General features: G+C 37.1%; 1 protein-coding gene across 3 annotated transcripts; it reads right to left on the bottom strand.

Moving 5' to 3' along the window:
• Positions 1-43,123: 43,123 nt before the first annotated feature.
• Positions 43,124-67,840, bottom strand: LOC106064083 (uncharacterized). Of its 3 annotated transcripts, none has more exons than XM_056014504.1 (12): positions 67,734-67,840; positions 57,051-57,149; positions 55,921-56,038; positions 54,275-54,373; positions 53,074-53,318; positions 51,573-51,627; positions 49,407-49,466; positions 46,830-46,886; positions 46,007-46,042; positions 44,759-44,788; positions 44,619-44,648; positions 43,124-43,261 (listed from the first exon to the last, which is right to left on the bottom strand). In XM_056014504.1, the coding sequence occupies exons 2-12, from the start codon at positions 57,147-57,149 to the stop codon at positions 43,218-43,220; spliced, it is 873 nt and encodes a 290-aa protein (XP_055870479.1). In that variant the 5' UTR covers positions 67,734-67,840; the 3' UTR covers positions 43,124-43,217. The 3 variants fall into 3 exon arrangements, with proteins under 3 accessions (XP_055870479.1, XP_055870480.1, XP_055870481.1); XM_056014505.1 differs by lacking the exon at positions 67,734-67,840 and adding an exon at positions 62,851-62,924; XM_056014506.1 differs by lacking the exon at positions 67,734-67,840 and adding an exon at positions 57,633-57,718.
• Positions 67,841-72,089: the final 4,249 nt, after the last annotated feature.

Below are 72,089 nucleotides of genomic sequence, written 5' to 3'. Positions count from 1 at the left end.
TGTTAGTAAGAAAGTTACAGTCAATCTCCTTCAAGGAAATAAAAAATTTCACCCTTAAGATTTTATATTCTTCTCATTACCTTGCCCATGCTAAGCCAGCGGATACATCGGAATATCTTGTTTCTGAATCTTCAAGTACGTTTCGGAACTTCCTGTGGTTACTACACTTATCGCTGATTAGTATTCCGTGCAGTATCGAATTATTATGACATTTTATGCACCTTTGTGCAAACTTTCCTGTTTAGAGTTTATAGTTGCTATATTCTTTTCAGTCAAAGATCGAGCTCCATCTGTAGTTACACTTGCCATCTTGTTCCAAGCATACCCAACACTAAACACAGTTCTTCATAGAATTGAATAACTACTGGCCATAGACTGTTTCTTAGACTGAGTGTATTGAATTAGAGCCAATAAGAATAATCTTCATTTACTTGAAACTTTTTATAATGAGAATGTCAATAATTTATATAGATATTCATAATTATTTTAAATTTTATATGTACATACTGCGGGCACACCTGATTTCTGTTGGTGTCCGCGGGCCGCAGAAAACATTCCGGCGGACAGCATGTGGCCCCCATGTCCTAATTTACCTACCACTGATGTAACATCTCTAGTCCATTTCGGTCACATTTACGTTATTCAAGTGTGTGCATATCCAGCGGTAAATTGTGTTAGTGCAGAGGTTCTCAAACTGTGGTAAGCGGACCCCCCCACCCAGTTTGGAGTACGAAGAAGGATACAAATTAATTTAATTTAAAACACATTTCTTCGCTAAGATAATTTGAATAATAATGAACTCGCCCCTCACTATTGTTTAAAGTCTATCTTATGAACTGTTCTCTGATGGTCTAGTGCCGTACGGTACTTCATCGCAAATGAAAGAAACGGACTAGAAACTTGTTCTCGATTAGATTTGCGGTTGCTATTTACAAGCCTTCAGCTGGACATAATCGAAATACACTCATCAAATCTCATCACTTCTATCCAAGTCCTTTCTTGTCTATATTTATTTGAAACAAAAATCTCAATAAACATTTCTTCCACAAAATCTATTTTTTTTTTTACATTTGTAATTTATATACTATGCATTTATTTAGCTTTTTAACATAGCAATCCGTGAGTAAGTTTTGACTATAGAAAAGGATCCAGGGGTCCCAAAACATCTGTGTTATTTTGATATGTAGTGGTGGTGCAAAGAGAATAAGTAGAGTGAAGAAACAGGTCATTTTATTGGAAAAAAATGGGTGGAATTATTTTTTTTTATGAGTTGTAAAATTGTTTTTATTTTGTGGTGTGTACCTTTAAAACCGATCACAACTAATACAATAAAGATTTCCCAAAGCATGTAACTCATTCGATACGTATAGCCGCTCAGTGCACCAAGGCGATTTCGCTAGACTACGTATTGGCACAGGCTGCGCCCAGCGTATATTGTTTTTTTAATGAGCATTTCAACTTTTTAAAGTACTTTTATTTTTAAATACTTTTCATTACTTATCTTATCTTATCTTATATAATACAGACGTTACTTCAAAAAAGAAGATGATTACGTCCTACGCGTCATGCATTTAGTCATGCATATTAACCAATGACTTAAATTCAGCCAGGTCACTGGTTTTCCTGGCTAGCTCAGGCAACCCATTCCATGCTCTAATAGCACTAGGGAAGAAGGAGTATTTGTACAAATTTGTCCTAGCATATGGGACGAGGAATGTGCCTTCTATTCAGAAGAGGTTCAACTTCCTTTATGTTGTTTTGGTTTATTTATAGCACAATTTTGGATTTTGTTATAGACACCATACCAAACTATGTTACAGTTTTTGACACAAAAATTTGTAACAACAAAAAATCAGCTGATTCAATGGCTTCTTTCAGTGATAGCTCTAGATGTAAGGATATTATATACAGATTTATAACGGCTGAAGAAGCCAGTCAGATGATTCTATTTATTCTGAATCGGATGATGATAAATCTAGTGATAGTAAAATAGTGATATTTTAGATCTAGAACTAGGTCTAGAACTTGACAGTTTTCGAGACTGTCTCTCAGTCTAAGTCTAGCAAAAAAAGGAAGGAACCTGCTTTAGATTTAGATCAGAATCCAGGTAAAAGCATGAAACAGAAGTAGTTCTATTAGACTTCTTAAAGGATGCTTCAAATCCTCTTATGAAGTGCAATAACTTAGTTGGTTGTTAGACGTTTTTTCTTTTATGTGGTATACTACTATAGTGTAAAAAAGTTCAGTTGTCCTTAGAAAATGTGTAAAAAAAATTCAGGTGTTTGGACAAAAAAATTCATAACTTTTTTATTTCTCGTTCTATTTCAATGAAACTTTCATATTGTCTTACAAACATATTTTGGTAAAAATCAGCTTCTTGGGATTAATATTTATGGATTTCCATAACCGTAAGTTGAGCTTAAATTATTTTTTTCCCACAGTGTTGTACTTAGAGTTTAATAATTTTTTTTTAAATTTTTGTAATTATCTAATTAATGTTTACAGTATAACATTCCTCCTTCAATGACAAAAACATTGATATGCTACTTGCCATAGAAACATAAAAAAATGATGGTATATAAGAACATACAATACTATCACTAGAAAATTTTTCAGCCAATTTTTTTAGCTCTGTTGCATTATCACGTGATATCCGATATATTATATGCATGTACATAAAAGTATGTATGCATATAGATTATCAAACCTGTGTCTAGAGAGTTCAGTGAATATGCATAGAAACATGTGCCACATACTTCTGTCTTGACAAAGCAACCCAATATCTTTGAACTTTGAACTGTTAACGCGGACTACGTTGACAACAACAAAATAAATAAAATCTAACTACCAAGTCCTGAGAAGAGCTGGAGGCCAGGACTGCCCAGTCCCAAGCCGGACACTGTCCGATAGGAGCGTACTTTGGACGGTTTAGGGAGAATTACGACACACGGTGCCGCCACTGCATAGAGGACGTAGAAACAGTAAACCACATTCTTGACGAATGTCGCGTTCTGCATGAAGGACGATTGGTACAAGGATATGAGAGCGAGAACTGGTTCGTGTGCGGCATTAGGGCTGTCCTTGTATGGGGGCAAGGCGACCTTAAAATTCACTGCCCGCTTCCTTTCACGTGCCCAAAGGAAGTAATTCTCAGCCTGGTTCGTTACCAACGGGGTTTCTGATTCGGAGGTTAGGACATCTGCCCTGTAACCATCCTTCGACGCCTTATCTTAGCCTGGACACGTACATCGAATGCCACGGGGTCAAATTCCTATATTGAATATTGATCTAATAGAGGGCTGGAGAACTTCAAGCGGTACACTCTTTAATTACACCAATATATGTAAGCACGACCTAAAGCTCTTTCAGATCAACATTTGTGAGCACAGAACAGTTGTCAGGTCCAAAAGAACGGCAAACAATGTGTGGGAAGGGGAGGATGAGTTTCGGACGGTGAGCACACAGGAAGTATCCCTAGTTTGTTACCGTCCAAATCGTTTACGATTGATCTCTTTAATCATATGTATAAAAATAGCAGCTATGTTTGTATTTTCGCTCTTTTTTTTTTTCAAAGGCATCTATCTTGTTTTAATAATTCATAACAACATCTATAAAATAATTGCAAATCGAATCAAAGCCTAATCATGTATTATGTTTGTTGTGTATTTAGATTAATTAGTGGATCTTCGTGTAGATAAGCTAGATTAGGCAATTTAGATGTAATATATATACAGAAAGAGAGAGAGAGAGAGAGAGTGAGAGAGAGAGAGAGAGAGAGAGAGGGCTTTAACAATAATCATTCCTTTGTTTTTACAATCAAAGTTAAAGAAAATGTGGGCTAGGTGGAAAGTTTGCCTATTTTTATTTTATATATAGATTCAGGCCTAGTTATAGAGTTAAGCTCTTTTTACTTGAAATGTTAAACAAAATCATTGTTTTAAAGACACAATTTTAGTTTAGTTGAGTGCGAAGAAGTGGATCCCAAATTATGAGCTATACGTCTGATTTAAAAAATATTGAACATTCACGTCCATAGTTGTGAAACTATCTTTTAGAAATTAAGACGGCAAAGTCTTGGGGGAAAAAAAGATGTTATTTAGATCTAGATGTACCCAAAACAAACAAATGTATGGTATATTTACAGTTGATACTGTTTAAAGTGGGCTATACGCTTTACAAGAAATGATGTGGGTGGGAAATTTGTTGTATTGCTTAATTGTTTAACGACTTTATGTAGTCTATAGTTAATTATAACGAATAGTCAAGATCAAAATCTCCAGATCTATCATGTGTATTGGAAAATAGTCTTTTCCATATTTTGTCGAGATCTATAACGTCCAATCTCCGATGCTTTAAAAAATTTTGAAACCCATTTGGATAATAATTGTATATAAAATCTAGATCTAGATCTTATATACATAGATTAATTTTTGTTCAGAATATACTATCTAGTTTAGATGACTAGATCTAGCTTATGCAATAGGCCGTACCAGCAGCAGTAAACATAGTAGATCTAGATCTAAATGAGAGACTAATTTAATCATTCCAATCATAAAATTAACATTTATACCTTTTGCAATGATTTATTAGAAGACATTTTTTTTTTAATTTATTCTAGATGTAGGTTACGAAATGTCTCAAATCTCTCTTCAAATCGGTTAATGGATTTTACGACTCAAAACATTTTTCTTAAAATCTCCCAGCATCTTTATAGTCACATCCCTGTACTTCCGGCTCATCTTGTAGTAAATAATACAACTTACACTACAATTGATAGTCTCCAGGAGAAACGTGAATGAGTAGGTCAGCGGCATCAAATAAAAGTAATTGTCAAGCACGGTGAAAATTGTTAACACAATGCAATGAGGCAACAAGCAGACGATAAACACTACAGACAAGGTCACCAGCATGACAATGACCCGTTTTTCTTTTCTTGCAGAATGTTCTTTCGAATTCTTTTTAAAAGATAGGGTCACAGTTTTTCTCCATTGTGCTTTGGTCTTAAGGTGCCTAACAATAAGTGATGTACATATTATGTTAATAAGAAAAATCAGGTAAGGAGTAGCCATGTCTGTGATGACAAATAACACGTTAGTCATTAGCACGAGGTCTTCAGTGTTGCTTCTTAGATAGGCAGTGAAAATAGATTTGTTAAATTTCGGTATGAAATCATATTCGAATTGAACCAAATAGAAATATGGCAATAGATAAATTAAAAGCACAAAATAAATGATGGAGTTAACAATCACTGCCATTTCTCTTGTCAAAATAAGTTTCGCTTTGAATGGCCAAAAGACTGACACGCAACGCTCAAACGTGGCATAAGCTGTTATAAATCCACTCACTCGAATAAAGTAGCCGTTGAGATAGAAGAAAATAAATCCTAGAGCCCAAGGGTCTATATCTCCACTACCAACAGACATCCATGGCGTGGAGACTATATTGTAGCCCTGTTTGGCCACCAGCGCCCCAATCTCGCTGACTGCAAGTGCAAGCAAGGTCACAGTGACACTGTCGTCTATTCCCTGCTTAGAGAAGTTCCAGATGTTGAATATGTTTCCAATGATACCAAATAAACCAACAGTCTCAGCACAGACTAATAAATTAAACACCAAGAAAATTTTTGTTACAAGTGGGTCTAGCGCTAATGTTTCATTGGAGGACATTCTTTAGGTTTCGACAAACTACTGACAAGTTTTAACTGTTTCAATTATAATAAAAAAAAATCTGTTTTAAATATACAAAGTTTGACACTGAAACCTTAATTATTATGATTAATTATTCAATATATGTCAACAGCCTTTTCTCCGATTTCATTATCCATTTTATTATTTATAGATATTTATTTTATTGTATTTCATTGAACTCTTTAAAGAACTATAAGTCAATGTATTTTAACTGTCTTCTTTTGTAGAAAAATAGTTGAAGTCTATTATTCAAACTGAACTGAATACTTATGGCTAATACAGATTATAAATACCATGGTTACATTTTAATGTGCACAGGCATGACACCAAGCTGGTACGCTTCATAAGCTAGTTTTTTGAGTTTATACGAATGATATCATATTTATTTATTTAAAACAATGCACGAACAGGAAATGTCAACACCATGAAACTTGGGATAAAGATTTTTTGAAGGCGATGCCATAAACCTCAACGACTCTTGAAACGTGTAGTACATTTTAATAGTATCCAGAGCTATTGACTTATCAGTCTAATTTAGGAGCTGTGATCACATGGCAAATATTACATAGGCAATAGAAAGAGAGCAGCCAATGAATCTCATTACGAACTGCGAACTCATTTCACAAGGTATGTTGAAAGAATGACACATCTTAAATTGTACTTTGAATTATTTGTTAAATTTGATAAAAGGCTTCGTGGCTTCTTTTGTCATCTATTCCCTCAACGACCAAAATATATACTGAAATGTGATTACTTTCTAGAATCCAAATATGTACAAACCAATTGTGACTTTCCTGTCTATATATTAATTTGTAATGTGTATTTGATTAGAGGGTCCAATGCAAACAGACTCACGTGATATCTAAAATCAAAGGCTACATTAATTTGTCTTAAAATATAAACTAGACCAGTTGGGATGGGGGAGAAAGAAGGGGGCTATCTGGGTGATCGTTTTTTGCGATAAATAATTTTAAAAAAAGTGTGAACGAGCTGAATTTGAACTCGTGTGCTAAAGCCTCCTCGAGTACAACAACCACTGTGCCATGGAAGTTGTTAAGAAAATACAAGGTTTATAGTTAGCTGTTGTTAGTTTCAAGTTTTTCTCTTTACAAAGTACAATATCTTTCCCTTGTTCGAGACACGAAACAAAACAATTAATTACCGATCCTAAATTAGCTGAAGCGCGATGGCTGAACGGTAAAGCGCTTGGCTTCCGAACCGGGGTTCACGGGTTCGAATCCGGATGAAGACTGAGATTTTTTTATTTCGGAATCTTTAGGCGCTTCTTTACTAGTGAGAGTCCACTCAGCTCTAATGAACACCTGACATTAGTTGGGGAAAAGTAAAGGCGGTCGGTCGTTGTGCTAGCCACATGACACCCTCGTTAACCGTAGCCCACAAAAACAGATGAACATTACATCATCTAAGGTCTGAAAGGGGAACTTTACTTTTACTTTCACTTAATTAACTAAGTGGTGAATTTTTTTTATTCTTGTGTTATTGATTCTTCTTATTGATAATTGTGCAAAATTTCAGCGTGATCCGTTAGATCGTCCCAAGAGCTGAGCCAAAGGCTCTTCGAGCTCTAAGTTTGAAAAAAAAACCTGTTTGAGCGTCAAACAGTAAAAAAAAATAACAAACCTGCGTGAACAGCAGTTCTGTCTGGAAGAGATCCAAGTCAATGCCTATGTAAAGTATTGCTATTTACGATAAAACTGGCTTCCGGACGCATGGGCTGGACATGGCCAAAGGACCGAGTTTACCGGGAGCCTCCGCCATCTTCCTATGTTATACCAAGCTAACCGTGGGGAACTCGCCTTTAATGTAACGGTCCCTTGAGGAACGGCGCATGGATTATCGATAGGGTCGTGAGAGCCCTCTTTTAACTTCGTCCGTGCAATGGGTCCACTCTCGCGTACCCTTGGACACCCCACGGGAGTTTTGTTTTGCCATTCGTTTAGCTTAGTTACCCCTTCAAGTAACCGTTTCCACACGGGCGCCACTTTGAGGCAGAATAGCGTGCCCGTGTCAGCGTGATCCAAGATTGGGCGTGGCAGAAATAAAGGGAAAAACATTTTTACCAGACAGACAGATAGACGGACGGATAGACAGACAGAGTGAGTTGATATAGGCATTGTTAAACGGGATGTTAGTGAAACTTACATAAGCCTGTAAATGTTTCTTGAATATTTATTGACAACGTAACTTTATTCATAAATGTTTACCCCGAAAGTGACCAAGAAGAAGGTGTTCTGTTTCTGGGTGTGAGGAAAGATGTATCCAAAAAAATGATTTTGTAAATAACTTTAGATTATGCGTTTCTACTTGGAGCAGGCAGTGCCCACCGACCTCCTCGTGGTGTCCTCTGGTAACTCTTTGCTCTCGGGGTGTTCCGAAAAGGGCTTACGTTGCCGGAGCTCCAACTTTCCCAGCAGGCTCTCACGCTCTCCTGGTGCAGAGTTCTGCTGGTGAGGCTAGGGAAAAATGCTAAGCTCTGATTGACATAACCCATGCACGCTCGTCTGGTGTAGGGACTGTGTATGTCGAGGTCTATAGCTTATGCTGAACTGATCAGCTGCCGCCATGGAGACTAGTGAAGGTTCAAGCTTTTAAAATTTGCGGGCTCTAAACTGGTGGTTAAAAAAAAAATAGGTCTCCTGCCTCACTCCACTTTCGTGGATTAAACTTTGCCCCCATACGAGTGCTGTGTAGTGACCCGGATGTTGTTAAAATTACTGAATTCGATTGGTAAAAAGTCTAGTTATGATTGTTGGTTGTTTTGGAATTGATATGGAAACTTTATCTTAATCATATTTTAGCCTTATAACATGGGACACTGTTTGGATGGTCAAATTAATTTTGTACATGGGACTGTTGATAGAGCGGACTTGTGTTTTAATGTCAATTCAATTTCCGTTTACATACTGTTTCCAATGGGGCTATGACAAGAAGGGGAATAACAGTGATTAATTTTAGTGTTAAAAAGAGTTAGTCCCCTTTAGTACATTATTTGCGCCTTTGTTGACTGTGTTCAATAGCTTCTTATTTATTGTGCAATTTTGTTTACTTTATTTAATGAACTGTGTTGACATTCTTTGTGCCTTGTTGCTGTGGACGGTCATTGACCCGCTTTAGGCGTATTATATTGTTACGTTCTTCTCTATCAGGCCTTCTGCAAACACTACTTAACAACACAACAGCACATCTATAACATCAACTTGACAACAAGAGCTTCTTCAAGTAACAAAGTGGCGTTTTAATGACAATTACTTCGACAGTCAATTCAACACAATTGGCTACATCAAATTCAAATGCTTTAACACAATAGACAGCACTACCATCAGCACATTTCTATACAACAGAACTGCCTAACTAACACTACAAGTCTCTCTAGCTCGTACAGCTACATTCTCGAAGACTCAAAGGTACCACGACAAAGTCCTTACGCCTTGCTGTCCTGGACTCAACTGTCTATCGTTACACACTGTCGCTAGTCCGTGCAGGCTCTCGATCCCATGACCACAACATGGGTCATATTTGCGTGAACTAGCAGTACTGTTCCTTGTCTATCGACAGCCGTTGACCCGTTGACCTGTGTGATTGGCCTAAGTCGTGTGTATCAGTAGGCCGCACACACATTAACCCTTTCAGTCCGATACTGGAGTTACAACAATATACAACTAGTCGACCCACGTCGTAGCATACGCCGCTATTTGTAGGGCCGGCCTTAAGCCATTGCAACCTATGCGACTGCAGTGGGCCCCGCACTTTCATAGGCGTAATTCTAGGTGTAAATTATTAAATTAAACCATTTTATAACTTATGACAGATTTCCTGCTGCCTCCTGATTTACCAGGATTTCCTGGAAATCTGAAATTTCAAAATATGCGAAAAAGTCCTGGAAATATCAGGAAATTATCAAAATCTTTTAAATACAAAAATCATAAAAATCTCCTGAAGTAATTAGACAAAAATTTGTCATTTTCGGGTGTCATTCAATATGAAAAACACCAATCCTACGCGCAATAAAAAATGGCATTTTGCAATACCCGTAATTATCGAATCTAGTAAAAGAAGCTTCTCGTGTCTCAAACTAATGAAGAATTACATGAGGTCAACAATTCTCGTAGTTTGAAACATTTGGTAATTCTTGCTATTGAGCGTCATCTATGTAGGAAACAGAATTCTTATGATATACTGTATGACTTCGCTACACGCAAGGCTCGTGTAGTGATTCTGTGCGTAGTAAAGAATAAATAAAATGCAAAGACGAATATATTTTCTAATACAAACTCTTAATTTTTACTTATTATCTGTATCCCTACCCAAACTGGGCCCCGCAAAATCCATTTGGCATTGGGCCCCACAATGGTTAAGTCCGGCCCTGCTATTTAGTGACGGGTGAATACTACTTGTTCTCCCCCCCCCCCCCCCCAGCCTTTTTATTTTGTTTCGCCTCTTAAAATTACGTCGGGTAACTCTTGTCCGTCCGACTTGCAGAAATAATAAAAGAGTGATCTTTCCTTTACTTGTAGTCCAAACTCTTGAGCCATGAAGAGAATTATACATAGAGATGTTTAATGTGTAATTGATGGCTGCATTGCCATGCGTTTTGCGAGCTGGAGTGTCGTTAGGTCGTTTCGATGGTTGCGGGTTCATACCTTGCCCGCTGCCATCCCCCATCGTCCTGCGGGAGGTTTGGACTAGGAAGTAGATTATCTTCAACTCTGAAGGAACATCCGAAACATATAAAATATTTTACACATTTATTCTCTGGAAGTTCTATCAGTATCTTTGATCATACCTTTAATAATCAACACTTAAACACCATTTAAGTCTCACAAGAACACATAGAAACGAAATCCTTGACCTTGGGATCACCTTTAGTAGGTTTCCAGAATTCCGAGTCATATAAAAAAAAAATGTGTGTTTATGTTTGTGTATATTCTATACAGGAAACGGTTCTACGTAAACTTAATGGATCGGGAATTTCATTATACATCATTAAAGCAGGTGCCTTCATAAGTTGACTAAACAGCCTCAGTTTAAGAATTCTGCATTTGCGATTGTTAAGAAAAATATATCTCAGTCACTGTTTACCTATGTCATATGACAAATTGTATCCCTGGCAAAAAAATAAAAGAAGAAAATCAGTTGAAAACTCTATAATATTGTCGAATATTATAAAATTAAAACTAAAGGTCATCACAGAAAACATTCCAGTCAGTCGCGAACGTCAAGCATTGAAAATGTTAATTGATTATCAAAGACTGACGAAGCATCTTGTCGATGTACTACCGATCTAACTTTACAAATAGAAAACAACTTTAAATACTAGGAATTTACTTATTGAATTGTGTAAGGATCAATAAAACATTTTATGTTTTTTTGTGTAAGAATACTATGGATGTTGACGGAAAGTGTTTGATGATATATATAAATATATATATTGTATTATTACATCTTTGAGGTATTCAAATTTAGAGGTTTATACATTTAAGTTTATTTATTTAGTGTATATTTTTTTTTTTAAATTTATTTAGTGTTTATTTTTTTTTTTTAAAGGAAACCTCAGAATTTGCGCTATTCAGTTTTAGCTTTATCATCATAGGAATCCTTGGGCTTTATGCCTCTTTTCTTTGCCTATAGTGTTTATTTGATTAATATTTACAAAACTAGACCAAAATCAAATAAATAATGTTGTCATTTAGATTATTTATTTCAATATTTAAAATTTTAAAATGGGTATTTAAAATAAATTATAAAAAAGTATTTCAGTTGAGGATATAAATAATAAATAACAATGCAACCAAAGTGTTATTATACATTTAGTTAAATTACATTATGTTCCTCATATAAAAAATATTATTAAAATACCAAAGCTTGCCAAGGCTATGAACACAAATGTATAAATTACAGATTATCTTTCTTGGTAATACATATACACATATATATAAATTGACGTAGTTAACTTGGTTGAATGTTAAAACAAACATGCACGAGACTCAGTGTTTCCCAAACTTTTAACCGAACACTTCGCACATTCTGAGTATTTAGCGCAGCGGTTCTCAACCGTTTTAGCTCGGCGACCCCTTTTTACTATTCTCCAACAAGCGACGACCCCCAACCGTAAAACAATATTCTAAAGTAACTGCGCTTTGGATAATGTTATGAAAATCGTAATCATAATATTATATTTGACAAGCGTTGCACAAGCTTTATGTTTAATTACGAACTAATCTGAAATTATATTTTGACTAAAATATATTTCTTCTTATAATTAAATTAAAAAAAAAAAAGAAATGTCTTTTAACGTTCTTTGTTTGAGATTCCTTTTGATGAGTTGTTCTAGAATAAAATTATTACCTTCAATAATATGGATTTTAAAACAACGGCGAAACAATTCAATATAAACGAACAATCTTTTCAAATATCTCACGATATGCGCGAATTTTACCACAGAAATAATATCTATGATGTAAACTGTAAAAATATGTATTCTATGACAATAAAAAATGTTATGAATAATTCAGATTCATTTCTCTAAAACAGCTATCGGTAATCGGGGGCTATCCTTGAACAACAACAAAAGGTGAAAATTTCAAGTTTTACACTTTTTAAAATATCCTTATTTCTTTTGGTCTTAGGCGACCCCTGCTGGGTGGACCCGGAGGCGACCTAAAATCACAAAATTGAAAACCCCAGTCTTTACCGAGATTCGAATCCAGGATCGCCAGTTCGGAAACCAAAAACTTGACCACCCAGCCACCGCGATTACTAAATGGTAAAATACAAATAGTAGATCTACAATGATTTTTTTTCTTTCCTTCAACTTATAGTCCAAATCCTTCCCAGGCTAAAAGCAGCATTTTTTTTTACTCCCTTCAAAACCGCGCCACACTCGACCTGTTATCCGCTTTCTCGCTTGTATGGAAAAAAAAAAAGTTGCCTTCACTTTATGGTCGAATCGTCTGCTAAGACGAGCCCCCGTGTTAGTTTGTGTGCAAGACCCGTATTCATAACTAGCGTCAGGGTTATCTAATTACCAATAATTTGGTTCGAGTAATGTCCCTTTGGCAAATGACCATAGACATAAATAAATATAGACTGGCCGATAAAAGAGTTTTATGAAACGAAAATTTGTGACTTGCAATTTTGTGTACTTTATCATACAGCAGTGTAGTTTTGTTTAATCTCTAAGACAGAAGAGCATGCAACTTTTCAGAATTCGGAAATCCGACAACAATAGATATACATGTTTTCAAGTTACATGAAGTTACTTCCTTTTTCCAGTCTATATATTTATTTATGTCTATGCAAATGACACAGGATACTTTATATACTCAAATATTATCGTATATTTTCTTTCTAACGATTATGTTTTAATATACAGTTATCGATAAATCAATAGGTAAGAAGGTCTATAAATCGAGAACTATCGATTCTGTCTCTGTCTGTTCTAACCTCTAGTAGCTTACCTTCATCTATTGATTATAGACACGCATGGCTTTAATGTGGGCGTAGACTGATCAGTACACAAGATGCCTCCTTCGATGTCCATAATTAGTGATTGAAAAGTATTTTTTATGATGATACCGTGACATATGTCACATATCGGTGTCCAGAGATCAGAATGAGGAGACGGGGTGTTAATGACGCTTTTACCTGCAGATGCTAGACATTTCTAGTCTCCACTTCAGAGTCAGCGTAGTTTACAATTTATAGGAAAAAAATAATTTTGTGGTGAGTGGTAAAGCGAGGTCCCGGGTTCTTGTGAATCTTTGTGAATACTGGGATTTTTACTTTTAGGATATTTAGGGCGCCTCTGAGTCCACTCAGCTCTAATTGGTACCTGGCTTTAGTTGGGAAGAAGAAATGGCAGTTGCTCGTTGTGCTGGCTACATGACACCCTTGTTAATCGTGGGCCACAGAAGCAGATGACCTTTACATCATTTTCCCCATAGATCGCAAGGTCTGAAAGGGGAGCATTACTTTACTATTTGATTTTTCAAAAGAGAGAGACATGTATGTGTGGCACCTGGCAGGGAGAATGCCAGTGCCAAGAAACTTAACAATAGGGCCTGGCTAACCACTAGTTGGTACTTCTGCCTTCTCCATTGACAGAGGCATGTACGAAATACAATCATTCCAAGAGGAATCTTACCTGACAAGAGGAGGAAATGTGCGACTCGAGCTTATAGGAGGTGAGTATGTTAACTGAGAAGGATTGCGTCGTGTGGTGATTGTGTTTGTATGTAATATTGTGAATGGCACTTGATAGAATCTTGAGTGGAAGAGTTATCGATTTCTAGTGGGCTTTTTTTGTTTGATTTTGTTGTTATTTCTTTGATCCTTTGTTTGGGGTAGAGTGACGTCCCTTGAGAGACTGTTATTGTTGTCAAAGGTCTGAGTTTTGAGACTAATAGTAGAAGTACAGTATAAGTCAGTTTCCTAGTTTGTTGTATATTTCATAGTTCAACATTTGATGGCGTTATTTACAGTTATAAGTTCATTCTGATTACTTTTATTAAATATATATTCTGTTCTTAATACATTCTTGGTGCTTCTTGGAATTGTTGAAATAGATCCTTTTATGTGTCCATGCCAAAGCCAGGCCAGGAGTTTACAACATAGTGCATCAGACTTCAAGTGGACCTACAGCTTCGTTCCTAGGCGACTGTCGAAAGACTGGCCAGCACTACCTCTGTATGTGTCGAGTGGCCAGCACTACCTCTGTATGTGTCGAGTGGCCAGTGCTACTTTTTTATAGCATGGTCTATATAGGGGAGTAACATAGATTTTTGAATAGGTTGGTGTAGATTCATCATTAAGTCGTTGTGAATATATCTGAATAATTTATCGATAAGAAATGTTTCCAATCTCTCTTCAATTTGGACTATGAGATGCTCGTCTCGAAAAATAATTATTTAAAGCTGCCAGCATTTTCTTAGCCACATCCCTGTACTTGCTACTCATCTTGTAGTAAATATTACAACTCACACTACAATTAATGGTCTCCAGGAGTAACGTGAAAGAAAAAGTCACGGGAGATAGTTCACCTTTACTGTTCAAGACGCTAAATGTTGTCAGTACAACGCAACGAGGCAGCAAGCAGACCACAAACACAGCTGACAAAGTTACCAGCATAGCAATAACCCGTTTCTCTTTAAAGTCCTTGTTAACTCCACTAGTCACTGATTTCCTCCACCTTGTTTGGCTTTTAAGGTGCCGCATGATAAGTGTTGTACATATTATGTTGATAATAAAATTAGAATACGAAATGACCATATTTATGCTTACGAATAAGGTGTCAATCATTGGCCTGAGGACTTCTGCGTTGTTTCTAAGAGATGCAGATAAAATAGTTTTGTTAAATTTCGTGAAAAAAAATGTATTCGATTTGCATAACATAAAAATATGTCAGGAGATCCATTAAAAGGACAATATAGATGGCGATGTTAACTACTACTGCCATATTTCTAGTGATGATAAGTTTCGCTTTAAATGGCCAAAATACAGACTCGCATCGCTCAAACGTGGCGTAAGCTGTTATAAGTCCACTCACTCGAATAAAGTAGCCGTTGAGATAGGAGAAGATAAATCTTAGAGCTGTAGGGTCTATGTCTCCATTATCTATAGACACCCAGGGCATTGGGAGAACATATTGAAGCTATGTTAGGCAACCAGCGCCCCAATCTCGCTGACTGCAAGTGCAGGCAAGGTCACGGTGCCCCACCAAAAGACCGGCAATACCATAGGATGTGAGACAGGTGGCCAGCATCCCTCAGGTACGACGCCTGAGCCCAGCCCACTAGCCCAGAGCGCCACGATGGCCTCACGCACAAACGGGGGAGTTGTGCCCCCCACGAAAACCCGAAAGGTGACCGTACTAGGAGGCAAAGCTAGAGGACGTGGTACACCCTCATTCACCAGAACCCGAAAGGTGAACGCACCAGGAGGCAAGGCAGGGGGGAGTGGTGCCCCCCCACCCGGTTACGACCGAAGCAAACAGCTACGAATTATCCACCTCAATCTGAATCGGCAGTTCTCGCTGAAACGGATTGAGGTCTATACGATAGCAGAGCAATACGAGGCAGATGTCCTACTGTGCCAAGAGACTTTACGCTCAGACGAGGGGCCACCTCTTCTTTACGGCTTCACAGCCTACCGGTGTTCCTGCTCGAGGTGCCAGGTACTTGTAACGTTCGTACGTAATACGCTTACAGCCCGAGTAGTGGAATCCAGCGCCCCTGCGGGACCCGGTGGGACTGACACTTTGACAGTGGAGGTGTACAAATATGGTCAGCGATTCACATGCGTAAACCTATACAATCCACCTAAGTCTGAGTTGCAATTCAAACTGCAAGAGCCTTTTGGTACAAGGATGATCGTTGCGGGTGATTTTAACGCTAAGTCCCCAGCGTGGGGATGCGCGGACTCTGATGTCCGAGGGCGCCGGCTACTTGAGATATGTGACGAAACAAATCTGGTTGTTTTGCAGGGCAAAGACAGCCCCCCGACCTTTCTGCACACCGGGCATGGGGGTATGTCGCGGCCAGACTTGTCCCTGGTGTCAACTGACTTAAGGTCACAGTCAAGAGTGGACGTGCTCAACGATGTCGGTAGTGATCATCTGCCGGTCTTGGTCACAATCGAACTCGGAAAGCTCAATGTGAGTACCCCATATACAGAACCAAAATGGGTGTATAAACGTGCTAACTGGGATCTGTTTAGGAGTGCATCGGATGTAGCTCTGGACGGATTGGATATTCAAGCAGATTGCATTAACCGGACTTACGGACTCTTTGTCAAAGCCATCTTAGGTGCTGCTATCCCGAGGTCCTACGGGGGGCGCAAGTTTAGTCACTTTTGGTCTCCCGCACTGGCACGCCTAATCCGACTAAGGCGGGCTGCACGCAGGCAGCATAGTCGTCGAAAAACCGATGAAACCAGAAGAGCTTACAACAAGCTAACGGCGGAGGTAAAGGAAGCCATTGCGGAGGGTACGAGACAGAAGTGGGCGAAGACATGTGCTAACCTGGATCTTGCGGACGGACGACAGGCATGGAAACTTCTCAATAACCTAACCAGGGCGAAAGAACCAAAAGCAGCTGCGCCCCTGCAAACGGCTCAAGGCTTGGTGGTCACTGACTCTAAACGGTCGGACGCTCTAAACCATGCCTTTGCGGCTATCTCTAGGACGGGTGAGAGGAGCGAAGTGTCGAAAGCTCTAGACAGCATCAGGAAGGCGAAAGCGAAACGCAGATATGTCTACGGTGAGGATGAGACGAGCACATTCATCAACTCTTTTACCTACGGAGAGCTAGACATTGCACTTCGGAAGTGCAAGTTGCGCAAGGCACCGGGGCCAGATGGGATCAGCAACGAAATGCTGAAACATCTCGGTCCCATAGGCAGAAGGAAACTGTTGGATTTGATCAATCGTACTTGGACTAAGGGGGATTTCCCCAAGGCTTGGCGAGTGGCAACGATTGTTCCCCTGCTCAAAAAGGGGAAAATCCCAGATCGTGCAGAAAGCTACCGACCCGTCTCGTTGACGTCCAACGTCGGGAAGGCGGCCGAACGCATGGCCAACAGAAGGCTCACATGGTTTCTAGAAACGAAGGGTCTCATTGCTCCTGAACAGGGCGGGTTCAGGAGGCAACGAAATGCGATCGATCAAGTGACGTTATTCATGCAGAAAGTGGCGGATGGCTTCCAGTGGGGCAACACAAATCGACCTGGTCAGTCGACGCTAGCGGTATTTATCGATCTCAAGCAGGCCTACGACAGAGTATGGAGGCCCGGCTTGTTGTTGAAACTGATGAACTTAGGTGTCGGTTCATATATGCTTAGGTGGATCCAAAATTTCCTCACGGAAAGAACGGTACAGACTCGTGTTGGTAAGCACTTGTCGAGGAAACTTCCACTTGAGCAGGGGGTGCCGCAGGGATCGGCACTCAGCTGTACGCTGTTTTTGGTCTTTATCAACGACTTGCCGGCTCTTTTGAAATGTCAGAAGCTGTTGTTTGCAGATGATATCGTGTTGTGGGAGTCAGGGAGAGACCGTCAACAACTCATTGACACTCTCCAGCAGGCATTAACAACTATATCCTGCTACGCCAGAATGTGGAACCTTGAGGTAAACCACTCGAAGTCGGTTTACTCATGGTTTACGCTGGGCCGTGATATATTGAAGGAACCTGTCGAGCTTAGAATGGATGGCAAGATTCTGGAATGGGATAAAAAGCCCAAGTACCTTGGAGTAATTCTCGATCAGAAACTGACTATGTGCGATCATATCCAGCAGGTAAAAGAAACAGCTTCCGAGAAGCTGAATATCGTAAAGAAACTAGCTGGAACGAAGTGGGGAGCGAGAGCTGACGTGCTGAGAGGACTGTACATGGGTGCAGTACGCTCTCACATGGACTACAGTCTTCCTGTTCAGGTCTGGGCCTCGCAAACGACCTTAGCAAGCCTAGACTCTGTTCAGAACCAAGCCTTAAGACTAATCTGTGGAACCTTTAGGACAACGCCAATTGCCGCTGGCGAGATTATGGCAAACATCCCACCGTTGAAATTGCGCAGAGAACGAGCCGTCATACTAGCTCACGAGAGATATATGCGGCTGGAAGATGGATGCCCACTCAGAAGTCTGGTCGACAACTGGGAGGGTAGGAGACGCCTCAAAAACCGGCCTTGTTTCATGCATGTGGCACGCGGGCTGGTCAGAGAGGCGAATCTGCCGGTGGAGCGGGCTGCTCTTTCCCCGTCCGGTTCTATCTTTCCGATGGAGGCTCTCGGCATGCCGACGATACGGAAGAGCCTACTTGACCCAGTGGTGACGAAGCAGAGTCCAACCACACGGCTACTACAAGCAGCCAGAGAGACTATCGCATCATATCCAGCCGGAGTAACCACCATCTACACAGACGGTTCTGTGCGGACGCTCGAGGGAACTGTGAAAGCTGGGTACGGAGCGGTAGTTCGACTCTCTGGCAATCCCGAAAGTGACGAGCTCAGTGGTCCCTGTCAGCAGAAAAGCAGCCTCGAGGCTGAACTCGAAGCAATGTTCCAAGCACTGGACTGGGTGGCTACGATGGTACGTAACGGGACTGCGTCAGCGCACGACATAGTTCTTTTCACGGACTCGGTGGCCGCACTGGAGGCCATAGAACGGCTGGATGAAGGTGCTAGAAGGGTATGTGACGTCCTAACGGTCGGAGGGCGTCTCCTACGATTCGGCGTGAACGTTACTTTGCAATGGGTGCCCGCCCATTGTGGGGTGGTCAGCCACGATTTGGCTGACCAGCTCGCGAAAACCGCGGTCGCAACGGCGCTCGAAAATGATGAACCGTACTCATATGAAAGTGTACGATCCCTAGTCAACCAGCGCATGTTGACACTTTGGCACGACGGCTGGGATTCTTCGGACAAGGGGCGTGAGCTTTATCGGGCAATGAGGAGACCAGACAGAAGGGATGCATGGTGGCAACTTAATCGTGCGGAACAGGCAGTCCTAGCCCAGTTCCGGGTCGGCCATTGTCCAATTGGTGCTTACCTCGGACGATGGAAGGAGAACTACGACACACGGTGTCGCCATTGCATGGAGGACGATGAAACAATAGAACACATTCTTTACGAATGCAGAGTTCTGCACGAAGGACGATTGGGACAAGCTATAGATAGAGAAAATACTGGTTCATGTACGACACAGAGGCTGTCCTTGTACGGGGACAAGGCAACCTTAAGACTCACTGCTCGCTTCCTCTCACGTGCTCTAAGGGAGTAATTCTCAGCATGTTTTTCGTTGTCAATGGGGTTTCTGACTCGGTGACATTGTCGTCTATTCCCTGCTTACAGAAGTTGCAGACGTTGAATATGTTTCCAATTATACCAAATAAACCAACAGTCTCAGCACAGATTAGAACAAGAAAATGTTTGTTACGAGCGGATCTATTATCAATATTTCACTGGTAGGCATTCTGAAGGTCTAAATCAACTACTGACAAATTTTAACTGATTAAAAAAAAAACAGATATTACCTGTATACCTATATAAAATAATGTATAATCAATTACTCTATTAACTTTGCGTATAAATTGATATGAGACTTTTATTCCCACAGTAGTGATACTTTATTGAAACATAGCAGGACTAAATAGAGTCTAATTTAGATAAAACATATACATTCATAGAGTTTAATTTAGATACATTGACAGATACAAATTTGTGACTATGTTGAAGTTTTATTGAATTTAAAATTTTAATTAGCTTAATCTACACTTTTAATACATACGGTCTGTTACATAAAAAATATATACACACACCAATCAAAGCAAACAAAACACAAACAAAACTCAGTTTCTTAGAAGTCACTATAAGTAACGTCTAATTTAAATAACATAGGTCTGTAATGTAGTCGGTGTTGTGATGTGCACTCAAATTGTCAATATTTAACTGTTTGAACATTATCGCGTTAATATTTTAATATCTTATGTATTTTAGCCTAAACCTTGTACTGTAGAAACGAGAATTATTGATCTTGAGTAATTAGTAATAAGGCGTTGCCATGGAGTCCTAAGAAATAAGATGAATTTTTGAGTTATTGACATAATCATCTGAGTTAACAATGAGAAAAAACAATGCAAATATTAAAGAGACAATTTAAAGAGACGGCGAATTGAATACAGTTGCGAACTCATTAAATATTTACAGGCTATATTGTAAGAATGACACCGGTTTGATTGTACCTGTCTGTAAACAAATAATAATGACTTAATGGCTTTGTATTTTAATTGTTCCTGTTTAGCTTTATCGATCTTCTTGATATCAATTTTAATTTGATTAATTTATACCATCAAAATATGTACAAATCAATTACAACGTTACTGGTGTTCATCATATTTAATCCTATCTATAGAAGAGTAATGCGATTTAAAGAGCTTAACTCTTTCCCTCCGTAATTATTTACCATTCTGGTGGAATCAACGCTGGTATCGTCAGTTAGGAGAGAAAGAGTTAATGCGTTGTTAGTCACTTAATTAAACTTACACAAACCTGAACTATGTCTTAAATATTTACCAACATAGTAAGTGTATACAAATGTTTGCCTGGTGGGTGTAAATTTAAAACTTAAACTTTTGCATGCTGAGTGGAATGATAAGCTGATGAAGTTTTGTAAATATCTTGAAAAGTTGAACTCTTGTGTGTTGAGCTCCAAATATGCAAAAGTTGTTAGAGCAAGTGGGCAGGTTTCAAGTTTCGATTTGTAAAATACAGTTTATGATATATTAGAGAATGTTATTAACAGGGCCGGTCATAACTATTGTGCGATGTGTACATTACGCGAAGGCGGCAAAATTTGGGTGGCAGCCAAATCATTTTTTCAACTTTACCTTTGATATTTTTTTTAAAAATAACTTAAGAAACATAAAACAAAATTAGAAAAACCCTTGCGAGGATTCCAACGGGCTTTCCAAAGGGCCTACTCATTTCCAAGCTTGAATTTGACTAGATAATGAGCTTGTATGACGCTTTACAATTCGTTGTAGTTATTGATCGATATTTTAATATTAACAAAGTATAACGGACTATCGTTAATCATGTTTTAATATTTGAATTATTTTCAATAACAGTTTAGTGATTTAAATGTAGGGGAGACCCACGTGCATATTTTCAAATAACAACCGGCCAACGTTGTCTTTCATCAGTTAAATCAGTGATTCCCAAAGTTTTCAGTACGGACCTATAGAGTTCAGCTCAGAAGGTCCGTGAAAATTTAAAATTGATTTAAGGATTCCTGAACTACATCAGGAGGTCCGTGAGAGCTTTAATATAAAATGGTATCATTGTGATGAGTTACGCTGGTTTGGGCTGATTGATACAAATCTGTATTTCCAAACACAATCTTTAGTGCTTTAGCGAGATGACTATAGACTGCGTGCTTCTATAACGTTTCTTTATAAATGACAATGTCTGGAACGCAGTGCTCTGGTATACTATTCCGTTAGTGATTTTTTGTTTACGCACCAGCTTCCTAATTTGCTGGTTGCCAGTTTACAGGTCAGTGCTGAGACATACAATGATAATTGGTCTCGCTGCAGCTTCTCTGGGATTTCATTTTTTTCTTTCAAAGCATGACGACTTGAACAATAACTTAAATTTGAAAGTATCACTGTGCATGTTTCCGAGTGTTGACCGCTTGAATGGAACACGATCAATCGATTGTTTCATTCTCAAATGTTCTTTTCTTTTTTCATTGATTGCTGATGACTTAGAATGTTATTTTGTCTACATTAGCTAGTCTAACCGTGCCATTGTCATGTTCTACTATATCGTTGTACACTACTAAGTGGCCTTTAATATGTCTTGTACCGTCTTCTAAGAATGTTGAAATTAGGATGTGTAGTATCTTCATCCCACTTCTGACACTATGTAAAAGTACTTTTTTTCATGCTGTTTTTTTTTTTTCACCCGCTCTCCATAAAGCAGTTCAAATAAATATTTGTGCAAAATACTAGTTTCCAAAGCTATTGACATCAGTTTCCAAAGCAATGGACTTATCAGTTTGTTTTCAAAGCTATTGACTTATCAGTTTCCAAAGCAATGGACTTATCAGTTAGTTTCCAAAGCTATTGACTTATCAGTTAGTTTCCAAAGCTATGGACTTATCAGTTAGTTTCCAAAGCTATTGACTTATCAGTTAGTATTCAAACCTATAGACTTATAAGTTAGTTTCAAAGCTATTGACTTATCAGTTAGTTTTCAAAGCTATAGACTTATACGTTAGTTTCAAAGCTGTTGACTTATCAGTTAGTTTCCAAAGCTATTGACTTATCAGTTTCCAAAGCTATTGACTTATCAGTTAGTTTTCAAAGCTATTGACTTATCAGTTTTATTTAGAAAGCACATAGCAAATATTAAAGAAAGAAGATATATAAAGAGACGATAACTGATTTACATTATTGTGTAATGCACAGCAACGAATAGCGAACTTAGGCTTACACTGTACGCTATACAAATTATACCGGTTAAATTGTTTTTGGAATTCTTAGCAAATATTTGATGACTATATAGTGGCTTTGGGAAGCCGGGTATTCCTTTAACGATCATCCAAATTATGATCTTCAAGGTGATTACTTTCTACAATGACAATATGTAATGTGAGCTTGCGCTCCCAGAGCTATTTTTCTATGTATATCTAGTGTTATTTTGTTTCTGTACTAGTTTAGTATTGCCTTAGTGGCTTAGTTATAGTCTGTTTCTGTTTTTAGTGAATACTAATAGTAAGGTACTAAGGCTAAGATGTTCTTGTTTTAGTGTTAGTGTTATGAGTTGGTTGTAGTAGTAGGATATTGTAGATCTAGACTAGTTTATTGTTGTGTGTTTGTGTAGATCTAGGTCTAGTGTAGTAGTTTTAGTGATTTAGTTAGTTGGTTTTATCAGTTTGTGTTAGATAGTGTCGGTGCGTAGATTATGGTATTAGCACCAATGTTTATTAAGTGCACATTTTTTGAACGCACTTTCTTTGTTGCCTTGCTGCTTGTAGGCTTATGGAGTGGTTTTGTTATGCTGGTGTAACGTTTGTTGAGATTCTTCTGTGTTCCCCTGTTTAGGGTGAGTATCTAAGGCATGACTGCATTTCGCAGTTGTTTCGATGCCATAGTATACTAGACCTTTTGTTAGTTTGTCTTTACTATTTGTTTCTACAGGGAGTTAGTTATGGGATTATCAAGATTTACATTGGAGTTTGTTATCGGCTGTGTGACAGTGTTGAACGCACTGGCGGATCCAGGGGGGGGGGCGGTAGGGGCGATCGCCCCCCCCACTCGGCCGACCCGCGCCCCCCCCGAAGGGGGGGGGGGGGGCGGACGAACTTTAGTATAGGATTCACACAATTTGTATACGAATTTATTACTTATGTTAAAAATATATACTAATTATTTATATTTCAACCTATTTTTAGATTATTTCGCCCCCCCCTCAAGTATGTTGGCCGATTTGGTGGGGTCGGGAGGGGGCGATGGTATCAATCCCGCCCCCCCCCCATTAACTTTCGAGTGGGGGGGCGGTCCAATTTATTAGTAGAAATCACAGCCTGCTAACAAAATCAATTAAATATCTATATCCTTGTAACTTGTTATTGATATTTTAACCGATCTTTATATTATGTCGTTCCCTGTTTGCCGATTGGTGGGGCGAGGGGACGAATACCTCTTCTGCCCTTCCCACCTAAACCCTTTGAGTGGGGGGGGGGCGGTCCGTTTTTATTGAGAAATCATAGTTTGTGAACAAAATTAGTTGAATTAATATATAAATTTTATATTATGTCGCTCCCTTTCTGGTATTTTGGCCGATTCGGTTGGGTGAGGGGGGGGGGCGATTGCATGTACTGCCCTCCCCACTCTAGCCATCTGAGTGCTGGGGGGGGGGCGGTCCTATTTTTGTGGAGAATCATAGTTTGTGAATAAAATTAGTTGAATATCTATATAATATAAACTACGTATTGATATGTGACCCATTGTAAATATGTCGTACCACACTCTAATCTCAAATTGTATCATTAGAAAATTTAAATGAAAAATGGTTGTACCAGGTGGGAGGGGCGATACATGCAATCGCATTTCTCCCATCGGACAAATCAATACTTTTTCTTTTTGTATTATAGTTAAGAAATTACAAAATTAAAAAAAATCTGTCACTAATATAATTTATATATACTATAAATTAAATTCTTATATCGAGTCGCCCCATACCTATTCTTTAATGCCAAATGCAATCTTTAGCAGAAATTAGTAAAGGAGCGAGGATTAATCGTTTTCACTCTACCGCCATTCCCATTTCCAGACAGAGTTTTTGTAATTTCACATGAAGTTATCATAAGTATTTTAAGAAAGACTTTGCATTGGAAAAGTTAGAATTCAAACGAAATTTTTCAGTATAAGAGTCATGATTGATATGAGTTCTAAACTCAAATGACGTTTACATAGTCGCCTTTTCCCAACCTTTTCAATCTGATATTTTTCTAGCTAAATAAATTTGGGACTATAACTCACAATTTATGCTAGAGTTTTCGTGAATACTATTTATCGAATGTTTTTTTTCGGCGGCGATCCTCAAAGCAAAAATCTAAATACGTGGGGTATCTTATCTTTTCAAGGAACAAATCGGTTTTATTTGCAATGTATTATGGGTCTATAAATTCAAATTAGAATATTTTTCAAGTACAACATTATTCGAAAGGTCGTTTTTTAATAGTATGAATAATGAGCTTCAGGTCAGGAGAATGCGTTTCTGCAGTGAAGAATGCAAGAAAACGCTTTTGGCGTCGGGGCTTCGCCCCGAACTCCATTTATGAGTAATGAGTTGTAGATGTCAGGAGAATACGTTTCTGCAGAGAAGAATGCAAGAAAACGCTTTTGGAGTCGGGGCTTCGCCCCGAACTTCATTTATGGGTAATGAGTTGTAGATGTCAGGAGAATGCGTTTCTGCAATGAAGAATGCAAGAAAACGCTTTTGGCGTCGGGGCTTCGCCCCGAACTACATTGTGAAGAATGAGCTGTACTTGTCAGGAGAATGCGTTTCTGCAGTGAAAAAAGCAAGAAAACGCTTTTGGCGTCGGGGCTTCGCCCCGAACTACATTGTGAAGAATGAGCTGTACTTGTCAGGAGAATGCGTATCTGCAGTCAAAAAAGCAAGAAAACGCTTATGGCGTCGTCGAACTTCACCAGAGAACCTTATAGCGCTGCCCCAGTTGTTTTGGTTTTCGCCGAAGGTTGAGAAATGCTGCTTTTTTTATTCTCATATATATATATATATATATATATATATATATATATATATATATATATATACATATATATGTGTGTGCGTGTGTGTGTGTGTGTGTGTGTGTGTGCGCGCGCGCGCGCTGTATGCACGTTTATGCGTAGGGTTAGGGTTTACTGGGCGTTAGGGTTAGGGTTTGGAAAAAAATCGCCCCCCCCACTCCAAAGTTCTGGATCCGCTAGTGGTTGAACGTGTGGCGTTGTGGGATAGCAAGGTGCAGAACTATTGTTTAATTGCTATAACCACAATATTCGAATATTTTAGATTCAATGTCATTACTCCATCAGTTGTCATTATTAATTATATTCATGTCATTAAACAGTTACATTGTTAACAGTGAGTCAATTATTTATTGTAAGCACGAAGGTGCCTGTTGAATGTCAGGGGCCCGGGCAAACGAGCTAAGGCTTTAACATAACCCTGACAGATAGTTGGTTTGGTTAGTTTGTTGGTGTTTGTAGTAGCGTAGATTTAGAGAGTTTTAGTTAGTTGCTGGGTTCAATTGTAGTGGTTAATGTATATATTATATTTTATTATTGATTTATTTTTATGTAAATAAGGTTTCGTTTTGTTTTATTTATCCTAAATTAAAGTTTGTTTCTTGCTTAAGTTAGTTTAGTTTAGTTTAGTCTAGTTGTCTGGTTACTTAGGCGACTCTAGCCCCTTGGTCGCAGACTGAGGTGTCACAGATTGAGCCCACCCAGTAGCGCTAACATCTGCCTACTGTTAATAATTTAATGTTGAGCAGAGAATAGGTCCTCTCTCTCTCGTGCCTCCTGACCTGCTCACAGTAAAAAAAAAAAACAGTTCAAATTTCACTCGTGTACCATATAGTTTTTAATGATTGTTTGATTATAAGGCTCAATGCAAAGAGATCTCCAAAATTGTCTAATATAATATAATATAATATAATATAATATAATATAAAGCATTAATTAGTGTAATAAAATATATAAAGCGATGTTAATTCAAACATCAAGTTGTAAATATGTCTTGAATAATTACTGACAAATGAACTTTCTTCAACAATTTTGACATGGAAGGTGACAATGTGCCTATAGTAGATTACTGTAGATGGTACGTTGCTATAAAACTATACAAATAAATTTGTTGTAAGTAACTTAAAGAGATCTCGATCTTGCGTTTCGATGTAGAGCATTCATGAGATGTATTAAATATATAGTGGGGAGAGTGTTGGTAGATTGTTACTTAATCCAGGGGTAAAAATATATTTAAGAAAGTCTGTTGTTTTGGCGTTCATACTAAAACTCCACTGTAACTGTCCACATCTTACCCTAGTGATCTTGTCTTATCTTATCTTATAAAATACAGACGTTACTTCAAACAAACAAAAAAAACAACAAAGATGATGACGTTGTACGGGTCCCTAGGTCAATTTAGTCATGTATTCTAATCAATGACTTAAATTCTGCCAAGTCGTTGGTTTTCCTGGCTGATTCAGGCAACCCATTCTATGCCCACTGGGGAAGTAGGAGTATTTGTATACATTCATCCTAGCATATGGAACGAGGAATGTGCTTTTATCTTGGTGCCTTTCTGAGTATTTTATTAGATTTTGTTATTTTTGTGTTTGAAAATGATGGTTCAGTGTTTTATGTATAACACTCCTTCATGGAACCTGGGTGGGTCGACAGACACTGATCTCAAAAACGGTTCTAACGATTTTCCTAGAAATTTAACAGTTGGTGTATATACCGAGAAAATAATTACTAGTTCGTTGGCCACATGGGGGTCTAGTTTGAACGTTATATACTTATTCAAAGTAAAAAAAATAATTAAAAAAATGAATTTGGCTAGAGACTTACAAATCTAGGTCTAGAGCAAACATGGCATAGTCATCAAGCATAAATATGCAACAACAGTTAATTCTCTATACTATTTACTATTTCAATAGGTTACATTAATAGTTAGATATCTATATAAACACGTATATCAAACTGTGACTAAAAACTCTGCTGAATGACAATCACACATCGTCCACCAGGTCCTGTCAGGAAATGTATTCCAATATCTTGCAATCTCTTGTTAGACAGTTTAGTTTAGGAACGCACTGTAGTAGACTGACTTTGAACGCGACATTTTCTAGTGACGACATTGGCATTTAGGTTAGAGATTATTATTGTAGACTTTTAGGACAGCTACTGCTAGGCTCATGAATAGATAACATGGTTTTAGTCACTGACTCGAATGTGGCCATTCTGTATTAAAGTTGTTATTCTATTTCATCTCAAGCGAACTTAGCTACTGGGCATTGATTCTGTTCGTAAATTCTCATATGTGACGGTGTATGTATTAGTAATAGAACTCGCATCAGTAATACAATAAACAAGATGCCCAAGCATCTAGAATCTAGGATTATCAATGTACTGTAGAAACATCAAGTACAACTTATGCATACATCCGTTACATTATCCCGATGTTACGCGTATTTTTAAAAGCAAGATGATACAATTACCAACGATCAAATCCTGAGAAGAGCAGGGTGGCAGGTCATCAAGAATCCTAGTAGTAGTGGCTGTCTTGTTGATGCAAAAGTAGTAGCAAGTTGTTGTAGAGGTAGGCCTATTAATAATTACAGTTCTGAGATATTTCAAGGCTCTCTTAGAAACTTATTTAAACATCCTAGCAACTTCTTAGCCACCTCCTTGTACTTGCTGCTCATCTTGTAGTAAATAATACAACTCACGCTACAATTAATGGTCTCCAGGAGAAACGTGAAAGAGTAGGTCACTGGGATTATATTCCCATTAATGTCCAGGACGCTGGTAGCTGTCAAAGCAGCGCAATGAGGCAGCAAGCAGACGACAAACACAGCAGACAAGGTCACCAGCATGACAATAGCCCTTTTTTCTTTTCTTGCAGAATGTTCCTTTGAATCCTTGTTAAAAGATAGAGTCACAGATTTTCTCCATTTAGCCTGGGTCTTAAGGTGCCTAATAATAAGTGTTGTACATGTTATGTTAATTAGAAAAATAAGATAAGGAATAGCTATATCTGTGGTTGTAATTAAGAAATGAAGCATTATAATGAGGTATTCAGCGTTTTTTCGGAAAGGGATATAGAGCATAGTTTTATTGAATTGCGGAAAAAACTCATATTCGAATTTAATTACAGAGAAAGGCGGTAACAGATACAATAAAAGCACAAAACAGATGGTGAAGTTAATTATTACAGCCTTGTTTCTTGTAAAAAAAAGCCTAGACCTGAACGGCCAAAAGACAGACAGACAACGCTCGAACGTGGCGTAAGCTGTTATAAGTCCACTCACTCGAATAAAGTAGCCGTTGAGATAGAAGAAAGCTAGCCCTAGACTTGAAGGGTCTATATCCCCAGTACCTATCGACGTCCAAGGTATGGAGACCATGTTGTAGCCTTGTTGGGCGACCAGCGCCCCTATCTCGCTGACGGCAAGTAAAACCAAAGTCACGGTGACACTGTCGTCTATTCCCTGTTTAGAGAAGTTCCAGATGTTGAATATGTTTCCAATTATACCGAACAGACCAATAGTCTCAGAACAGACTAATAAATTAAAAACTAAAAAAAATTTCGTTATAAGCAGATCTATCGTCAATCTTTCGCTGTGAGACATGCTGTATGTTTCAAATTCTGGCGCGATTGTAATCATTTTATATAGAAATCTTACCATTAATTTATATATATATATATTTGTAATTTTCTTTTAAAAAAAATTCACTTCAAACAAAGTTTCAATGAGCTTTTTCAGCCGAAATGATTTATAATTTGTTATCACACAAAAATTACACATTAATTTATGAAATTGGCCATTACTAAAGCATTACAGCACTATGTAGAGAGTGTTATTAGTGATTACATCAGGGACTAGTCACGTTACAAAGAACGTATAACTCAATGGAAATATTTCATCCGGAATACATTTCAATAGTATTATTAGTCTTTAAAAGCACAGTTTCATCCCGGCAACAAAGATATTCAAAATGAACTGAAACCCTCATTGTAAGTACACAGATAATACAAAACGGGGGTAACGTTTTCAAACAGATAGATCCATCAAGTAGTGTTAACTCTTTCTCTCCTAACAGACGATACCAGCGTTGATTCCACCAGAATGTGGTAAATAATTACGCAGAGAAAGAGTTAATGAATACATGATTAGACAATATTTGAATGCCGGAACGCTGTAAGTCTTAAGATATAAACATTACTTAATTGAATCCGAACTGTAGACTGTGGAAAGAAATATTGTTAATTATGAAACATCTGTATAAAGGTCCGAGTTTAGATTGAGGTAGCACTAGTCAATGATTTCCAAAACTATTGACTTATCAATCTTATTAAAAAGAATAAACACCACAGAATAAGTAAAAGTGTGGCAAGGTAAAGAGAGGGGTTAATGAATCCAATTATATTACAATTACGACACGAATGGCGAGCTCGTTAAAAGTTGCATGGTATGTTGTAAGAATGACACCGGTTAAATAGTAGTTGATCATTTTTAATGACGATACAGAGTGTTGTTGCTTGGTTTATATTGTGATTATAGAAAGTTATCACATCGTAATTGTTTTTGGGGTGATCGGTGAAGTCATTTGCGACATCAGACACAATACTTTCTATTATCACAATGTTTACAAAGTAATTTTAACTTCTTTCTTTGCGACATCAGACGCCATACTTTCTGTTATCACATTGTTTACGAAGTAATTTTAACTTCTTTAGAGTACATTATCTTTTACAATATATGTATCTGTAAGACAATTATGCCTAATACTAATACAATTGCAAGATTGGACTAATTTAAGAAATTAATGCTTCCTATAAGTTCTGTAGATTAATAGTCCGTTTAAAATTATATGCTAACATACCACAGTAGAACATATATATATTCAGTTTATTCAGAAAAATGTAATATATATCTTATATTTATACATAGCCACATTACAAAAAAAAATACTAATAGAGGCACAAAGAGGCGCGGTGGCTTAGTTCTTAAGAGCTTGCCTTACGAGTCAGATAGTCCCGGGTTTGAATCTCGGTGAGACAGGTATTTTTTTTATTTCGGGATCTTTAAGGCACCTCTGAGTCCACTCAGTTCTAATGGTTACCTGACATTAGTTGGGAATAAACAAAGGTGGTTGGTCGTTGTGCTGGCCACATGACACCCTCGTTGACCTATTGCCACAGAAACAGATGACTTCTGCCCTATAGACCGCTCGGTTTGAAAGTAAACTTTACTTTTTATTTATAGGCCTACATTGACAATTAAAAAAAATAATCAAGTGGTTACTTAAAAAAAGAAGTTAATTACGTCCTACCCATTTCATGTGTCAATCTAGCCATGCAACCCATTCCATTCTCTAATAGCACTAGGGAAGTAGGAGACCTTCTATGAATTTGTTCTAGCGTATGGAATAAGAAATTTTGCCTCTATCTTTGTGTCTTTCTGAGTATTTCATTAGGTTTTGCCTTTCAATTTGTAAGTTCTGGTTTAGTTTTTTTATGTATTATAGCTACTTTATTTTGTATTCTTCAGTCCTGAAGTGTCTCTAGGTTTAGGGATTAAGTTTAATGGTGTTAATCTTTACCTTTACCTATCGCTTAGATTGTTGGACCGTTGGGGCACCATGCGAGATTTGTCGACCGTCTTCCTCAATTCCTCTCTGTCTTTTGCTTTAGTTAGAACCCTTTTGAATGGCAGGCCCGTCAATTCTTTTATGTTGTCTTCCCATCGCTTTCTCTGTCTGCCTCTTTTTCTTTTTTCGTAGTACTGTTCCCTGAAGGACGGTCTTTGCGAGCCCTGAAGACCTTGTAATATGGCCATAGATTTGTAGCTTGCGTTTCTTACGATATTTAGGAGGTCTTCATGGAGTCCAATCGCTGCAGTAACCCAGTTTCTAAATCGCTTGGTTTGTGATGTGGTCTTCAAATGTGATACCTAGGATCCTTCTGCAGCATCCTCCTTTCTTGCTCTGCGGTCAGCGTCCAAGACTCACAAGCGTATAAATAATATGACCATGACCAGGGAGAGCATCAGTCTGATTTTCTTGCTCAGGGCTAAGCCTTTGTCTTTCCATATTATTCTAAGTTTTGCAAGTGCTGCTGTCGACTGTGCGATTCGGGCCAGTAGTTCAGGTTTCGTTCCCTCATCTGAGACAATAGCTCCTAGGTATTTGAAACTACTGACACTAGTCAGCTTTTCACCTCCAATACTGATGCCCCCCTTAAAGCACTCTTGGCTATTGGTCATAATGTGGGTTTTTTCGGCACTTAATTGCATACCAAAAGCTGCGGAAGTCTTGTCTATGCGCATCACCAAGTCAGCTAGTTCTTCTGTCCCTGCTAGGCCATAAATGTCATCCGCAAATCACAAGCTAGTAATTCTTCTTCCTCCAATGCTTACAGAACATTCATAGCCCTCGAGGGCATCTTCCATTATCTTTTCAAGGAAGATATTGAAAAGTGTTGGTGAAAGTAGGCAGCCTTGTCTTACTCCAACTGTGGTCCCTATATTATTGTTGAAGTACACCGAAATGGTAGCATCCTTGTAGAGGTTCTGGATAACTTTAATTATGTTTTTGTTTATGTTGTACTTTTCCATTGTCGCCCAGAGTGCCGCATGCCATACTTGGTCAAAAGCTTACTTGAAAACTAATTCTAATTCAACTCTAATCTAGTCTATTACTACAAAACTAATACTACCCGTACAGACACAACCAATCTTCTGAACAGAACAAACTGTACTGACCCAGATTAAGACATCCTTGACAGATGTTTCAATAGCAAGCAGTAAGGTCATGTAGATGTAATACTATTTACACGTTTCTTTCGTTATCGAAGCTCACTTCAACTATATGAAAGAGATTCACCGGCCGAAAACACTTTTTTTAATTCCCCCAGCATTTTCTTAGCCACCTCCCTGTACTTGCTACTCATCTTGTAGTAAATAACACAACTCACACTACAATTAATGGTCTCCAGGAGAAGCGTGAAAGAGTAGGTCAGGGGGATTATATCCCCGTTAATATCAAAAAGAATAAAAGCTGTCAATGCACTGCAATGAGGCAGCATGCAGACGACAAATACCACCGACAAGGTCACCAGCATGACCATGACCCGTTTTTCTTTTTTCCTTGTGTGTTTTTTAAACTCCTTCTTAAAAGAACGGGACACACATTGCCTCCACCTCGCTGTGGTTTTAAGGCGCCGAATAATAAATGATGTACATAGGACGTTGATTAGAAAGATAAGATAAGGAATAGCGATATCTATTATTTCAACAAAGACGTACAGCAGTGGAATGAGGTCTTCAGCGTCTTTTCTGACAATAGCAACAAGAATAGATTTGTTGATTGGCGGAAAATAAATGTATTCCAATTGAAACACATAAAAAGGTGGCAATAGATAGATTAAAAGCACAATATAAATAGTGATATTAACAATCACAGCCATTTTTCTTGTCAAAATAAGCTTTGCCTTGAATGGCCAAAAGACAGACACACATCGCTCAAATGTGGCGTAAGCTGTAATGAGTCCACTCGCTCGAATAAAATAGCCGTTGAGATTGATGAAAATAAATCTTATAGCTGTAGGATCTATATCCCCATTATTTATAGACATCCAGGGCATAGATAATATGTTGAAGCCCTGTTGAGAGGCAAGAGCTCCAATCTCGCCGACTGCAAGTGCAAGCAAGGTCACAGTGACACTGTCGTCTATTCCTTGCTTAGAGAAGTTCCAGATGTTGAATATGTTTCCAAGTATACCGAAAAGACCAATAGTCTCAGCACAGAGTAATAAATTAAACACCAAGAAAAATCGTGCTACGAACGGGTCTAGTTTTAATGTTTCATTGGAGGACATCCTGTACCGGTCTGTTTTGATTGTGAACAGATTAGATTAAGCTTCTTTAAAATACATTTATTAGATTTATATCTTTGAAATGTTTTATGTGTAGATATATTTAATTATTAAATCACGAAATATTACGACAAAGTGCTATGAATCTTTTCCTTTACAAAGCATTTTTGACACTTTTTTTTTCCAGAAGAGCTAATATGAATATTATTTATTGAAAGGTTTAAAGTCTACATAAGAGTCAAATTTGTTATCATTTTGACACGAAGCGGGTGCACATTATAAGCTAATTTTTCAATTAACGCGAATGAAATCATATTCATTTTTTTATAAATCTGAACAGTACTATGTAGGAACAGGAAATGTCAGTAGGCCTACTATGAAACTTGTGATGATGATCCGAAAATGAGAATTTCATGTTTTAAAAATTCTGGAAGAGTACAACGCATTTTAATATTATCAAGATCTAATGACTTATCAATCTTATTTAAGAATCGTAATCACAAGCCAAATACTAAAGAGACAACATAAAGAAACGGTGAATGAATCTCATTATTTTAGTACGCCGCCACGAACTCGTTAGATTTCACAAGGTATCTTGAAAGATTTACACCGGTTCAATTGTACTAGGAATACTTTGTAAATATTTGATATGGACTTTGTGGCCTCTTCATGCCATCTATTCCCTTAATGGTGATTACTTTCTAGAATCCCAATATGTACAAAACAATTTTGACTTTACATGTGTGCATTATAGGTTATAATATACGTTTGATCATATATAAGCCCAGTACAAATAGACAAACATATCTAATATCAAAGATTATATTAGATCGTATTAAAATATAAAAAAGGGATGTTTGTTAAACTCATGTCTTGAATATTTACTGACAAAGTAACTTTCTTCATTAATGCTTCACTGGAAGGTGACGCGGTGCATGTAGTGGGTGTTCTGTTGCTAGGTGTGAGGAAAGATGTATATAAAAAATAATTTGTTGTAAATAACGTTAATAAAATCTAACTTAGAGCAGGCAATGCAAGAGATGTGTAGGGACGTTGTTAAAATGTTACAAAATCCGATAGGGAAAATATATTTATGATGGTTGGTCGTTTCGTTGACATTGATTTCTTCTTGGGACTATTAATAGAAAGAACATGTGTTTGAATTTTACCATTCTATTTCCCTTGTTAGAAGCTGTAGTTTACATATTGTTACTAATGACAAGTGGAGGCGCGGTGGCTGAGTGGTAAAGCGTCTGGCTACCGAACCGGGGTCCGGGGTTAGAATCCTGGTGAAAACTGGGAATTTAATATTCGGGCCCTCTGAGTCCACCCAGCTTTAATGGGTACCTAACATTAGCTGGGTAAAAGTAAAGGCGGTTGGTCGTTATGCTGGCCACATGACAACCTTGTTAACCGTAGGCCACAGAAACAGATGACCTTTACATCATCCGCCCTATAGACCACAAAGTCTGAAAGGGGAAACTTTACTTTTTTTTTTACTAATGAAAAGTAAAGTAAAGTTCCGCTTTCAGAGTTGGGTGGTCTCTCAAAATTAAAAATTCTAATCTTCACACAGGTTTGGAAGCCAAGCGCTAACCCATTCAGCCCCCGCGCCCCCCCCCCCCCGTGACAAATGTGGCAGTCAACAAATGAAATGAACCGAATGCTTTTTATGTCCGTAAAGATACTACGACCTATAAGTGATGTCTGATCTTTCACACTCTATTTTCTCCATTTTTGTGTTTTGATTCGTTCCATATAAAAAGAAATTTATTTGATGTTTGCTATCTCATATTTCTATTGCATTTTGGCATCTGACGTCTTGAGAGACAATCTTTTCCCTTTGCGTCGTCATAGTACGGCTACATAAATTCAGATTATCAAGCAATTTAAAAGTTTACTTTATTCATGTTCCATTTTCTATAGGCCTACAAACATGTTAGGTTAAAAGATAGAGTACCACATTCTTTCAAAGTATCTATTGATTACCAGGGAGAGGTTTGTTACAACACCGCAGGGCTGGATTGAAGTAAAAAGAGGCCTATTAAGTCTTTAGAATTCGTCAATTATATTTTAAGTTTAATAATGGAGGTCTTTTTAAAAATGTATTTTTAATGCTTTTCTTATTTGTCTCTTTTATCTTTAAATTTGACATGATAGGAACGCACCTCAGTCACGTTGATTTAAGTATAATCCCTTAGAATCACTCTGACAATTATGTAGAATCGTAATTCTAGATCTATTCTAGATCTACATGTAGAGGAGATACGTATTTTGCGCTTTTAAACAAATACGAGAATGGATGTTTTGACGGCTGGAAGATTTTAACGGCCAAGTGTAAGAACTTGAAAGAGAAAGTATAACCAAAAATGTAGAACTTAGTGCATTGATTGAAGTCGCGGTGGCTGAGTGGTTAAGCGATGGGCTACCGAACACGGGGTCCGGGTTCGAATCTTGGTAAATACTGGGATTTTGAATTTCGGTATATTTAGGGTGCTTTAGGTTACCTGGCTTTTGTTGGTGAAAGTAAAGGCGGCTGGTCGTTGTGTTGGCCTGTTCGTTAACCGTTGGTCAAAGAAACAGATGACCTTAACATCATTTGCACTATAGGTCGCAAGTTCTGAAAGGGGAACTTCATTACAGTTTATTGGTTATTGGTTTTTACCTTTTTGCTTTGTTTAAACATTTAATAGTAAAGTTTCCCCTTTCAGACCCTTTCCTATAAGGTTCTTTTCTTCAGCTGTTTGCAAGGCTCCACCAAAATGTATTTCTTTATACACGTATATCAAACATTGTCTTCAAAACTGTATTGAATTACTAGCAAACATGATTCATCTACTCCTGCCAGAAAATAAAATCTTAATATCTTCCATCCCCGATGATGTTTACGCAGATTTTTAGATTATAATGACACGAAACAGGGCCGGATTTAAGCATGTAGAAGCCCCGGGGCAGAATTTTTGTTGAGGCCACTACACTTTTTCATAAGCTTTAGTAAAAAAGTCCAATTATTAAAAAAAAAAAAAGAACTAATATCTGAAAGTAAATATTATAAAAGAAAGCACTTGTAAATTAAATTTAATTCTCCTTCGTTTAAAAAAAATAAAAATTATTTAATATGTATAGTTTAGTAAAAATATATCATCTCCTGCGCAGTAGCCCAGCCTGCACTCCCTTAAATCCGGCCCTGGCAAGATAAAACCACCAACGATCAAGTCCTGAGAATTGCAGAGTGACAGGATATCCGCAATGTTAGCAGCAGCAGATGTCTTGTTCGTGCAAAATGTATCATAGCAGTTGTAGATAAGTTAATTACAGATTTGAAGTGTTTTTAAGGCTCTCTTTGACTTGGATAATGTGACTCGCGACTCTGCTTAACACTTCTTAAAAACTCCCAGCATCTTGTTAGCCACCTCCCTGTACTTGCTGCTCATCTTGTAGTAAATAATACAACTCACACTACAATTAATGGTCTCCAGGAGAAACGTGAAAGAGTAGGTCACTGGGATAATATCCCCGTTATTGTCCAGTGTAATGAAAGCGGTCAATACAGCGCAATGAGGCAGCAAGCAGGCGACAAATAACGCAGACAAGGTCACCAACATGACCATGACCCTTCTCTCCTTCTTCACAGGATGTTCTTTCGAATCCTTTTGAAAAGATCGAGTCACAGATTCCCTCCATTCAGCTTGGGTCTTAAGGTGCCTAATAATAAGTGATGTACATATTATGTTAATTACAAAAATTAAATAAGGGATGGCCATATCTGTGGTTAGAATTAAAACGTAGATCATTAGCATGATGTCTTCGACGTTGCTTCTCGGAGAGGCGTAGAAAATAGATTTGTTGAATTGCGGGAAAAAATCGTATTCAAATTGAAATACGTAAAATGGTGGTAACAGATAAAATAAAAGCCCAAAATAGATGGTAAAGTTGATTGCCACAGCCATTTTTCTTGTACAAATAAGTTTTGATTTGAATGGCCAAATAACTGACACAAGTCGCTCAAACGTGGCGTAAGCTGTTATGAGTCCACTTACTCGAATGAAATAGCCGTTGAGATAGAAGAAAATAAATTTGACAGTCGAAGGATCTATGTATCCACTATCAATTGATAGCCAGGGCATGGAGACCATGTTGTAGCCTTGTTGGGCGGCCAGCGTCCCAATCTCGCTGACGGCAAGTAAAACCAATGTCACTGTGACACTGTCGTTTATCCCTTGTTTACAGAAGTTACAGATGTTGAATATGTTTCCAATGATACCGAACAGACCAATAGTCTCAGCACAGATTAACAGATTAAATACTAAGAAAATTTTTGTTATGAGCGGGTCTATGGTCAATCTATCGCTGGGAGACATCCTGTATGTCTTAAGATCTGGAACACTTGTATTCATCTTAAAGAAAGATCTTACCAGTATATCTATATAAAGCCATTCATTTTTAAATTGTGAATTTATAAATTTTCAATAAGTTTCTATGAATCTTTTCAACTGAAAGCTTCTTATCACATAAATCATAAATTACATATGAACTCAATTATTGAAGCTTTAAAAGACTGAATCGAATGTGTGATTACATTAGGAAGTATCGCATTGCATTTAAAAAGAAACGATATCTAATATTTATCTAATGTTTATCACATCTAAAAACTATTTCAACATTATTGAAACGTATCAATAAACAATCTCCAACAAGGCAACATTGTATCCGAAGTGAACTGTATCCAGTAGTAAATACCGATAACACAAGACATGAAATAATGTTTAAATTGTATTGATCTGGTGATTATCAATACTTCTTGATAAAATATTTGAATGTTTGAACTAGCCTGTTTAATGTTTAACACATGAACATAACTTATTTTGAATCAGAACAGTACATTGTTGAAAGAGGTGTTATTATTTAAATAAATATTTATAAAGGTCTGATTCCGAGTCGGAGGACTTCGGAAGTATGCAGCGCTGTCTAACCATTTCCGAAACTATTGACTTATCAATCTTATTTAAAAATGGAAAGCACAGGACAAATACAATAATGTCACCGTAATGAGACGTTGAATGGATCATATTAAGGAAATAAATACATCGACACGAATGGCGAGCTCGTTAAACTTTACAGGGCATGTTTTAAGAATGACACCGGTTAAATAAGAATTGATCTTTACATTGTAAATATTTAATGTCGACACAGTTGTCTAGCTCATTTTGGGATCTTACAACGTACTAATATAGAAAGTGATTTTGTCGTGTGATTGATGGAATAGCGTGCGACATTCCCACTTATACATTCTATTGCCGCAGTGTGTACAAAGCAATCTTATTTTTTGGAGTGCATGACGTTTAATAATATATTTAGGACTACTACTAGCATAGTTATGTAGAGACGCACCATAGTGGACGGGTTTTGGACGTGACTAGTGACGCTTTGACTAAATTGGGTTGGAGGCTTCTTAGAGACAGAAAATCAGTTGGTGCTAGGATTCCATAGGGTTAGGCCGTATTTTATCGACAGAGACGTCGACTGTGGTCCTTTTGTGGATTAAACATTTAAACTGTTCAACGGAGTTTCAGACTCGTCTCTTTACTGTTCAAACCGGTGGTACTTGTTTCGCTTGTGTGTTAATTGCACTGGAATACACCCGAACAAGAAAACCCAGACATCAGAAGAGTAATCTGTCATAATCTGACAGGCATCAAAAAACAATGAACAACAAGACAGACAGACATCCATCACAAAAGCCATTACACTTAATTAAGTGCAAACTACTTAGAAGTAGGCTGGAGAGCGTCATGAGACCCGGTACCTATACAAAGTCTGAAAATTAATAACTGGGTGTTTCATTTAACAAATACATATTATTTTTAATATGTTTTTCCTATGCAGAAATTTACATCTCAAAATAAACGAGAACAGTGACAAACTTACATCACTAAGGTTTACATCTAAATATTTTGCATTTTTTTAAAATATTTATCCACAAATATGTAACATAATGAATACCAAGTAAAATCATATAAAAATTTGATACATTTAAATAAATACAGTCAACAACAACAATGCCGAAAGGATATAGTGCTTTTGTCAGCCCCCTGATGGGTCTTTTCCCGGCTTTTTCGACCCCTTTCGCGCTATAGTTGATACATTATTGCAAATGAAATTAAACTTCTTAAAAGCTGCCAGCATCTTGTTAGCCACCTCCCTGTACTTGCTACTCATCTTGTAGTAAATAATACAACTCACACTACAATTAATGGTCTCCAGGAGAAACGTGAAAGAGTAGGTCACGGAGACTTTATCCCCTTTATTGTACTGGAGAATGAAAGCTGTCAATACAGCGCAATGAGGCAGTAAACAGACCACAAACACAACAGACAAGGTCACCAACATGACCATGACCCGTTTTTCTTTTTTCATTTTATGTTTTTTTAACTTCCTGTTAAAAGAGTGGGTCACACATTTCCTCCATTTCACTTTCGTTTTAAGGTGCCTAATGATAAATGAAGTGCATATTATGTTAATCAGAAAAATAAGATAAGGAATGGCTATATCTGTCATTATAATTACGACATAAGCCATTACAGAGAACTCTCCAGCGTTGCGTCTGAGAGAGAAAGAAAAAACTGTTTTGTTGAATTGTGGGGAAAAATCGTATTCAAATTGTACCACATAAAAAATTGGCAATATATACATTAAAAGCACAAAGTAGATGGTGAAATTAACTACCACAGCCATATTTCTTGTCAAAATAAGTTTCGCTTTGAATGGCCAAAACACAGACACGCATCGCTCAAACGTGGCGTAAGCTGTTATAAGTCCACTCACTCGAATAAAGTAGCCGTTGAGATAGAAGAAAATGAGTCTTAGCGCAAAGGGGTCTATAACCCCAGTACCTACAGACATCCAGGGCATGGAGACTATGTTGTAACCCTGCAGGGCGACCAGAGCCCCTATCTCACTGACTCCGAGTAAAGCCAAAGTCACGGTGACACTGTTGTTTAATCCTTGCTTGAAAAAGTTCCAGATGTTGAATATGTTTCCAATTATGCCGAACAGACCCACAGTCTCAGCACAGACTAAGAGATTTAACACCAAGAAAAACTTTGTTATTAGCGGGTCTATAGTCAATATTTCACTGGTAGACATACTGTAAGTTCGATTCAACTACAGACAAATTGTAACTACTTCCAGAGAAAGGTTTTACCGATATATCTGGATAATTATATTCAGTTATTAACATAACTTTTACTAGTTCAATTATTGAACAATGAAAAATAATCTTCTTGAGCTTTTCGTCAGAAAAAAAAATGGATAATTTCTTTTTTAAGCATACACTCTACATGAGCTAAAATATATAATCTTATAAAACATTACAAGACTAAATTAAGAGTCAAATTTAGTGATCACATTATGGAATAGTCTCATTAAGTCTAATTTTATAATTTGTCATTGCATCATTCCACATAAAAATCAATCAATCTCTACAAAGACTGATGCTTAATAGCAACCACCGATAGTACATCAGAGTAATGATTAGAGGGTCTAATGTTCAATTATATCGGTCTATCGAGTAGCTAGTGTTAATGTACACTTGTTAATCCAATATTTGAATGTCGAAACACAATCGCATTTAAGCTTTAAATATTAGCATGAATTTAATTTTTAATAAATACAATTAATTGTACAACCAGACATTATAATTCTATTTTAAGGTGTAGTACAGTCTTGACTATGAGTCAGAGAACTTAGTTGGACTGCAGCACTACATAAAATTTTCAAAAGTTATTGACTTATCTAATTTAAACAATGGGAACCATAAGTCAACTATTAACTCTTTCTCTCCGAAATCGACGATACCATCGTTTATTTTGACCTCATTAAATTAAATAATGTTTACTTTTTAAACTTGACTTTGAATTGTATAAAAAGAACATGCATTTCCCTTTAATTCTATACCAAAAAAAACAACAGTTTCTGATAACAAACAACAAAGCTATTGAAGCCCAATCATAACAGGGTAGTGAAATAGTATGAGCGAAATGAAGAACTCCTTCCAAAACGTGGAAAAAAAATTACGGAGAGAAAGAGTTAAAGAGGACATACAAATAAACGGAGAATGTAATGTAATACAGTCTCTATGTAGTCTACAGGTTATATGGTAAAGTTCGACATCGTTATAATCGTATTTGAGCGTCTTTACATATTATTTGATAACGTCCCAGTTGTAATGTTGACATAGTGATGATAGAACTTGATTACATTTAGATTGATTTCTGTGGTGATCGATTAACGAGCATCTGATATCCCGACTCACGCTCTCTACAATCACAATGTGTACAAAGCAATTTTAACTTAATGCACATTGTATTTCATGTTATAGGTAGGACTAGGGAGTCTAGAGTTAAGTCAATTACAAAATGGACTAAATAAAAGACAATAGGACTTCTAAAAGTAATACGATAGATTGATAGTATATTACATTTTACTAAAGCAACCATATCACAGTATAATATAATAAAATATATAACATAAATATATAATATAATCTGGTGTATACAAAATTATTACATAATTATTAAGAAATAGCATTTTAAAATGTGTTATTCTAGCCAAGCTTTAAAAGATCCTACTTAACTTCGGCAGTATTAGATTTTTTACAAAAATAACAAGTTATTATTTTCACTGTGACTTTAATCAGTTACATTAATTGTAGTAGTAGCGATTTCTAATACGTAGATCTATATATGAAATTGTCACAATTTTTATTTTTTTTAAATGACATAGCAACCAGAGATTAACTGATACATTTGTCAAATCAATTCAGATAAAGGAAAGCTTTATTTTATCAAACATTTAAATGTATTTTTAACAGTTCAGACAAAAAAGTGTTAAACACCGGCAAGGTAACATCATCTCATATGGTCGATTGATTTTAATGTTGAATTAAATACATCACACATATTTCTTAGAGAAGATGTTCATTTCTTATGTAATGCCATAAAGGGTTCAGACACAGTTACATCTTAAGACATTTTTAAACTAGTTTATAAAATGGTGCATAAGGATGAAAGGACTTAGCACATGATGGAAAAAGCAATACAAACTATTTCCAATAAGGAGCGAAAAATATGACATTTTTAAATACTCCGAAAGACACAAAGATAAAGGCACATTCCTCGTCCCATATGCTAGGACAAATTTGTACAAATACTCCTTCTTCCCTAGTGCTATTAGAGCATGGAATTGGTTGCCTGAGCTAGCCAGGAAAACCAGTGACTTGGCAGAATTTAAGTCATTGGTTAATATGCATGACTAAATGCATGACGCGTAGGACGTAATCATCTTCTTTTTTTGAAGTAACGTCTGTATTATATAAGATAAGATTTTAAAGCTATACGGTTGGCCCTAAAGTTATATATATTTTCAACGTACAACTTGTCAATGTTTGTAACTTGTTACGTTTGTTACAATGCAAGAATAATGCAGTAAAATGTGTTTCCGATGTTCCTTCAGAGTTGAAGATAATAAACTTCCTAGTCCAAACCTGGACGACGGGGGATGGGAGCGGGGGGGGGATAAGTCCGAACGACAGTCCAACACGCAAACCGCACGACCAAGCAGCCATCCACAGTAATTAGTTTGTATATTTATTACAAAGATAAAGAACATTCAGCAATTTTAATAAAATTTTATCTTATCTTATCTTTTAACAGACATCATTAACAGACTTTAACAGATATCTGCTTTACATTTTTTTAAATTAGTTTAGCACCAAAACCAAGTGTCGAAGATCGAGACTCCAAATTCTTGATTGCTAGATTTGATTTTCAAACACCACTTCACTTAAGTGTACCAACTCAAAATATATTCTTTCCAGCATTCCAAGCCTAAAAGAGTAATTTTAAAAAAATAATTATGCAAGCTAATTCAATGAATGTTTTGATACCAAAACAACATGTACTCATTATACTAGGTAATTCTATACTGATTCGAAGCCCAATAGCTAACAAAAAGAATTTCTCATCCAGTTAAAAGAAGTGTGACACACTACTCAAGAGGCGTAGGGGCTGAGTGTTAAAGCGCTGTGGCTTCCAAACCGAGGCTCAAATTCCTTTGGAAAACATCATTTTAAAATTTTGAATTTTTAAGGCTCCCCTGACCACAAGACGCCCCCGTAAATTGACGGCGGACATAGTAATCATGCCCTAACCTTTACAATATCCGCCCCCATAGATTACAAGGCTTAAAGGGGCTACTACTTTGATAATTTTGTTATTTTTTTCATATGTTTGCTTTTGTATAACTCTTTTTTCATGCTTCTATACAATCTTTAGCATGCTCAGAAATCAATCAGTGAGGGATGGAGTATCTAGGAAGATGCTTTGGTGCTACAGTTAGGCACTCAGCATCAGGCCTCACCTCGAGTCAAATCTCAAAAATGAAAATCGTCAGTCTACTTTGGGACTCGAACTCAAGAGTCATCGTGTATCTACACATCCCACATTAAAACTATAAGAAAAGTAATATATTGTCTCTTTACAAAACTGTTTCCAGACAAGAAGTTACTAATTTACTAATAAAACAAGGTTACAAAGACAATTTGTGTGTAAACACAAACTGAAAATCGGCCCCCGAAGTGGTCCACCCAGGCAGGTAATAACTACTACATTTACACGAAAAAAAATGTTTACTTTTTTTTTTCAAAGAGAAAAAAAAATATTTAGTATGCATACAAGTAGGACATAATTTAAAACAACAATTAATAAAAAAAACAATTCATATTATCGCGTGAGCTACCGTGCTACAGTGTAGTGATAGAACACTGAATTAAAGGATTTTTTTTTTTACGAAATATTTTTTTTTCTGAGGAATTAGAGATTGCCCATTTACAAAGCAATTAGATAATTATATATTCATTATAAGACATCAGTTAGGTAAGGTTCACATTTAACTTCACATTCACTTTACCCTATCCTTTGGTTTGCTGGACCGCTGGGGCACCACACAAGATCTGTCAACCTTCTTTCTCCATTCTTCTCTGTCATTTGTCTTTGATCGAATTTAATTCTGACGTTCTTTCTGAAAATATTGATACCTGCCTGGGTGGACCACTTCGGGGGGCCGATTTTGAGTTTGTGTTTCCACACAAACTGTCTTTTAAACCTTGTTATTATTGTATATGCCAATTTAAATGTGACTTTACATTTATTTTCTTTAGGAAGTAGTGTAACTTATTAAACTTACACATAACGCCTTTCTTTCCTGTGTAGCGAACTATGGGAAAAAGATAAACAAAACGGCTTTGTCAAATTTATACAATATAGATATAAAGGCTGAATTTATGGTATATTGTTAAATAATGATTTGGTTTCAAAAATACTTACATCCATAGATATATACACTACACATTGGACCTGAAAGGATTAATTTTAAAATTATCGCATCCATGTTAAATATTTTTTAGTTTTAAGTATTTCTATGATTTTATACTTATTTTTGTGATATGATAATTATTAAACAATTTAGTGAGATGTACATCATCTTCCGAACCGGGGTCCGGGGTTCGAATCCTGGTGAAGACTGGGATTTTTAACTTCAGGATCTTCGGGCGCCTCTGAGTCCACCCAGCTCTAATGTGTACCTGAAGTTAGTGGGGAAAAGTAAAGGTGGTTGGTCGTTGTGCGGGCCACATGACACCCTCGTTAACCGTAGGCCACAGAAACAGATGACATTTACATCATCTGCCCGATAGACCACAAGGTCTGAAAGGGGAACTTTACTTTACTTTACATCATTCACGATAGCCCCGAGCTGGAACTCTGCCCTGTATCTACGTCCGCCCATACTAAAGCGCAGGAGTGTTACTAAAGAAAGCCCTGAAACTTGTAAGTAAATTAAATAGAACAAAATCGTCTAAAACCATTGTTATGCATTACCGGCTAAACAATGACTGTCTGATTAAAGAATCCTTTCAACTTGAAAACAACACAATCGCTCAAACTGATGTACATGATAAACTATTGGCTGGTCTAAATGTTGTGAAGATTTACTGTTAATCAGGTGGATCAATAGGCTTGACCTAGTAGGCAGTGGCGTAGCCTGTGTGGGGGAAAGGGGTGTCCAAATGTAAAAAAAAACAAAACGGGCCCCTACTTAAGCAGGTCCCCAGAAAATGAGTGTCCAAATTTTTTTTTACAAGAAATATTAAAAACCAATGCCATGTTATCTTGTTATTCAAATTATTATGTAAATTAGTGACAAAATTGCATGTTTCCCACACATTAGACATATATTTATTAAGTGCATAATCTCGTGACATGATGTCGAATGTCAAAATGCAGGAGCCCCTAATGAGCCCAAACTCCCTAGGTCCCCACCATTGCTATGGTGCCTGTGGAACGACAGTAACTGTTATAAGTTATGTGAGATTTGATTAATGTTAATAGGTGATAATTATGGTGATAGGATCTAGGAATATTTATGAACGTTCAACTCACAGCGGCACAGGACAGTGCTATTCTCGATCTCATCGATCTACTTATAACGAAACATAAATCTCAACATATCTCAATTCATCTAATAAGTCTATTGGTAATATGGTCAGTAGCCTACCACAGTAACAAAACACTTACAAACAAATCTGCCACATTGTTCTATCGTCAAGTCCTCTGAAACAAAACGTCAATAAATAAGAGATTGAACAGAAGTTGTAAAGCTCGCTTATTGTAAATCAAAACTTACATTTAGGAATTTAAATACGAGATGGTTGACGAACTATATTTAAAAAACAAGCAAAATACATTTTAAAAAAAAGGCTTATCTAAAGGGGAAGAATTCCATCCTTACAAGTTATATCCCTTATTCGGTATCAAACAAAATAATTAATTACCTATAATTAATTGACTAATTGAGTGTTCTTGTTTACCAATTCTTGTCTTATTAGGTAGAATAAATAACTCAACTTCATTAGTGAATGCGTGAGGGAGAAATAGCGTTATCAATTGTATAAGGGGGCTAAACCTAACAAAGGTAGCCATATCTGTGAATACTTAAGTATTAGTTTCCTTTGTTGCTATTAATTATGTTAATGAGTTACCAGAAATTAGGTGTCTAATTTGTTGCTTTTAAAATTGGTTCATGTCTTGTCTATGCCAATGAATAAGTGTGCGAACTTTCAGCTTGATCCGAAAATGGGTTTGGGAAAAATAACGTGCACACACATTTAATCAGACAGACAGACAGAGTGAGTTGATATAAGTTTTTTTAAAAATACACATTTTTTTCAGATGAAAGAGAAAACAAAATATTTAAGATATATCTTTATTACAATTATACATGTATTAACTCTTTTTCTCCTAACTGACGATAACAGCATTGATTCCACCAGAATGTTGTAAATAATTACGGAGAGAAAGAGTTAAAATTGTTTCTATTTTGTTGTGGTGGTTTAATTACCTATTTCTTGTCTGATGACATCTAATTTCGTGTCACACTTGTCATCCACAGCTTCCCCTTTCATTAGAAAGAACAAAAGAAAGAACTTGGAAATCAAATATATATTAATTGTAAAGACAAAAATGTTTTAAGTTGATCGATCATTAGTACGAAAATTGATTCCCTCATTTGATCTATGCCAATGTTTATGCTTATTCAAATTAACCAGATACTATAAATATCAAAGGGGGTCGTGTTGGCTGAGTGGTAAACCCTTAGCTTCTGAACCGAAGAATCCAGGGTTGAATTCTATTTGAGGACAGTGATTTTAAATTCCGGGATTTTTAGGACGCCCCTAAGTCTAATAGGTTGCTGACGTAATGTGGGTTGGTCGTTGTGCTGGCCCCATAACATTCTCGTTAACAGTGAATCGTAGAGACAAGAAACTTTTTACATTTTGTTTGCTATTAATATTTAGGTCTGAAAGTAATACGTTAACTATTTATATATAAAAAGTCAAAATGATAGATTTCGTTTACTCATTGAGATTTAGTTACAATTTCAAAGACCAAAAAAAAAAAGTAAAATTATAAATACTTATAATAATAATAATAATAATGACAGTTTCTTTATTTACAGACATCAAGGATCATGTGAATTAATCAAAACCCAGTTACGACCTACATATTATCCCCCATTTCATGCAGACAAATTCGTTTTAGTATTCTTTCCGCCTTGTGCGTCTATCTTCCTTAAGGGTTTTCCTTTGGGTCTCAAATGTCTGTACCGCAGTCTTTGTTAGAGCTCTCTAACTGACTCTCTCAGAGGCCAACTGCTGCCAGCTACTGTCCTTATCTTATCTTATATATTAGAGGTTACTTCAAAAAAGAAGATGATTGCGTCCTACGCGTCATGCATTCATTGTCCACTATGCAAGGGAGGGAAAAAATGGCGCCTGAGTTTATCTTTATATCGCTTACGAGGGGGGGGGGAGCGCTTCGCCGTCCTCCTTTAAACTCATCATAAAAGATCGTCTTTAGCAAGCGGTCGTCAACTATTTGGGATAAGTGTCCGACCCAGCGCAGCTATTGAATGGTAAATTAGTGCTTCTATACTGTCCACACCAGCCTCCATCAGAACATAGCTATTTATAATGTAGTCTTGCCATCGCATGCCCATTATGGAGCGAAGAGACCTTTGACGGAGCCTTAAATTTCTTCTATAGAGCACGCAGGTCTCAGAGCCATACAAAAGTGTGGTGAGAACCATTAATTTTTATTTCTATTTCACCATACTCTCATTTTGAGGCGACCAAAAGTGATGTTGGTCGTTGCTAAAAACGGCTGTCTTATTATCTGGACAGTGGCGCCTTATTGGACACTGTGCTGCCAGGCAGTAAAGTGGTCAACAACATTAGGGAGATGTCCTTTCACAATGATTTGTGGACTAGGTTTGGAACCGATTGGGGACTTCTGAAACATGACTTAAGAAACATGTAACCTTGTGTGATTTACATCAGCGTCTCTAAGCATGGAATACGCGTACTTCCAAGGCCTTTGGGTGAAGTATTATACAGTTGTGGGAATAATAAAATACTAAGCCCTTAAAATATCAAGGTGGGTCCCACCGTAACCCAAGAGGTTGCTTTTTTTTTTGTTCCTGTTGTAACTGTAATAGTTAATATTCTCTTCATTTTGTGTGAGTGTCCAGTTTTTGTTTCTTTGTTTGGTGAGCTGAAAGATTGTTGCGTAATAAAGGTGTCCACCGGAAACGCTTCAAACTCCAGTTTAGGGGTCAATTTGCTTTAAATGACATAGAAGAGAGCACCTGGCAGAGGGTGATCACATACGAAGGCCGCGGGATAAAACATCTGTGACCAAAAGAAACAGACGTGGAAGGCGAAGAGATTACGTGACCCACCAAGACCTCCGACTTCATTCTTTCCAGAATCGCTTTCTCAAACCATTACATTCAAATCAGCTTCCTTTTCTTTACAAGAATCAGAAACCCCATTAGTAACGAACCATGCTGAGAATTACTCCCCTAGAGCACGGAAGAGGAAGCGAGCAGTGAGTTGTAAGGTCGCCTTGTTCCCGTACAAAAACAGACCTAGTGCCGCACATGGACCAGTTGTCTCCCTCTCTCGTTTTCCTGTCCCAATCGTCCCTTAAGCAAAATTTCACTGGAAGAAGACTCGGGTTCCAGTAAGTTGCAGCACAACGATGTCACCGGTTTAGAAGTCTGTGATTTGAGTCAATATGAAGAATCTATCTAGTTTCCCTTTTAGACCTTTTATATGGCCGACAGTTAACTATGGTGTTATGTGGCCAGCACAACGACCAAATAATGTCATTTGACATTATTGTCAATAACATTAGAGTTAAGAATCCCAGTCTTCACCGAGATTTGAACGCGAAAGCCAAACTTTATCATTCAGCCACCTCGCCTCCTAAAGGATCTACCTTTGACATATTTTCTTCCATTTTTTCGTAATAACGTTTTGAGCTGCTATATTAAGGTAATATTTATTCAGCATTTGTTTCAGTAATCAAATTTAAAACACCAGTTTTGGTTCACAAGGATGTCGCTTTAACTTACCGAGTTCAAGGGTTCCCATATTATGATATCTCTGACTCTTTTGTATTCCAACTGCTTTCCCTGAAAGAAAAAAAAAACAACTCACAATATTTTTTTGCTCTTAAAAGTTGGCAAGTGTATAGAGCGTCATGTAAATATATATAAATGAAAATAAACTTTAAGAAAATGTACACATTCTAGAATCTAAATAAATGTGATTGTATAAAAAAAATTAAAATAAACAATCCTAGAAAGTTTTCAAAATTAAATTTATCTTGGTTTACAGGAGGATGTTGTAAAATAAGTGCCCCTCGAAAGCGCTTTATATCAGGCGCTATATATTTATCGATGTCAATCTCTTTCTTGAGTTGTTAAGGTCATTTCCAATAACCTCTTTATAGTGTTGTTAACAATAACAACAATAATTTTAGACCATCTTACAGCCGAAGTAAAACTTGAAAACAAAAACAGCGTAAATTTCATCTTTCAGACATTAAGATTCATAGGGCAGATGACGTAAATTTCATCTTTCAGACATTCAGATTCATAGGGCAGATGACGTAAATTTCATCTTTCAGACATTAAGATTCATAGGGCAGATGACGTAAATTTCATCTTTCAGACATTAAGATTCATAGGGCAGATGACGTAAATTTCATCTTTCAGACATTCAGATTTATAGGGCAGATGACGTAAATTTCATCTTTCAGACATTAAGATTCATAGGGCAGATGACGTAAATTTCATCTTTCAGACATTAAGATTCATAGGGCAGATGACGTAAATTTCATCTTTCAGACATTCAGATTCATAGGGCAGATGACGTAAATTTCATCTTTCAGACATTAAGATTCATAGGGCAGATGACGTAAATTTCATCTTTCAGACATTCAGATTCATAGGGCAGATGACGTAAATTTCATCTTTCAGACATTAAGATTCATAGGGCAGATGACGTAAAATTCATCTTTCAGACATTCAGATTCATAGGGCAGATGACGTAAATTTCATCTTTCAGACATTAAGATTCATAGGGCAGATGACGTAAATTTCATCTTTCAGACATTCAGATTCATAGGGCAGATGACGTAAATTTCATCTTTCATACATTAAGATCCATACGGCAGATGACGTAAATTTCATCTGTTTCTGTGGCCCACAGTTAACGAGGGTGTCATGTGGCCAGCACAACGACCAACCGCCTTTACAATACCCCACACTTAACGAGAGTGTCATATGGCCAGCACATGTAAAGACCGCCTTTACAATACCCCACAGTTAACGAGAGTGTCATGTGGCCAGAACATCTTAAGACCGCCTTTACTTTTCCCCAACTAATAACAGGTAGGCTACCTATCAGAGGTGGAAGGACTAAGTGCAGGGCCGGTCTTAGGCCACTGCAACCTATGCGGCTGCAGTGGGCCCCGCACTTTCATAGGCCCCGCGCGAATTATAGTTGCAAATAGTTAAATTAAACCATTTTAACTTATTATTAAAGGGTTCCTGGAATTCTCCTGAAATTGCAAAATATACGAAAATGTTCAAATACTTAAGACACTGGTATATAAGTCTAAATCTTTCCGACCTCTCAACAAATATAACAAAAGCGATATTTTGCTAATCGATAGTAAATCTAAAAGACAGATCTGAATTGTTTATTTGTTGGAAAACTACTATCTACTGTAGATGGCTCGTAAAGTTAATTTGACAGTGATATTGTACTTAGTAAAGTATGGATAAAATGCAAAGATGAATTTATTTTCTAATACAAAATCTTAATTTTCACCAATTATCCTTATCCCTACGCAGACTGGGTCCCGCGCAATCCATTTCGCATAGGACCCCGCAACCTGTAGGACCGGCCCTGACTAAGAGGCGCTCAAAGATGGTGAAATACAAAATTCCAGTCTTCATCAGGATTCAAACCAGGATACCCCTGTTTCAGAAACCAAGCTTTACCCACCGCGCCTCATTTATGAAGATGACTTGTAAATATCCTTAGACATTTCATACTTCCTCTATATAGCAGAAACAAACAAAATTGTGTTATTCTATTGTAGTGATGCTGTGAGCGCTAATAGAGTAAATATTTTGTTACTTTTTAGGTAAAGATTTCAATACATTACTTTCTTATAACATTGATAACATTTGACAGAAGTCTAGACTAATACGGAACTAAATACAAACCAGATTCAAAGTGCAATGCTAAATGTTCCTCCAACTTTCTGTCCAGTGCGTTAATCTGAAACATTATATTAATAAATAAATAAATAAACAAATATATATATATATATATATATATATATATATATATATATATATATATTTAAGGCTTGTCTTCGAGTCCGAAGATTGGTAAGTTATGCAGTATTTCCCGTGGATGCGCAGCCCCAGCTGTGACCTACATATTTTGCCACATCCCGAGCAAGCATAACCGTTTGTTTGTAAAATGTTTTACATGTTTCGGATGTTCCTTCAGAGTTGAAGATAGTTTACTTCCTAGTCCAAACCTCCCGCAGGACGACGGGGGATGGGAGAGGGCAGGATTTGAACCCTCGACCATCGATAAATCCGAACGACAGTCCAGCGCACAAACCTCACGACCAGGCAGCCATCCGTTGACCGCAGGTGGTCGATCAAAATTTATTTTCGCCGTCTGCGACTGGCCTCGGTATCTATATACTGTATTAATTTAAAAAGTTTCCACTTAAAGTGTGCATTGGTAGTGCCCCATGATATACTACATTGAGAAAAATTCTAAAAATTTTAATTTAGTGTTACTATATTAAGCTTACTAAATAATTTTATTTTTTAAACGAAGGAAAATGAAATTTAATTTAGAAGTAATCATTTTTTTTTATAATTTGGCATGCTTTTAGATATAAATATTATATTTATTAGTGGATTTCTATTAAAGATTTTGAAAAAAAAGTATAGTGACCTCCAAAAAATGGTCCTTCCCGGTCCTCTACATAACTAAATACGCCCTGAGCATACAAAAATACCAGATTATCGTCACATCATAGAATATCATAGAATAGAATATCATAGGTATAGCATGCGTTTCGTAAGAAATGAATATTTTAACTCTTTCTCTCCGTAATTATTTTTCCACATTTCAATACTATTTCACTCCCCTGTTATAAGTAAGCTTCAATGGCTTTGTCGTTTGTTATCAGAAAATGTTGTTGTTTTTAGTATAGAATTGAAGCGGAATGCATGCTCTTTTTATATAAACACAAAATAAAGTTTTCAAAATTAAACATTAGTTAAATTTAATGGGGTCGAATCAACGATGATACCGTCAATTAGGAGAGAAAGAGTTAACATTGGGCTAACCACATCACAAAAATATCTTAACAGTATACCGCAACACAAGAATTTCACAACAGGGACATAATGTGGAAGACGCCACTATAGAATGGACATCATTCACCAATGGTAAACAAACATTAAGCCACGTGATTCACTATTTCAGCTATACAAATTACGATCTAATTTTAATGAACAATGGTTATCACGTGACAATTTTTGTTGGTTGTTTTATCGATGCTATCACGTGACCGTTCATTTTAGTGAACGAGGTCCATTGTAGCCATTGTAAAATATTCTTTTCAATTTAGCAATATATTGAAACTGATGTACTCAAGAAGATTGTGCTAATTACTTGAGAATATAAACGCATTACCTTGTTATCTAGAGTATATCTGTTTTCTTTAAGGTCATTCAATTCTCTACATATATCTTCTGCTTGAGTTTGTAAAAGAGACATAAAACTACTAGCATTTTGAAGTTCGATCAGGATCTGTTCGGTTCTTTGATTTAAAGTTTGTTCTGTTTCTTGCACTTTTTTTCTTAGAGATTTTGACTTTTTCATGTGTGTTACTTTTAATGTGTTGTTCGCTTCATTTACTCCTTGGTCATTCCTTTTGTCTGGTTCAACATGAAATAGAAAAAAAAATGTTACAAAGACAGTTTGTATGAATCACAAAAACTCAAAATCGACCACCGATGTGGTCCACCTAGAGTCTTCACAAGGATTCGAACACGGGACTTTCTTTTCCAAGTACTTTACCCATCAACCACAGCATTTCCATATATTTATTTAGCGTACACTTATATTTTTTAAAATGATAATTATTAACATTATCCATGCATTCAAAATTAAAAACATGTTACATTGTAATAAAGAGAAACTAAAAAAGATTTATTCTTCTAACAAAATTAGATAAATTGGCAAGACGAAAAAAAAATATTCTTGACCCACTTTTAAGGTTGTCAACAAGACATTCCCCTCTGAAATAAAAATTAACATCTCCATTGTCATTTGTCATACAAACTAGACATAGATCTAGCCAGATCTAGACCTAGTTTTAGATCTAAATACAGATTCAAGATCTAAGTCTTAGCCTAGATCTAGAAATAGAGAAGGAGAAGAACTCCATATTTACTTCCATATATCTCAATACTGTAATATTTATTTTCTTTTTCGATATCAAACAAAAGTAACTAATTACCCTTATTTAAATAATGAGTTGGTATTTTTTTTTATTCTTGGGAAGTTCAAAATGGTTCACCAGAAAGACAGAGTCATTCGACACAAATGCTTGACTCGTAGGACGTATTCATCTTCTTTTTTGAAAAAAAAACGCCTGTATTATAAAAGATAAGATGAGCTTTGTTAAAAAAAAAAACAAAACAATGATCTATCCCCCTGGAGACTGACCAACAAAAGCAGAGGTAAGGAAACACAGAAGTTGTTTAAAGGCCTACCCCATCCCCTCCTCCCCCTATATCACACGAAAGAAAACAAAAGAAAATGTTAAAATAACGAAAATGGCAGGCTTATTTAAAAACACACACAAAAAAAGTAATCAAAAGACATCTACCTGAGCACGTGCAGCTGACTGGCCTGTCAACAACACTCCCCTCTATCGCAGTATTCTGTGTGGTGGTCATCTGACTAGACATCGCATTGTTTTGGTAGCCTGAAATTATTACGTAGAGTAGAATTACAAGTATTTTTTAATACTTAAAGGTATACTTTGAGTTGCTTGTGCCAGTCTGGGATGTTCCACATCAAATGATGATAATTTCGTCCTCGCCCACGTTTTCTACAGGGTTGGCGGCGGGAAGGATTCGAACCCAAAAACATATTAACGGCAGTTCAAAAAGCATACAAAAGTCTATAGAGTACGGCATATTGCTGGGCATACAGTTATATATCTATAAAGTGTTATTCTGTTGTTAACAAATAAATACATATTGTTACAAATGAACAGTGATAGGTAGAGGTCAACGTATGACGCCGTGAGATGACACAGCAGCGAGTGTTCTCTGGAATCTACAAGTAAAAAACAAAGACAGGATGTGACGTGTCCTCACGTGTTGTTCCAGGGGACAAACAGATCTAAGAAGGAGGCAGTTACTAATGAACAGTGACAGATAGAGGTCACAACTTGTGACCCCGGCTTGATGACACTGCAGCAGGTGTTCTCTGGAATCTACAAGTAAAAAACAAAGACAGGATGTGACGTTTCCTCATGTGTTGTTCCAGAGGATACTAGCAGTGTTTGTGCAACTTTGGAGGAGCGATTAGGTACTCTATATAAGCCAGAAAGTTAATGTGAAAGTCAGTCGTGAGTGAGCCGTTACAGTCGATACAGACGATGTAAGACGTGTGCGGCTGTAGTGGAAGAGAAATGTGTACGACTCGATGCAAGTTAACTAGGGTAGAGTTAACTGGAGTGGACTACTGTCGTTAAAGTCTATACAGCGAACTACAGTGGACTTGAGCCGTTACAGTCGATACAGTCGATGTAAGACGTGTGCAGCTCTGATTCGATAGACTTGAGTACGACTTGGTTCAGCTTCGGTCTGTTCTGTGGAATACGGCTCGATGCAACTTGAGAAGAGATGAATTGCAACGAAGTGAAGAGATGAATTGCAACGAAGTATAGCTAACTGTAAACTGACAGATATTGTACAGTCTTCTACGCTACATGTTACAGTGACGAATTGTTAGAGTTAATAGTCATTAAAGTTATATGAAGCTGAAAGTTTAGTCGTCAAGTTCTTTGCAGTGTTTTTATTTGTGTGCCTACTAGTACATTTAGCCAGAAGATTCAGAAATACGTAACAATATTTTATTCATATTTCGATAATAATTACAAAGGTTTTTTTTTTTTTTTTTGGGGGGTGATGCTATTAGCTTTCGTTTATTTTTATGTCAAATATTTTTAAGCCAACTAAACCTCTCTCTCTCTCTCTCTCTCTCTCTCTCTCTCGCTCTTTCTCTCTCTCTCTCTCTCTTACTCTCTATCTATCTATATATATATATATATATATATATCTTCTCTCTCTTTCTCTATCTATCTATCTATCTATCTATCTATCTATCTATCTATCTATCTATCTATCTATCTATCTATCTATCTATCCATCTATCTATCTATCTTCCCTCTATATCTGCTTCCCTCTCCCCTTCTCTCGACCAATGAACTCCTAGTTGGAAAAGGTTACAAACTTGACTAACCTGCTACATTTAAACATCTCTCTTTACAGCGACACACTTCAAATGAAACTGTGTTTTTGATTTCCAAGAACGATAAGTTACTTTTTTCATTAATCCATTCTCTCCCTTCTTCCAGGACCTAAAAGTTATAAATACACAAAATATTTACATGTTATGCTTTCAAAAGCTTAATGGAATAGCTGCTTAGATAACTTTTTCGCAACGATAACATGTGCTTTAACCTAGAACATTTGACCTTAAAAACTAGTTCGAATCATTTAAATCTCAAGTAGCAATAATACATAAAACACTAAGCCATATTTACAATCAGAAAAAGAAGACCTAATAAAATACTCAAAAGGACACAAAAGTACACCATACATATATCTACCAATGCATTATACAAAGAGGATCATAATTATTCCATAGTGCCACAAGAGAATGGAACGCGTTGCCTTAAATCAGTCAAAATCTGGTCATCGAGTACTCATGTACAATACAAATATGAGAAGACTTACTTCACTACATTGCGAATTTATACAAATATATATATATATATATCAACTATAAACAGACTAAATATCGCAGCTACTAAACGTATCCATCAGAAGTCAACAGGCTTGTCGACAGGACTGGTGATTTGTTTGTTTGCGTAATACACAAGTGCTCTGTCTTTATGGTCATCTGGTCTCTCTTGACAACCGTGACACGTGCAACAAGACTCTGCTAAGTACAATGTCTCTCAACCAAACACAACACGTACGGGCAGACAAGCAGATGTGGGAACGTCTGATAGTGGCTAGCACCTTTTAGTAGTCTCTTGCGGCCTCGGGTAGTCTCTCGCGGCCTCTGGTAGTCTCTATATTTGCTGTGTTTGTTCAGCACTTCAAGGCTGTAAGGAAACATTTCTCCTAGATACTGTAGTATAGTTTTCGTAGATACTTTGAGGCGCTGATCCAAACTGTGTGGCCTTCTTTAAATGTAATTTTTTTTTTGTTGTCTGCTAAATGGCTGTGTGAATCATCTAGTGTGGCAGCATTATTTCTATTGTAACCGCTGGCTAGCATCTGTTATCATCTGTTTAAAAAAGATATGCATTCAAATACTACATTGTAGACAATAGATTCTTGTGTGTTAATAGCGAGACTTACTTTGCTTATATCCACCGCAATCTTTTCAAGTTTTAGTTTTATTTCTTCAAGAGTTTCTAGTTCAATGGCTAAGGTTTTGACTTCTTTAAATGTTCTCATCTGAAGAAAAAACAAAGAGTAGGCCTACAATTGAAAAAAAAAACATTAAAATTAATTTCCTCTCTATGTTCAAATTATGTTAAACATAAATAAATATTTATCTTGAATAAAAAAAATTTTTTTTCGAAATTTCATAACAGCCTTATTAAAATAGAAATGTGATCAATTTCAAAAACACATAAACAGGGCCGTATTCAGAATTAAAGAGAACCTAAGCTATTTTAGATATGGGGTCACTTACAATACCTCACTGGTTACTCCCATGGCTTCATCTAGCCATTCTAGAGTACTTATCACTCGAATCTTTTTTTATTTGAGCACCCATGAAAGTGTGGTGGGGGCCTAAACTATACCTTTTGTTGCCCATAGGTAACTACAGGCGACTCCAGCACTAAACATAAATAGTCAATAGAAACCAATTCTCTTTTTTAATTATTTTTTTTTTTATTTATGGTGATCTGGGCTCTCTTTTTTTAGTGGTACCTGGCAATAGCATCGGAAACGTCAAGGCGGTTGGTGGTTGTGCTGGCCACATTGCACCCTCGTTTACCGTCGACCTTTACAATCATCTGCAAATACAGAGCAGGTCTTAAGTAACTGCAACCTATTCGGCCGCAGTGGGCCCCGCACTTTCATAGGCCCCGCGCGATGCGAATTCTAGGTGTAAATTACTAAATTAAACGATTTTAACTTATTATTAAAGGGTTACTGGAATTCTCCTGAAATTATAAAATATAAGAAAAGTCATGATAATCTCCTGAACTTATAAAATCTTCTGAAAACGGATGCAAATCTCCTTAAAACAGACACAATTGTAATTTCGGGGTGTCATTCAATATGGAAAACGCCAATCCTACTCGCGATTAAAAAAAACAACAAAAAAACAAAACGGCTTTCATTTAATAAAAATGTAATAATAAGCCAATTTTTAACCAAAACAAGAAGTTCTAATACTTATTTTACTTTAATAGTCACTGACATACGAATATAAATCTAAATCTATCTCGACCTCTTCGAAAAAAAAAAGCGATATTTTGCTAGTCGATAGTAAATCTAAAAGGCAGATCTGAATGTTTATCGGCTTTTTGTTGGAAAACTACTATCTACTCTAGACTCTAGATGGTTTGTAAAGTAAATTTGACAGTGATTTTTTACTTAGTAAACTATAAATAAAATGCAAAGGCGAATTTATTTTCGAATACAAAATCTTAATTTTCACTTATTATCCTTATTACAATGCAAAATAGGCCCCGCGTAATCCGTTTCGCATAGGGCCCCGCAACCTGTAGGACCGGCCCTGTGCAAATAGGTCTGAAAGAGGAACTTAGTGGAAGAAGGGTGGTCAGCTTATATTATTCGCTTATTACTTTGACTTCAACATCCAATCCTTCTGACGTTTTTAAAAGTAGGCCTACTCTGATAACGATTATCTAGGTCTACATACGTTCATCTGTCCAATGGCTGTGTGAAGCGTCTAGTGTGGTAGCTTAACTTGTTGCCACCGCTGGCTAGCATTTGTGAAAGGGGAGCAACTTTGTAAGTCTCTCTTGCCAGTACATAGCCTCTCCACAGCATGTCCTATGCAGTACCTCCTCGTGGTGGCAGATGGAAACTGAGGCTGCGAAGCCTCAGGCTAAACTGCAAGGGTCTCGGAGGAGGTTTGGCCCCAAGATGTGAGGCAGGCATGGCCCGTCGGCGTGCGGACACGCCCTGTTGCCCACAAACCAAACCCCTAGCTATAGGTCAATAGCCGCACTGCCTTGTGTGTGTGTCCCTGTAAGGTCTAAGGCTAAGGGAGTAAACCCTAACAGAAAATCCGGTCCTGGAGCCCCGTAGGCGGGGGGACAGTAGTAAGACTACTGCTCTCTGGCAAACTCCTGCAGCCACCTGTCCCCAAATTGTGATGGCTCGCCATCCCTTTGGACCCGGTCAGTATGGAAGAGAGGCGGGTGCTGACGTGTGGGCAGCCCAGCACTCGCAAATTTACCGCCCAGGCTTTCCCCCAGCAATGGAGAGGTCACTCCATCTCTGACAGTAATGTCTTTGAAAAAACACGGAGAGTGGTAGTTACCGGTGATAAGTTCCTAGCCGATTGGCGTAAGCTGGAACGCCAGGGACCACTCTTGACGGTAGGAGGGGCTTTTTAGCCTCACTGGATAGCTACTGCCTGCCTTAAGCCGAGCAGCCCTCGGACAATAAAGTGCTATCCCGCCACAGCTTGCCGCACCACTGGGTGCTTGGTGCTAAGACAAAATCAAAAAGCAAGCTGCTCACCCGCACCTGCAAATAAAATGAAAAGAAAACCCTCAACATTAATGCGTTTAGCAAGCTGGAACATACGGACAATGTGTCCTGGCTTCAATACTGACCATGAACTCGTCACCGACATGCGACAAACAGCTATCATCGACAGAGAACTCAGCAGACTAAACATTGATGTGGCCTGCCTGCAAGAAACCAGACTGGCAGACAGTGGATCTCTTACAGAAAGCAACTATACATTCTACTGGCAAGGAAAACCAGAACAAAGCCCTAGAATACATGGCGTCGGCTTTGCAATAAGAAACAGTCTCGTCCCCTGCATTGCAATGTTTCCCATTGGCAATGAAAGAGTAGCACACATGAAATTTGCATCACCGCAAGGCAAAGTTAATATAATCTGTGCTTACTCACCAACCCTTGCTGCACCAGAAGAGGACAAAGACAGATTCTTTCAAGCTCTAGAGGACGTAATTAAAAGTATTCCAAAGTCCGAGCACCTCTATATAAATGGAGACTTTAATGCCCGTGTTGGTGATGGAAATGATGCATGGCCAAAATGCTTGGGACCTCATGGTGTTGGCAAAATAAATGACAATGGCCAAAGGCTACTTGAGTTCTGTAGCTCTCATGAACTGTGTGTAACAAATACATTCTTCTCTGGCAAGGAACGCCATAAAGTCTCTTGGCAGCACCCACGCTCAAAAAGGTGGCACCAGCTTGACCTCTGCATCACCCGAAGGATGGATCTGAAAAGTGTCATCCACACCCGTTCATACCATAGTGCGGACTGCAACTCAGACCATTCACTAGTGCTAAGCAAAATCAAACTACTTCTCAAGAAGGCTTACACTTCCACTCAACCCAGAACTAGGCGAATTAACGTCAACCATGTAGGTGACCCAGAGAAGTGTGCACTCTTTGGCGAGCTCCTGAACAGTTCAATCCCCTCGTTAAGTGATGAAGAAGACATCTCGATCAGATGGGAGAAATTAAGAGACGTAATCTACAGTTCGGCAATCACCGCCTTTGGGCCTCAAAAACACAAAAATGTAGACTGGTTTGAGGCGAATCTAGCACATATGGAACCTTGCATCGAGAAAAAACGATCTGCACACCTCGCTCACAAGACAAAGCCTAATCCAAAATCTCTGGAGGCCTTCAAAAGTGCTAATAAAGAGGCAAAACAAATGGCTAGAAAATGTGCTAACAACTTCTGGAGGGATACCTGCAACAGAATCCAAGACAGTCTCCACTCAGGAAATAGCAAAGCTCTATTTGATGTCATTAAAGCGGCCCTGGGTCCAGCAGTGTCTAAGCCTGCCCCCCTTCTATCCAAATCAGGAGAAAAAATTACAGATCAAACCAAGCAGCTAGAACGATGGACAGAACACTACCTCGAAGTCTATGCCACACAGAATACAGTAGACGATGTCGCCCTGGCTTCTCTACCAGATCTTCCAGTACTGGAATGCCTAGATGAGCTTCCGAGCCTTAGTGACCTCAAAAAAGCCATTAACTGCTTAAAAAATAGAAAATCTCCTGGGAGTGATGGTATCCCAGTGGAAGTAGTGAAAGTCAACGAATCACTCCTGCTCCCTGAACTCTATATTCTCCTCTGCCGCTGTTGGGAAACAGGTCATGTCCCACAGGACATGCGTGACGCAACTATAGTCACAATATACAAGAACAAAGGGGATCGGAGTGATTGCAACAACTATAGGGGTATCTCTCTCCTCAGTATAGTGGGCAAGATCTTTGCTAGAGTGGCACTATCCAGGCTGCAAGTGATAGCTTCTAGAGTCTACCCAGAGTCTCAGTGTGGATTCAGGAGTGGTAGGTCCACTATAGACATGATATCTTCTCTACGACTACTGCAGGAGAAATTCAGAGAGAGAGACAGACCCCTTTACATTGTTTTTGTCGATCTGACTAAAGCTTTTGACATGGTCAGCAGAAGTGGCCTTTTCAAACTCCTGAGGAAAATAGGTTGCCCTCCCAAACTACTGAAGTTAATTGAATGTTTTCACGAGGAAACTAAATGTAATGTCAAATTCAATGGAGCCCAATCAGCACCTTTTGAGGTTTGCAGTGGTGTCAAGCAGGGATGTGTGCTCGCACCTACTCTGTTTGGCATATTCTTCTCCTGTCTACTGCATTATGCGTACAGCGACATAAACGAAGGTGTGTTTCTCCATACAAGATCCTCTGGAAAACTATTTAATGTATCAAGGCTGCGGGCAAAAACCAAGGTTAGGAAGCTACTCGTCAGGGAACTCCTGTATGCTGATGATGCAGCTATTGTGGCTGATTCTGATATTCAGCTACAGTCCATGGTTGACAAACTATCTGCTGCTTGCCAGAAGTTCGGCTTAAACATCAGTCAAAGCAAGACTAAGATACTTGTCCAAAACACAAACACTGCACCTCAAGTAAGCATTAATGGCCAACCACTAGAAATTGTTGATCACTTTTGTTACCTTGGCTCCATCATATCCAACAACACTCTACTGGATAAAGACATAAACAACAGGATAGCCAAGGCAATGGCCACCATGTCACGGTTGCAGAAAAGAGTCTGGGACAACATATTGCTGACTAGCAGTGCTAAAGCCCTAGTCTACCGGACCTGTGTGTTGAGCACCTTGCTGTACGGAAGTGAAACATGGTCAACCTACTCATGGCAGGAAAAAAAGCTGAATGTCTTCCACCTCCGATGCCTAAGGCGGATCTTTAAAATAAGGTGGCAAGATAAGATAACAAATGAGGAAGTGCTACATAGAGCAGGATGCCAGGACATCCGCTCTGTTATCAGCAGCAGACGCCTTGGCTGGCTTGGCCACGTTCGTAGAATGCCAGTAGGTCGACTTCCACAGGACATCCTGTATGGCGATCTAATTGAAGGCAGGAGAGCCGCTGGTCGCCCACTTTTACGTTATACGGATGTATGCAAACGCGACATGAGGCTCTTCAAAATCGACACTGGCAACTGGGAAGAGGTGGCACTGGACAGATCCACATGGAGAGAGAGCATAAAGGAAGGGTCACAGATTGCAGATGTCATACACAACAGAAGCAGAAAGAAGGGTGAAAATGCAATGGCGCCTGGTGATTTTATATGCCCAACCTGTGATCGCAGCTGTGTATCAAGGATTGGCCTCTTTAGTCACACAAGAAGTTGCAAAGGGAAAAGATCGTCTCACGAGACGTAAAATGCCACAGAATACGTTCACAAGGTAAGTTGATGAATCTAAACATTGGAAACGAACCGATCGATCCAGCAACAAATTGAGAGATATAAATTGAAACGCAAACCTCTGACACCCTATTGTTTATTTGTAGTTTACATTACGATTACAATGAAAGGTCAACGCTAAAAAGTTAAAACTAACGTTTATACAATTGTAGATTTAAACAAAAATAAAAGGTGAAAACCACTTACTTTCTTTTTAAACTGGTGTTACTGACAATGAAAGGAAATGTTTTGGGTAGAGATAAAACTAACACTGTGATCGTTATCGATTTTCATAACCTACTGGAATTTCACAGGTTTCACTTTCATTCACGTCTGCCTAACTTCATACATTTGCTATATTTATATATCGTCACCGTCATTTCTTTTTGAATGAATAAATTGATGTAGTTAGAAAGATAAGGCCTAGTTTCTCGGTTATGTGACGTGAGAGAGAGAGTAATATTGTCTACTTCCAAGAAATTTAGATACACTTTCTCTGGTTCTGCTAAATGAAATGAACTCCCCATGTCTACAACATCAGTTAACCCCCCTCCTACGCTGTTTACTTTCTCAATGTTTCTCCCATAAGTGTAATTCCAATTTTTTACAATGTAAAAATTAACGAGGGCGTCAGGTGGCCAGTACTCCAAGGGAAGGCTACTCTTCTATGCCTACCTCTTTTGTCTTTCATTTAGTTATTCCCCCTCCTTAAGTCTAACTTTTATTTTCCCTTTTCACCATCTATCTACCTGGGATTAATACCAACAATATCGCTCACTTCTCTCGCCCTGCTATATTCAATGAATGGCATGATAATGCACGTGATATTGACAGGGGCGTAGCTAGGAATGTTCCATCGTTTGGAGGCCCCGGGGGCTTGACCTGCATTTTGCGTAATATTTAATTTTTAACGTAAAAAACTCCCACTCATTTTGGGTCTCCCCCTCAAATGGGGTCCCGGGGGGATTTCCAAATTTTCTCCATCTTCTACCCCCACCCTAGCTACGCCACTGGATATAGACCCATAATACCAACCAACGTTGCGTGCTGGCTGATGTCATGTTTGTGTTTAATAATTGCAATGTGCATTCAACATGTCGGCCAATGTTATAATTAGTAGTAAAATAAATAAACGCAAAAAAATTCATACGAAATGAAAACTAGGAATGAAATAGACTTGTAAGAGAGAAAGCAGGACAAGTAACGGTTAACTAGGGTGTCATGTGGCCAGCACAACGATCAGCCGCCTCTACTTACCAAAGCTAATGTCACTAAATATTACTAAATAATATACAACATTGTTTAAAAAAAAGAATCTTAACAAAACATGAATTCATGCAAATGACTAGAGAGAGAGAGAGAGAAAGAGAGAGAGAGACGAGAGTGTCATCTGGACAGCACAATGACCAACCCCGACTAAGTCAGTAAGTAAGATATGAAATAGTTGAGTAATTATCGAAACTATGCTTGAGTTTATGCAAACTAAAGAGCAGATAATTTAACAGTTAACGAGAGTCTCCAGCACAACGACATAAGGACTTTATTTACTCCCCATTAAATTAATGCTGAGTATGTATGTCTCTGTAAAAAGCATGAGTTCATGCAAGTGACTTGTAACGGTTTACGAGGGTGTCATGTGGCCAGTCACCTGCATTAATTAATGTAGGCGATGTTTTGAGAGACAGCAGATGATATCAAGGTTATCGAGGGTGTCATGTGGTCCTCACAACGACCAACCGCCTTTACTTTCCACTACTAATGTCACTAAGATAAAGCATTAAGTATTGTACACGACGGTGAATCAGGTTGTGTGTACTACGTACCTAGCTATGAAAGTAGAGACACTGACTGAGAGAGACAAATAGAGAGACAAACATAGAGAAAGAGAGACATTCTGAGAGATAGAGACAGAGAGAGAAAGAGAGAGACGCACACACAAAGAGAGACTGAGAGAGAAATAGATAGCCAGAGACAGAGTGAGACAGACAAACATAAAGAAAAAGAGAGAAAAAGAGAGACAGACAGAGATAGAGAGGGAGAGAGACAGAGAAAGAAAGAGAGAGAACGAGAGATAGTTATGGAGACAGAGAGTTACGTATCGTAATATTAGGTTTTTAAAAAATCAGGTTCAATTTTTTTCCACCTCACCCCTTTTTTGTTTCTCATGTAGTAAACGGTTTTATTTTATTTTTAAAAAGGAAACCTCAGAATTTGCGCTATTCAGTTTTAGCTTTTTCATCATAGGAATCCTTGGGCCTTAGGCCTCTTTTCTTTGCCTCTTTTTTGGGCTTTATGTGCCTCTTTTATGGGCCATCTTGCCTCTTTTCTGGTTTTTTTTTTTTTTTTTTTTTAAATATCTTTTTATTTGTAAGTAATCATAATTCACAAGTATTAAGTCATAAACAATTGAAAAGTGATTAACCTAAAAATATAATAATAGTAATAGAAATATTATTTAATATCAAAGACATACTACCTAACCAATGAACCCCCTAAAGACAGAAAAATGATACAAGTATTCTCTACTCCAGAACAATCAACACAATATCAGATATCCCTGACCCCAAACACCCTATTTCTGGAAAACTACATGAGCATTGTACAGGTATATGAAAATCAAACCAGATAATTCTCTACCCTAAAATCCATTATTTTTCTAAATGTCAATTCTAATTGATTAGGATCAAGCACCTTATTATTATGTAGACATTTGAGCCAGCTAGCCCAAACAAGATTCCTGTATTCGGAAACAATTATCAAGTTAAAGTTATGTATAATTTTATTTTTTAGTTTTGGCAGCTTGTTTAAAATAATAGACAAGTTAACATTTACATAATTGCCACAGTTTGCTTCCAATAATTCCCTTACAGTACTTCTAACTTGAAGGAATAATGGACATTCCAAATACATGTTTCTCATTATCAGCATTTTCAAGATGTCATATATACATTCACGGTCATTTGCCCGTCTTCTAACCATAGGAGTCATCCCTAAGATAGGTCTATAACTTATCACTCTAGCGTTTGGTGGAATATGTTTGCTGTATAGGTTTTATCCTATTTTTAATTGTAGTTTACCTCTTGAGAATTAAAAGAATTTGTATAGGTATAGATATATGTAAAGTATTTATTGTTTTAAGATAGGTTGTTACTATACATTGTTTCTGCATATTCTGAAGTATTGACTTGCTTTCTAATTTTGTTTTTCAAATATATATAGTCAATGGCTAAAAGTAAAAGTCATCAAATGCAATTAACTCTGGCTATCCTTTTACTTTAATTTTAATTTTATATATTTTTTTTAAATTTTTGATTATTTACTAATTATGAAGTATAACAAAATAGAACAAAGAACATTTGGTTTCTATTTTTTTTTAATGAAAACATCTTTACGGTAGCAGTGCATTGAACCCATGATTGAACTAATCTAAAAGTTTTTAAAATATTATCTAACACTCATTTCTTTTCTCTCTCTTCTGTCAATCTTTAATCTCTATTTTTTAACTCTCTCTCTTTCTCTCTCTCTCTTTCTCATTCTGTCTTTTCTTCTGTCATTTGTCAACCCTCTCTCCATTCTACAAATCTCTCTTTCTCTCTCTCATTTTTTCTCTCACTCTGCTCTGTTCAGGAACGGATTTAGACTTTAAGCCCAAAGCTATCACAGATTTGAGGCCTCTTGTATTCAACATAATTAATTTTTGCTGTGCACTTTCTTCAAAATGATTGCAAATATTTCTAAAAAACAATTTTTATGGACCCCAAGCAAGTGGGGGAGGGGGCATAAGCAATAGTTTGTGTTGCTTTACTAGCCTTTAGGTATATTCAACTCTCACTCTATCTATCTATCTATCTATCTATCTATCTATCTATCTATCTATCTATCTATCTATCTATCTATCTATCTATCTATCTATCTATCTATCTATCTATCTTAAGATTCACTTAGAAAATCAGATGCTGAAAAAACTGGCCAATTTTTGTTTCTCTGTCTCTCTCTCTCTATCTATCTATCTATCTATCTATCTATCTATCTATCTATCTATCTATCTATCTATCTATCTATCTATCTATATCTATCTATCTCCATCGCTACATTTTCCCACGTATATGCCTGTTGAAATGTTTCTAGACACATTTGTTGACAGACGACTCAGTTCTTCATACCATTATTACTATTTCCTAAGAAAATCAGATGCTGAAAAAACTGGCCACATTCCAATAGAGAACATAACATGTCAAAAATGCCTGAAAGCCGATTTACTCTGCATCAGTGATGTCCAAAGTACGGCCCGCGGGCCGGACGTGGTTCCATCCGGCCCGCAGAAACGTCAGCACAAAAGTTGAAAATGTATCTCTACCTTCATAAGGCCCCCTCATTTTTTTTCTTTGTTTGATTGGTACCATGACCTTTAACGAGTGTGACTTTACGATTTTATGAGATGGAACTCTAAATGTAGAATCTACCAGAAAAAGTGAATGGATCTACTTTTGTGAAGCATGCATGTAAGCCAACATATTTGTTTTGTAAAGAAAGTCTGGCTGCATACAGCAGCATTATAAAACAAATATGAAGGCTTTCTTTATTTGGACCGCGTATAAAAGATTTGTTAAACTACGCTTAAAGATTGGCGGATCGATGGGAATATTTACCAAAAGGAGACAAGAAAATAAGCTGGTGGTAAAGGTAGCTACAATGTTGCTCACATTTTAAGTAGAGACATAAAGCCATTTTAGACGCTTAAAAAATGACTTTAAATATTCTATTAAATGTAAGTACTAGATCCAATAGTTTCAAATAGTTTCAGATGAATTTTGATTTCATTTTGTGTGCCTTTTTGATGATGTGGCCCGCGACATGCGTGTCAAAAGTTAAAATGGCCCGCAGGTCAAATTAGGTTTAGCATCACTGCAGACTACATCATAGCGAAGGCATGTCCCAATGCGCCTAAGTACTTGAGTAGGAGGTTAGGTTCCCACTTGAAAGTTGATTGTGATAAAAACTAATCGAGCCATGCTGGAAATATTAGCACATTCACAACAGACATTTCATTGTACGTAAAACATTTTGTTACAAAAAAATAAACAACTCACTTTGTCAATCTGTCTGGCAGGATGTTTACACAGATTGTTTCTCCCACTTCTTGATATAGTAGAAACTTTGCACAATCATTCATTGTCGATAACAACACTGTCACTCTACTTTACTTTACTTTACTTTACTTTACTTTACTTTACTTTTACTTTTACTTTTACTTTTACTTTTACTTTTACTTTACTTATACTTTACTTTACTCTACTTTACTTTACTTTACTTTACTTTACTTTACTTTACTTTACTTTACTTTACTTTACTTTTACTCTACTTTACTCTACTTTACTTTACTTAACTTTACTTTTACTTTTACTTTTACTTTACTTTTACTTTACTTTACTCTACTCTACTCTACTTTACTTTACTTTACTTTACTTTACTTTAATTTACTTTACTTTTATTTTACTCTACTCTACTTTACTTTACTTTACTTTACTTTACTTTTACTTTTACTTTACTTTACTTTTACTTTACTCTACTTTACTTTACTTTACTTTTACTTTACTTTACTTTACTTTACTTTACTTTACTTTACTTTACTTTACTTTACTTTTACTTTACTTTACTTTACTTTACTTTTACTCTACTTTACTTTACTTTACTTTACTTTACTTTACTTTACTTTACTTTACTTTACTTTTACTTTACTTTTACTTTTACTTTACTTTTACTTTACTTTTACTTTACTTTTACTTTACTTTTCTCTACTTTACTTTACTTTACTTTACTTTACTCTAATTTACTTTACTTTACTTTTACTTTTACTTTACTCTACTTTACTTTACTTTACTTTACTTTACTTTACTTTACTTTACTTTTACTTTTAATTTTACTTTACTCTACTTTACTTTACTTTACTTTACTCTACTCTACTTTACTTTACTTTACTTTACTCTACTCTACTTTACTTTACTTTACTTTTACTTTACTCTACTTTACTTTACTTTACTTTACTTTACTTTACTTTACTTTTACTTTACTTTACTTTACTTTACTTTTACTCTACTCTACTTTACTTTACTTTACTTTACTTTTACTTTACTTTACTTTACTTTACTCTACTTTACTTTACTTTACTTTACTTTACTTTACTTTACTTTACTTTACTTTACTTTACTTTTACTTTTACTTTTACTTTTACTTTACTTTTACTTTACTTTTACTTTACTTTTACTTTACTTTTACTTTACTCTACTTTACTTTACTTTACTTTACTTTACTCTAATTTACTTTTACTTTACTTTACTTTACTTTACTTTACTTTACTTTACTTTACTTTACTTTACTTTACTTTACTTCACTTCACTTTACTTTACTTTACTTTACTTTACTCTACTTTACTTTACTTTACTTTACTTTACTTTACTTTACTTTACTTTACTTTACTTTTACTTTTACTTTATTTTACTTTACTTTACTTTACTTTACTTTACTTTACTTTTACTTTACTTTACTTTACTTTACTTTACTTTACTTTACTTTACTTTACTTTACTTTACTTTACTTTACTTTATTTTACTTTACTTTACTTTTACTTTACTTTACTTTACTTTACTTTACTTTACTTTACTTTACTTTACTTTACTTTTACTTTACTTTACTTTACTTTACTTTACTTTACTTTACTTTACTTTACTTTTACTTTACTTTTACTTTACTTCACTTTACTTCACTTTACTTTACTTTACTTTACTTTACTTTACTTTACTTTACTTTACTTTACTTTACTTTACTTTACTTTTTTAATAGATTCATAGTTGGTATCAAAGCTCACCGATAGACTTGACAGAGACCAGACAAAGGTTAGGACAATGTCAGTTAGGTGTTTGTCTTGTAGAGAGACTGATATGTGGGTCCGGACAGACACAGACAATTAGTAATGTTAGTTTAGGCGTAGGCTAGATACTCAGCCTATATAGAGTAGAGTTTTGGGGCAGTCGGGACACAGCGCCATGTAGTGTTAGCAGGGGCGTGTGTCGTGTGCTAGGCGTTTTCTGGTGAACGACACATACAGACATTGGGAGCAAGTCGCCGACGCTGGCTCGCGATTTTGGCTCCAAGAGGTGTGAGTTGTTTGCCAGAGACAACATGTAGGAACTAATTCTTAGGGACCAGGAGTGACAGTCTTAGTGAGTCTTAGTGGCAGTCTTAGTGACATTCTGACAGTCTGGGTAGCAGTCTTTAGCATGAGGCAGTCTAAGCGTATAGACACTGAATAGATGTTAGCGACTGTGGCGTAGTCAGCAAGACAAAGAGCGACATGCAGTAGCTGACATCAGATGACATGGACAGCGGTACTGAACTCTGATGCAGTCTGCGGCGCTGGGTCCAGTGCATGGAGGATGGAGTAGCCGTGGTGGTCTGATTGGCATGGGTGATTAATTGCTGTATTGTTGATTATGTCTTTTTGTTTATTATGTTAACAGATATCTTAGTTTTATTAGTACATAGTATTGAAGCCACTTGTCTTATGTTATTAATTTTATGTTATTCATAATATATGTTTGTAGTTATCAATTCATTTCATCAATCTATCATTACATGTATTACATGGATGGCTGCCTGGTCGTGCGGGCTGGACTGTCGTTCAGATTTATCGATGGTCGAGGGTTCAAACCCTGCCCGCTGCCATCCCCCGTCGTCCTGCGGGAGGTTTGGACTAGGAAGTAATTATCTTCAACTCTGAAGGAACATCCGAAACATATAAAACATTTTACAAACATGTATTACATTATTTTAAAGTGGCCGTCGATGCCTTATTTAGAACATTAAATATTAGTTTTAATTAGAGAGTTTGACTTTTTTATGAGTATTCATTATGTGGTCATTGATGTTGTGACATTGTTGTCATTAGTTTAATTTTATATACATTCAAAGTAATTACACGCACCCAACGTGAGAATCATTGCTAGATGAAAGAGCCAAGATTATGAAGTGAGGGGGTTCGTGACAAACACATAAATCAATTTAAAAAATAGTTAATCAATTATTAATTATTATTTACTATTTATTATGTTTACAGAAAATGTAAATAAATATTACAATATTGAGATAAAAGCCAGTTATTAAGCAGTTATTCCTTTAGAAATGCTTTCTTTAAAAAAAAAAAAAAGTAATTTTTCGTAGTTTGCTGCTTGTAAGTAATAGTGTCCTGACAATCAATGTTTGTTTGTCCCCTTGAAAATATTAGAACAAATTATTTCTGGTCATGAATATATTTAATGTTTTTAAAAATACACATTGATCTGCTGAAAATCAGCTCCAATGATAATAAAAGGGGACTACTCTAACTATTTGGGACTAATGGCTAAGTGCTTGGATCCCAAGCTGGGGATCCCGGGTTCGAATCCTGGTGAAAACCTTGATTTTTTTATTTCGGGTTCTCTGGGCACCTGTGAGTCCACCCAGCTCTATTGGGTTAAAGTAAAGGTGGCTGGTCGTTGTGCTGGCTACGTGACACTCTCGTTAACAGTTGGCCACAGAAACAGATGACCTTTACATCATCTGCCCCAGAGACCACATGGTCTTCAAAGTTTACTTTACTTTACTTTACTTTACTTTACTTTTACTTTACTTTTACTTTACTTTACTTTACTTTACTTTTACTTTACTTTACTTTACTTTAAATATTATAGGCAGAGTCTTTATCCCTAGTTACAACGAGATTACGCTAATTTTACAGGGCTCATGCCATTAGTAGATGACATGTAAATGTGCAGAATCAGTGGGCAGAAAGTTAACGGGCTCAAAAATACAATGCCCCCCCCCCCAATCTCTGCCCAAAAAGAAACTGGAATGCTGAGTGTGCAAAAACAACCCTATAAAAAAATCAATCGAGTTGTCAGGTCATCCTGTATCGTAAATGTATCAAGACATTTTTAGAAAGACATTCAAACGTGCTTGTCTTATCTTATACAATACAGACGTTACTTCAAAAAAGAAGATGATTACGTCCTACGCGTCATGCATTTAGTCATGCATATTAACCAATGACTTAAATTCTGCCAAGTCACTGGTTTTCCTGACTAGCTCAGGCAACCCATTCCATGCTCTAACTTGCCAACTTGTACAGCTAGAGCTGCCTTGACACTCAATGCTTGTATCCCTAATTCTTACCAAATGTTTTAAACGACCATCTTTTAATGTACCCTTTAGACCAGGGGTTCTCAACCTATGGGTCGCGTCCCCCTTGGGGTGTCGATTGACGACTTGCCAGGTGTCGCCTAAGACCATCGAAAATATGGATTGTTATTATCTACTCTTCTATTGCTGTATGTGTGTTTGTGGGGGGGTGTCGCGTCAGAGTAGGGGATCGTAAAAGGGGTCACGAGCTTAAAAGGTTGAGAACCGCTGCT

The sequence above is a fragment of the Biomphalaria glabrata genome, chromosome 16 (genome assembly GCF_947242115.1).
Source record: "Biomphalaria glabrata chromosome 16, xgBioGlab47.1, whole genome shotgun sequence".
Lineage (NCBI taxonomy): Eukaryota > Metazoa > Mollusca > Gastropoda > Planorbidae > Biomphalaria > Biomphalaria glabrata.
The sequence above is the reverse complement of the archived record's forward strand: the minus strand, read 5'-3'. Positions and strand labels throughout refer to the sequence as shown.

Excerpts from the sequence above, each read along its gene's own strand:
- LOC106064083 (XM_056014504.1), bottom strand. The coding sequence starts at position 57,149 with ATGAGAACATTTAAAGAAGTCAAAACCTTAGCCATTGAACTAGAAACT. Across the intron at positions 44,789-46,006 it reads ACAATGTGGCAGATTTGTTT|GTCCAATGTGTAGTGTATAT; the intron begins GTAAGTGTTTTG and ends TAATCCTTTCAG. Across the intron at positions 43,262-44,618 it reads AGGAAAGAAAGGCGTTATGT|GCTTGGAATGCTGGAAAGAA; the intron begins GTAAGTTTAATA and ends TTACTCTTTTAG.